Raw genomic sequence first — 67,633 nt, forward strand, 5'->3', positions numbered from 1 at the left:
TGCCCGAGGGGAACATTTCTTCTGTTTGAAGAGGCGATTTTTCAAGGACCTAAAATTAGGGAACCAGGAAGGGGAGAGCCCAAACATATCCGATGGAAGCGACGGTGCCCGTATTATACCAGGACAACACTTTCCCAGCAAAATTCCCCAAACTACAAAGGTGCCGAGTGTGGACCAAAAGGGGGATAAGAAATGACACCATTTATCAGTGCGACACCGGCCGGTGCGGAAAGGATTGCTTCACAGCGTAACAAACATCTATGGATTATTTTATTGTTTTTTTTTACCCCGTTATTATACCACCTGACTATGCCCCTTATATACTCCGCCCGGCTTACATATGCCCTACATTATAAACGGAAACACCAGTAAGACTCCAAACAAAACTACTACCAAGCAAAATCCACGCTCCAAAAGCCAAATGCCATTTCCTCCCATCTGAACCCTACAGCGTGCCCAAACAGCAGTTTCCTTCAACATATATGGCACCGTCATACCCGGGAGAACCCTTTTAGCAATTTTTGGGGTGTGTGTCTCCAGTGGCATAAGCTGGGCACGACATATTTGCCACTGAATGGCATATCTAGGGAAAAATATAAATTTTTAATTTGCACCATCCACAGCGCATTCATTTATGGAAAAGATCTGTGGGGTGAAAATGCTCACTACACCCCTTAATAAATGCCTTGAGGGGTGCAGTTTCCATAATGGGGTCACTTCCCAGGGGTTTATTTTTATTATTTCACATCTGAGCCTCTGCAGTTGTGAACCAATACTTTGTAAATCGCCAAATTAGGCCTCAATTTTACATGGTACCCTTTCACTCCTGAGCCTGGTCGACTGTCCAGGCAAGAGATTAGGGCCACATGTAGGGTGTTTCTAAAACCAGGAAACCCAGCATAATAATTAGAGAGCTGTCTCGTTATGGTGGCACAAGCTGGGCACCACATATTGTCCACATATCTGTGGAAAAAATCCCATTTTCACTCTGCAACATCGAGTTCACACTAATTTCTACAAAACACCTGCAGGGTTAACATGCTCACTACACCCGTAGGTAAATGCATTGAGGGGTGTAGTTTCCAAAATGGGGTCACTTCTGGGGAGTTTCCACTGTTTTGGGCCCACAGGCGCCCAGAAACCAATCCAGAAACATCTGCACTCTAAATGGCGGTCCTTCCCTTCTGAGCCCTGCCGTGTGCCCAAACAGCAGTTTATGACCACATATGGGGTATTGCCGTACTCGGTAGAAATTGCTTTACAAATGTTGGGTTCTTTTTTTCCTTTATTTTTGCGAAAATGAAAAAATTTGCGCTAAAGCTACGTCTTATTGAAGAAAAAGGATTGTTTTTATTTTCACTGCCCAATTCTAATAAAATCTATGAAACATCTGTGGGGTCAAAGAGCTCACTATACCCCTAGATAATTTCCTCAATGGGTGTAGTCTCCAAAATGGGGTCACTTGTTGGGGGTTTCCACTGTTTTGTCTCCTCAGGGACTTTGTAAATATGACATGGCCTCCGCAAACCATTCCTGCTAAACTTGAGCTCCAAAAGCCAAATAGCGCTCTTTCCCTTCTCAGCCCTGCCGTGTCTCCAAACAACCGTTTATTACCACATGTGGGGCATTGTTTTACTCGGGAGAGATTGGTTTACAAATTTTACGGTGCTTTTTCTCCTTCAGTCCTTGTGGAAATGAGAAAAAATTAGCTAAACCTACATTTTTCTTTGAAAAAATTTAGATTGTCATTTTCAGGGCCTATTTCCAATAATTTATGCAAAAAACCTGTTGGGTCAAAACGCTCACTATACCCCTAGATAATTTCCTCAATGGGCGTAGTTTCCGAAATGGGGTCACTTGTGGGGGGTTTCCACTGTTTTGTCCCCTCAGGGGCTTTGTAAATGTGACATGGCCTCCACAAACCATTCCTGCTAAACTTGAGCTCCAAAAGCCAAATAGCGCTCTTTCCCTTCTCAGCCTCGCCGTGTCTCCAAACAACCGGTTATTACCACATGTGGGGTATTGTTTTACTCGGGAGAAATTGCTTTACAAATTTTACGGTGCTTTTTCTCCTTTAGTCTTTGTGAAAATGAGAAAAAAAATCGCTAAACCTACATTTTCTTTGAAGAAATGTTGATTTTAATTTTCACGGCCTACTTCTAATAATTTCTGTAAAAAAGCTGTGCGGTCAAAATGCTCACTGTACCCCTAGATAATTTCCTTGAGGTGTGTAGTTTCCCAGATGGGGTCACTTTTGGGGGATTTTGACTGTTTTGGCACCGCAAGAGCCCTTCAAACCTGACATGGTGCCTAAAATTTATTCTAACAAAAATAAGGCCCCAAAATCCACCAGGTGCTCCTTTGCTTCTGAGGCCGGTGCTTCAGTCCAGTAGCACGCTACGGCCACATGTGGGATATTTCCTAAAACTGCAGAAACTGGGCAACAAATATTGAGTTGCATTTCTCTGGTAAAACCTTCTGTGTTATAAAAAAAATTGTACTAAAAATTTATTTCTGCAAAAAAATATGAAATTTGTAAAATTCACCTCTACATTGCTTTAATTCCTGTGATATGTGTAAAGGGTTAAGACATTTTCTAAATGCTGTTTTGAATACTTTGAGGGGTGAAGTTTTTAAAATGGGGTGACTTTTTTGGGGTTTCTAATATATAAGGCCCTCAAAGCCGCTTCACAACTGAACTGGCCCCTGTAAAAATGGCCTTTTGAAATTTTCTTGAAAATGTGAGAAATTGCTGCTAAAGTTCTAAGCCTTGTAACGTCATAGAAAAATAAAAGGATGTTCAAAAAACAATGCCAATCTAAAGTAGACATATGGGGGATGTTAATTAGCAACAATTTTGTGTGGTATAACTGCCTGTCTTACAAGCAGATACATTTAAATTGAGAAAAATGCTAATTTTTGCAATTTTTCGCTACATTTTGGTGTTTTTCACAATTAAATACTGAACATATCGAGCAAATTTTGCCAGTAACATAAAGTCCAATGTGTCACGAGAAAACAATCTCAGAATCGCTTGGATAGGTGAAAGCATTCCGGAGTTATTACCACATAAAGTGACACATGTCAGATTTGAAAAATGAGGCTCTGTCAGGAAGGTCAAAAGTGGCTAAAGAGGGAAGGGGTTAATACAAGTAATGTTGATTTCGTATGTTTTATCTTTGACCTTGGTTCCCATGCGAAGCTTGCAAAGAAGGAACAGTGAGTGAGATGGGAGGGTAGCAAGTATGCATGTGGAAAGGTCTCCCCCATCTCCACGGGAACATTCTGCCAAAGAGAGATAAGGCCACCTGCAAACTAATGTGTGAAGAATTATAATGATGTATCTGGGATGTATCTTATTGTATGCTTTTTACTGAATAACAAATATTGTCACATTGTCTCTGATTGGTTAACCTCAAGCCTACACCCCTTCTCAATTTCAGTATTACAGTTTGAGCTTGGAAATAAACCTTTCAGAGGAGTATTTTGAGCATATCAGCAGCGTCTGTGTGTTTTCTTCTCCTCTCTCGATATATATCGGTGAAATATCCTAATTGGGATACTGAATAATGGGGCCTGGCCTGAGAGTCTGTTTGGACTCGTATAAATTTCAGTCTAATATATTTTGAGCCATTGATTAACACGACAAGGTATAATGAGGAAGGTTTCTGCCAGACAAATTAATAGGATTAGGAGAGCTAAAATTCCATTGCAAAGCAGCAAACAGGTATTTGAAGCCACTGGTGTCTCTGGAGTCCCACGAACCTCAAGTTGTAGGATCCTCCAGAGGTTTGCAAGTGTGCATAAACCTATTATTCGGCCACCCCTAAACAATGCTCACAAGCAGAAACGGTTGCAATGGGCTCAGAAATACATGAAGACTAATATTCAAACCGTGTTGTTTACTGATGAATGCCGTGCAACCCTGGATGGCTCAGATGGATGGAGTAGTGGATGGTTGGTGAATGGCCACCATGTCCCAACAAGGCTGCGACGTCAGCAAGGAGGTGGCGGAGTCATGTTTTGGGCTGGAATCATAGGGAGAGAGCTGGTAGGTCCCTTTAGGGTCCCTGACGGTGTGAAAATGACCTCTGCAGAGTACGTAGAGTTGACTGACCACTTTCTTCTGTGGTACAAAAAAAAACTGTGGCTTCCGTAGCAAAATTATCTTCATGCATGACAATGCACCATCTCATGCTGCAAAGAATACCTGTGTCATTGGCTGCTATGGGCATAAAAGGAGAGAAACTCATGGTGTGGCCCCCATGTTCCCCTGACCTCAACCCTATTGAGAACCTTTGGCGCATCCTCAAGCAAAATATCTATGAGGGTGGGAGGCAGTTCACATCAAAACAGAAGCTCTGGGAGGCCATTCTGACATCCTGCAAAGATATTCAAGCAGAAACTGTCCAGATACTCACAAATTCAATAGATGCAAGAATTGTGAAGGTGATATCAAAGAAGGGGTCCTATGTTAACATGTAACTTGGCCTGTTAAGTTTTTTTTGATTGAAAGAGCTTTTGATTTCTGTAAATATGACCTCCTGATGCTGTAAATTCAACAAATTACCATTTTAGTTCTCTTTACAACCTTTAACATGTTTTGATCTCTGTTGTGCATAATAATTTGAAACCGTGCATTTTGAGTTTTTTACTTCTAAAAAAAAATCTGTTATCATTAGATTTGTTCAATAAAATTTGCATTATACTCCAACGGTTGATGGCTTGAAGATTATACTGACTGTCATTTGCATCCACTATTTAGGAAAATCAGCGAAAAATAACATTTGCATAATAATTTGGAACGCGGTGTATATGTCTGTTTTTTGGATTTTTCCTCTGCTCATATCTGGATTGATGGAGTCCTATATAATGTAACATCCTGTAGCGCAATATTTCGTAGCCAGATTTTGCGGATACATTAGACTCTTTGCTCTGTATGAGAAATTTGGAGTTGGGCCAAAGTATTCCTATTAATAGCTAGGCTTAGACATACCTTTGTTTCTTCGGTTTTTATGTATCCCTTGCGATGCTTCTGTGCGCACGCGCTGTCCGTTGTGACCATGGTTACCAGCTGTCTTGTTAGACGCTGAGACTCATGGACTTGAAAGTCGATCATGTGATATGTATGTCACGTGATTTCTTTTGTGCATGCGCTGTTGTACTCCATGGATGCTGGAAGTAGAACACTGTGAAGCACTGCACCTACCTGCGTTGTATCCCGGTGCTTTTGGGTGAGTGACAGTGATTAACCATATGTATGTACTGTTTTCTATGTACCTGCGAACCTACAGCTGTTCCACATAAGTTTGTAATTATGTTTTGGAGGATAGTGATGGTATTCTTATGGATGTTTCATTGTTCCACTTATATTTTTAGATATTTTTTTATATGCACATGTTGCTACACTTTCTTGACACGATGCACCAGTATGATCAGTCGATTATGATTTTATTAAATTTGAATCTTTTTACTATATGCTAATTTGTGATGTTGACTCCTCCCAATGTGGGTTGTATAAATGCACTGAAGGGTTAGTTGTATTATTGCTTGACAAAGGCTGCATGGAACAGCTGAAACGTTGCTATCTTTTTGCACTGATGGGTGAATAAATACCTTTTCCATTTTGATACGAACTTTGTAATGCTGCCTCTTCTTTCTATTTCGTGTGTGTATATATATATATATATATATATATATACACACACACACACACACACACACACACACACACACACACACACACTTATAAGTGAGTATTTTGACCATATCATCATTTTTATGCATATTTTCCAACTCCAAGCTGTATAAACTTGACTGCTTATTGGATGAAGCAGATCAGGTGATGTGTATTTGGGTAAAGAGGGAGGGTGTGACATAAGGAGATCAAGACCCTATATCAAGGTGGGCAGAATTATTAGGAAGCTTGTTTTCCTCTGGCAAAATGAGGCAAAAAATATCTAACTGACTGAGAAGACAAAAATTGTTAAGTCTTTCAGTAGGATGCAGCACTCTTGAAAATGCTAAGATATTGGGGCGTGATCACAGAACCATCAAATGTTTTGTTGCAAATAGTCAACAGGGTCGCAAGAAACGTGTTCAGAAAAAAAACCCACAAATTAAGGTCTCATGCACACGAACTATAACCTATATATATATATTTGCTTAGCCAAAATATCATGTTAAAGAAATCACATATCCATATTCACTAAACCAAAGAAGAAATCTTGATATAATAATATTTAATCAAAATAATTTTATTTAATCAAAACAAATAATTTATTACACATAAATACAAAAATAATTAAATAAAGATACAAAAATTAAACCCCCCTCCCAAGTATATACTATAGACAATTAAAATAACATAAAATATATGCCAGGTTTATGATGAATAAAGATGGTAAGTATGGTGAGTATAATGGTATCAAGTCCTCATGCAGAAAAGCATGTACCCTTAAAGAAGGATATAAGAGCACTTATATGCATATCTATATGTATATCTATATGCAAGTACTTATATGCATATCTATATGTATATCTATATGCAAGACCAGCATCAGAGCACCAGGGAACTGATATGGATAGTGCTGCAATAACAAGTCGCTCCAGTGCCAATGATGCAATGATGTAAGTAAAGCAAAAAGCACTGTGTCAAAAAAGGGAAGGAATATCAACTACAATGAGTAGACTATACCTGCAGAGGACATGATGGAAGAAAATGATACACATGGACACCAAATTATTTGTTTTGATTAAATAAAATTATTTTGATTAAATAAGCTCATGCACACGAACGTAAAAACGCCCGTAATTTCGGGCACATAGACTTCTATTGGCCACGGGTACCTTCACGTTTGCTTACGGGAAGGTGCCTGTGCCGTTGAAAAATATGGAACATGCCGTAATTACGGCACGGGCAGGCTCATAGAAGTCTATGGGGCTCCTGTAATTACAGGTGACCGTGTGTGCACCCGTAATTACGGGAGCGTTGCTAGGCGACGTCAGGGGATAGTCACTGTCCAGGGTGCTGAAAGAGTTAACTGATCGGCAGTAACTCTTTCAGCACCCGGGACAGTGACTACCGCTGGAGTTAATAGTATTAAAAGTTAACTTACCTGCTTCTTCCTCCAGTCCGGCCTCCCGGGATGACGTTTCATCCCATGTGACCGCTGCAGCCAATCACAGGCCAAAGCGGTCACATGGACTGCCGCGTCATCCAGGGAGGTCGGACTGGATGTTCAAAAGAGGCACGCGTCACCAAGACAACGGCCGGGGTACGCATGAACTTCTTTTACTTACAATCGCTGCATTCCGCTGCGGAAACTGCCCCTTCTCTCTCTCCACCACTGACAGAGAGAAGGGGCTGCCGATTAGTGCATTGCAATTTTGCAGCGAAAACGGGTCCGTAAATACAGGTGCAATACTGGTCACAACGGGCCCGTAAATAATGGTGGAATATGGGTCGAATACGTGTGACAAAGGCCCCGTATTTACGCCAGTAATTACGGGAGGAAAAAAATAAGTTTGTGTGCATGGGACCTAACTGCCAAAGATTTGAGAAGAATCAAAAGTGAATCGACCAGGAACCCATTATCCTCCAGTGCTGTCATGTTCCAGAAGTGCAACCTCCCTGAAGTGCCCAGAAGTACAAGGTGCTCAGAGACAAGGCCAAGGTCAGGAAGCCTGAAACCCGACCACCACTGAACAGGACGTCAAGACTGGGCCAAGAAATATCTGAAGACAGGTTTTTCAAAGGTTCTATGGACAGATGAGATGAGAGCGAGTCTTGACGGACCAGATGGATGGGCCCGAGGCTGGATCAGTAACGGGCACAGAGCTCCACTTTGACTCAGACGCCAGCATGGTGAAGGTGGGGTACTGCTATGGGCTGGTATTATTAAAGATGAGCTAGTTGGACCTTTTCGTGTTGAAGATGGACTAAAAATCAACTCCCAAACCTACTGCCAGTTTTTAGAAGCAGTGGTACAGGAAAGAGTCTGCATCTTTCAAGAAAAGCATGATTTTTATGCAGGACAATGCTCCATCGCATGCATCGAACTACTCCACTGCGTGGCTAGCCAGTAAAGACCTTAAAGATAAAAGAATAATGACATGGCCCCCTTCCTCACCTGACCTAAACCCTATCGAGTTTTCACCAAAATGGCGCCGACTTTCCCCCTATAAACAAGCTTCTATGCTGGGTCGCCCTGAACTGCGCATGCCACATAGCATGCACAGTGCAGAGCTAGACGGCAGAAGCACAGGATATACGAACGGGAGCCATTCGTATGTCCCATGGCCTGTAACTGCCATATTTCATCTGTGTATGTGTTGTGAAGACACATACACAGATGAAGTAAAACATGGCAGCCCTCAGTACTGTAAAAAAGTGTTAATAAAAAAACAAAAACAGTAAATATAATATTTTATTAAATAAAAAAACTAAAATTAATAAAAAAATTAAAAAAAAATCATGACACCTTTCCTTTAATAAGGTTAATAAATAAAAATCCCTTGCAAAAAAAATGCTTTATTAAAGTTACACATATTTGATATAGCTGCGTCCGTAACGACCCCAACTATAGAACCATTACGTTACTTAACCTGAACGGTGAACCCTGTAAAAGAAAAAAAAAAAGAAAAGAAAAAATAATAATTGAGAATTGCTGTTTTATGTTCATCCTGCCTTCAAAAAAATGTGATAAAAAGTGATCAAAAAGTCGCATGTACTCCGAAATGTACCAATAAAAACGAAAAAAAAAAGTCATCACGCAAAAAAAAAACCTCATACAATTATGCCGGTAGAAAAATAGAAAGGTTATGGCGTCACAAAAACAAATAATTAAAAAAAAAAAGTGTTTTATACTATATAAATTTGGTATTGCCGCAATCCTAAGGGTATGTGCAAACGATATCGACAATTACGGCTGAACTTACGGAGCTGTTTTCAGGAGAAAACAGATCCTGCATTTCAGACGTAATTGCGAGGCGTCAATTAAGGGCGTAATTTGGAGCTGTTCTTCATTGAAGTCAATGAAAAACGCCTCAAATTACGTCCCAAGAAGTGTCCAGCACTTCTTTGACAACGCTGTTATTTTACACGCCGTCTTTTGACAGCGACACGTAAAATTACAAGTTGTCGGCACAGTACGTCGGCAAACCCATTGAAATGAATGGGCAGATGTTTGCCGACGTATTTGAGCCGTGTTTTCAGCCTCGTTTACGCCTGAAAATAGGTCGTGTGAACCCAGCCTAACAGTTATTATATTATTTATACCACACAGCAAATTACGTAAATTTAAGACATAAAAAAGAATGGTGAAATTTCTGGATTTTTTTCCATTATCCTCCCAAAAAAAAGTCAATAAAAAGTTAAACAATAAATAATATGTACCACAATATGGTGCTATTAAAAAAATACAACTTGTCCCGCAAAAATCAAGCCCTTATACAGCTACGTCGGCACAAAAATAAAAGTTTATAGCTCTTTGAATGCGACAATGGAAAAACGTAAAAAATTGCTTGCTCATTAAGGTTTAAAATACGTTCGGTACTAAGGTGTTAACAGTAAGGGTATGTTCACACGCAGTGTTTTTAGACGTAATTCGGGCGTTTTGCGCCTTCAATTACGCTTGATAAAACGGCTCCATTACGCCTACAAACATCTGCCCATTGCTTTCAATGGGTTTTACGATGTTCTGTTCCCACGAGGTGTAATATTACGCGTCGCTATCAAAAGACGGCGCGTAAAAAGACGCCCGCGTCAAAGAAGTGCATGTCACTTCTTGGGACGTTTTTCATTGACTCCATTGAAAAAACGCTCCAATAACGTCCGTAAAATACGCCGCGAAAAACGCGAGTTGTTACAAAAATGTCGAAATAAGGAGCTGTTTTCAGGCGAAAACAGCTCCGTAATTTCAGACGGATTTTGCTGCTGCGTGTGAACATACCCTAAGAAGCAAGATAATCAATAATATCAACCAGCAATATAGTAAGCATCAATGCACAAACGATCTCTATCCACCCTCATCTCCCCTTCAAGGGAGTTTCCTTTCTCTGTCAAAGTTTCTAAGAAACATGCACCTGTAGTCCTCCACCAGTAGCGGGCGCTGTGACCAATGACGCTTCTGATTCCACAAGTTACCAACAGCTACCATATCGGTTGCGGTTTTAGTAAGAATAAACGCCTCCTATGAACTGCAGTGTGTTACAGCATATATCAATAGAAGAGAATCAGAAGAACGACATAAGTGCACTCCCTGGTGGTGTGAACATACAACGTCCTCCCCTCTCGGAGCTGTGCCCATCCATGTGACTTCTGAGGAAGCAAAACTGCTAGCACTTCCGGGTTATTGGAAATGAAAGCTCGCTGCTATTGGTCAGGCTGTCAAAATTGTGCTCTTTGATTGGAGGTGGAGTCGCAGGACTGGTACCTGATTGGCGACGTTACCGGGTTGTACTTTGGGATTGGCTCGCTAGTCGGTGCAGCGTGTGATTTCGCAGCGTCACTGCTGTGCGGGGCCCTGTTTGAATGAGACTAGGCGAAAGCGGCTGCCAGGCAAGCTGATTGTGTGCCCCGAAAACCCACCATGCCCATTTATGCAGGTACTGGGGAACTATACTTGTAGTGTGTAAAGAGTTAATTAGCGTGGAGCATTGTGGTCTGTAGTGTATAATAATCGGGTTCACATAATAACAAGTAGTGATCGTTAGGTCGGTGGGTCATAAGATTGTGATGATCGTGAGCTCGCTGGGATTGCTTTCTTTGGGACAGTCTGTATACATTGTCTATGAGGGCGTCATGCGAAATGCTGGGGATACATTGCTGCATCTTCACATGTGTATTTCCTGGCAGCCGTCTGAATCCTGGAGGTAGTAGTAGGATCAATACTGGAGGTAGTAGTAGGATCAATACTGGAGGTAGTGGTAGGATCAATACTGGAGGTAGTAGTAGGATCAATACTGGAGGTAGTAGTAGGATCAATCCTGGAGGTAGTAGTAGGTTCAATCCTGGAGGTAGTAGTAGGATCAATACTGGAAGTAGTAGTAGGATCAATACTGGAGGTAGTAGTAGGATCAATACTGGAGGTAGTAGTAGGATCAATACTGGAGGTAGTAGTAGTAGGATCAATACTGGAGGTAGTAGTAGGATCAATACTGGAGGTAGTAGTAGTATCAATACTGCAGGTAGTAGTAGTAGGATCAATACTGCAGGTAGTAGTAGTAGGTTCAATCCTGGAGGTAGTAGTAGGATCAATCCAGGAGGTAGTAGTAGGATCGATACTGGAGGTAGTAGTAGGATCGATACTGGAGGTGGTAGTAGTAGGATCGATACTGGAGGTGGTAGTAGTAGGATCGATCCTGGAGGTAGTAGTAGGATCGATACTGGAGGTAGTAGTAGGATCGATACTGGAGGTGGTAGTAGTAGGATCGATACTGGAGGTGGTAGTAGTAGGATCGATACTGGAGGAGGTAGTAGTAGGATCGATACTGGAGGAGGTAGTAGTAGGATCGATCCTGGAGGTGGTAGTAGTAGGATCGATCCTGGAGGTGGTAGTAGTAGGATCGATCCTGGAGGTGGTAGTAGTAGGATCGATCCTGGAGGTGGTAGTAGTAGGATCGATCCTGGAGGTGGTAGTAGTAGGATCGATCCTGGAGGTAGTAGTAGTAGGATCAATACTGGAGGTGGTAGTAGTAGGATCGATCCTGGAGGTAGTAGTAGGATCGATCCTGGAGGTAGTAGTAGGATCGATCCTGGAGGTAGTAGTAGGATCGATCCTGGAGGTAGTAGTAGGATCGATACTGGAGGTAGTAGTAGGATCAATCCAGGAGGTAGTAGTAGGTTCAATACTGGAGGTGGTAGTAGTAGGATCAATACTGGAGGTGGTAGTAGTAGGATCAATACTGGAGGTGGTCGTAGTAGGATCAATCTGTCAGTAAATCACGCTTGAGAATAAATATACACAAGGATTTTTAAAGATTCCCTCACCTCTAAATATTGGCCGCATGTTGGACTGTCATTTCTACTTTCACACAGCTGCATTGTGTTCTAGTGTATCAGTGAGGGCAGTCCCCTGTGAACCAAACACACCGTCAGTACTTGCTGGTGGCTTTTGCCAGAGATTATTATTATTAATAATCTAAAGATCAGATGTAAACCGTTCAAACATAATCCATGAATTTTGGTTCTTTTACCCAATTTTATTCTAAAGAAAAGCGAATAGTGGGCTACGCCATTCACTAAGTAAACAAAATGTGTTAAAACGGAAGTTTGTTAGAAACCTATGGATATCTTCGTGTATGGCTCTCCACATCTGCGCTAGCTTTTCAGTTTTTACGTTTAGTCAAAGCGATGGAAAGACGGAAGCGCCGGATCCGTCGTATGATGGAAATCAATGGCGCATGAGTAAAACTTTTTTTACTTTAATGGGTTCCGCTGGGTTTCTGTCATAGTTTCTGCATGTTGCGCTTTTCTGTCCGGCAAGCATGCCAGAATCTGCGAACGAGGCCTCTAATGGAGATGTGAACAGAGCCTACGTTTGTATACTTTGTTTTTGTTTTGCTATATAGACATATGGCCCAAATGAGGTGTACAAAACCCCATACGCTCGCCATGTTACTATGGTCATGATCCAAGTACTTGGGTACCACTCAGTATGGATGTCTATATGTTTGTTTACATCCGCACAGCCATGTAGTGAGTCTGAGTAAGTAAAGGGAGACCTATTAAAACTCGTGTGAAGGAAAAGTAGAGTACCGTAGTTGCCCGTGGCACCCAATCAGGTCGCGGCTTTCGTTTTCCAAAGGGCCTCTGAAACATCAGAGGTGGAATCTGATTGGTTGCCAACTACTCCACTTGTACTTTTTACCAGTTTTGAGATATCTCCCGCCGACTTTACTTACGTACCAGCACATACGTGTATAAATTGTGTTCCGTACTTGAAGTTGACGTGTTGGAAGCAGGAAAAAATGGGCAAGTGTAAGGAACTGAGTGACTTTGACAGGGGCCGAATTGTGATGGCTAGATGACGCGTCAGAGCGTCTCCAAAACGGCAGGACTTGTGGGGGTGTTCCCAGTATTCAGTGGTTAGTACCTACAAAAAGTAATCCAAGGACAACTAAAGAGCCGGGGACAGGGTCAAGGGCGTTCAAGGCTCATTGGTTCTCGTAGGAACTGGATAGAAAGGTGACAGAACTATCACCGCTTGCTGCGTAGCTGCAGACCAGTCCGAGTACCCATTCTGGCCATTGTCCACCATAGAAAGCTACAATGGGCACGTCGGCATCCGCACTAGACCATGGATCAATGTAAGAAGTTGGCCTGGTCTGATGATTCATGTTTTCTATTGCATCATGTGGACGGCCGTGTACTTTTCTGAGAAATGGCTGTTACCAGGATGCTCTATGGGAAGAAGGCGATGTTCTGTTGGGAAACCTTGGGTCCTGGCATTTATATTGATGTTACTTTGACATGTACCACCTACCTAAACATTGTTGCTGGCCAAGTACTCCCCTTCATGGCAGCGGTATACCCTAATGGCAGTGCCCTCTTTTCAGCAGGATAATACCCCCTGCCACACTGCAAAAATTGTTCAGAAATGGTTTGTGGAACATGATAAAGAGTTCAAGGTGTTGACTTGGCCTCCAAATTCCTCAGATCTCAATCTGATCGAGAGTCAATGCCATCTGCTGGAAAAAAAAGTTCCATCCATGGAGGCCCCTCCGTGCACCTTAGGCCTTTTTCACACTGCGCGTTTGACATACATGTTGGGAAAGCTCCCGGTGCATATGTCAAAGGTGCCTATAGGCTCCAATCATACTGACTAAGGCCAAGAGTGTCGGGCAGGAAACATCAGGGATACCATTTTTTTCTGAATAGGATAGCGTAGTCATGGTATATGTTTTTTTTAACATGGGAGCCTTTAAGTGACAGATTCCTGTGACGGATGCCATAGTTGCACCTGTTTAATGTATACATCATGAGCTTTTCAATAGCTTTTCATGACATATACGTGAAACACATAACATAATAGCCTATGGGTGACTGATATCTAACTGTGGCGTCCGTCACCCATAGACTATTATGGTACCCGCTACGTCATAAGGCCATGAGGGTTCATGACATCTGTTTAACGGCTCCCATAATAGTCTATGGGTAAAGGATGCTATTGTTAGGCATCCGCCACATCCTCTGTTTAATGTATGTGTCTGGAGCTTTTTGCTTGGGCCGTTACTATAGAAACCCTTGATGCTACGATCCTGTCAGTCTTCTAACTGTGACATGGAGCAGAGGAGCATGCTGGGAGGACATGATCTATGTCTTCCCAGCATTCCTCTGTGTGCAGATCACTGCTAACCGTGATCTAATGACCAGTAGCCATTAGATCACTGTTGGGGTATGTTCACACAGAATGTTTTCAGCTGTTTTTCGGGCCGTAAACGGCCAGAAAAACGGCCGAAAAAAGAAAGTGTTCTGTTCCGACCCAGGGTTTTTCAAAACGGCAGCGTAAAAAAACGGTTGCAAAAAAGAAGTGCATGTCACTTCAGCCATTTTTGGAGACGTTTTTCATAGACGCTATAGAAAAACCGCTCCAAAAATGGCTGTGAAAAATGCGACTGATTAAAAAACGTCTGAAAATCAGGAGCTGTTTTCCCTTGAAAACAGCTCCGTATTTTCAGAAGTTTTTGAGTTTGTGTGTGCTCATACACTTATATGTGATCTGCAGACAGAGCAATGCTGGGAGAATAGAGGTCATTTCATCCCAGCATCCTCCAGCCCCAGGGCAATAAGTGCGTAAATGGGTTAAATAAATAAATCAGTTTAACCCCTTAACGCCGAAGGACGGATATATCCGTCCTCAGCAGCTGCTAGTTCGCGCAGGAGGACGGATATATCCGTCCTGTGATCGCGCGGGTACTGACAGCGTACCCATGCGATCAGCAGCAGGAGCACGGCTGTTCTACACAGCCTGGCTCCTGCTGCAACTGCCGGAATCGAAGCGCGCGCCGATTCCGGCAGTTTAACCCATTAAATGCCGCTGTCAATAGTGACAGCGGCATTTAATGTGTTTGACAGAAGGGGGAGCTCCCTCTGTCACCCGATCGGCGCCCCCGCAAACAAATCGCGGGTCGCCGTCGGGTTTCCATGACAGCCGGGGGTCTAACAAAGACCCCCAGGTCTGTCTTCAGCATCTGCCTGTTAGGCGATGCCAGAGGCATGACCTAACAGGTTGCCTGTCAGTTTTACACTGACAGGCAATAATGCTTTGGTATACGAAGTATACCGAAGCATTATGTATGCAATCAGCAGATCGCATAGTGAAGTCCCCTGGTGGGACTAAAAAAAAAAAAGTAAAACAGTTAAATAAAGTTTGTGAAAAAAAAACTAAAAAAAATTACAGTCAAAGTCAAATAAAACTACTTTTTTGCCCCAAAAAGTGGTTTTATTTAATAAAACGGTCAAAACAAAATCACACATACACATATATGGTATCCCCGCGATCGTAACAACTTGACCAATAAAATGAACACATTAATTAAACCGCCGGATGAACGGCGTCCAAAGAAAACGCAAAAAACAACGGCAAAATTCTCTCTTTTCTCCCATTCCCCCCATAAAAAATAAAATAAAAGTTAATCTATAAGTTCTATGTACCCCAAAATAGTACTAATGAAAACTACACATTGTCCCGCAAAAATCAAGCCCACGTACGGCCACATCGACTGAAAAATAAAAAAATGACGGCTCTTGGAACGCGGCGATGCAAAAACAAGTAATTTTTTTCTAAAAGGGTTTTTATTGTGCAAACGTAGGAAAAACATATAAAACCTTTACATATTTGGTATCCCCGTAATCGTGCCGACCCATAGAATAAAGTTAACATGTTATTTACGCTGCATAGTAAACGGCGTAAATTTATAACGTGAAAATTAATGCTGGAATAGCTGCTTATTTTCAATTCTCTCCTAAAATAAAGTTAATAAAAGTTAATCAATATGTTATAAGCATCTAAAAATGGTACAATTACAAAATACAACTCGTCCCGGAAAAAACAAGCCCTTACTCGGCTATATAGACGGAATAAAAAAACAGTTACGACTCTTGGAATGCGACCGTGGAAAAACAAAAAATAATCCTTGGTCATTAACGTGCAAAATGGCCCGGTCATTAAGGGGTTAAAGAGGCTCTGTCACCACATTATAAGTGGCCTACATTGTACATGATGTGATCGGCGCTGTAATGTAGATCACAGCAGTGGTTTTTATTTAGAAAAACGATCATTTTTGACGGAGTTATGACCTATTTTAGCTTTATGCTAATTAGTTTCTCAATGGACAACTGGGCGTGTTTTACTATATCAGTGACCAATCAGCGTCATACACTTCTCTCCATTTACACTACAGATAGCGATATAGCTATATCGCTATCTGCAGCCTCATACACACACACTAACGTTACTGCAGTGTCCTGATAATGAATATACATTACCTCCAGCCAGGACGTGATGTCTAGTCAGAATCCTGACCACTTCTGTAGCGTCTCTGTGATTTACAGCATAGCAGGCGTAGTCTCGCAAGATTACGCTGTAAACTGTTATTCACAGCGAGATCTCGCTGTGCTTTGCTGTAAATCGCAGAGAAGTGGTTAGGATTCTGAATAGACATCACGTCCTGGCTGGAGGTAATGTATATTCATTGTCAGGACACTGCAGTAACGTTATAGTGTGTGTATGTGCTGTGTAAATGAATGGGGAGAAGTGTATGACGCTGATTGGTCACTGATTGGTGAGCGTCATACACTCCTCTGTACAACGCCCACTTGGTCAAAAAGTAAAACACGCCCAGTTGTCCATTAAGAAAGTCATTAGCATAAAGCTAAAATAGGTCATAACTGATCGTTTTTCTAAATAAAAAAACACTGCTGTAATCTACATTACAGCGCCGATCACATTATGTACAAGATATGCCCCTTATAATGTGGTGACAGAGCCGCTTTAAATAAATAATATATAATCTATATATATTGCAAAGAATCAGGCAGCACTCCAAGGTGTATGCAAAAAAGTGGTGGTGTTTTATTGGTCCGTACACAAGAGCCTTTCTCAAGGCTTGAGAAAGGCTCTTGTGTTAAGCTGAAACGTTGCACTTATGGACCAATAAAACACCACCACTTTTTTGAATACACCTTGGAGTGCTGCCTGATTCTTTGGATCTACTGGTTTTTGGGTCTTATATTTGTGACCCAGGCGGGCTTGCACCCACATTCTATTGGGGCTGTGCGTATATCTGTATATTTCGGGCTATAAGACGAAGTTTTTAGCAAGAATAAATCTTGCTAAAAAGTCCCTGCGTCTTATGGTCCGCAGTCAAGGTACCCAGCCCCCCTGACCGCTTCATTACTTAGCCTCTTCCCGACCTATGACGTGCCGGCACATCATGGAGTGGGCTCACGTGCTGAGCCCGCTCCATACACTGCAGGTGTCAGCTGTGTTTTACAGCGGAACACGCTTCTTTAATGGCCAGGAACAGCAATTTCACTGTTCCTGGCAGTTTAAAGGGCTTGTGCCATAAAACACATGTATCCCCTATCCACAGGATAGGGGATACATGTGTAATCGATTATTAGAACGGGGACCGAAAATCACCAGGAGCGCTGCATGAGAAGCTGTGACTTCCGCGTTCTGTGTCCGGCAGCTTCATAGAGATCAATGGGATTCTTCTGCGCATCCGTGAGCGGCTCTCCATTGATCTCTATGGAGCTGCGGAACAGATAAGCCGGACACAGAGTCCGGAAGTCCAGGCTTCTCATGTAATGCTTTGGGTGACTTTCGGTCCCCTGTTCTCCTTATCGCTGGGGGTCACAGCAGGCGGACCCCCAGCGATCTCGCATGTAGCCCCGCTCGTCCCTATGCATTACCATCATGTCGGCGGTATGTCTCCCTGTTTTATACAGGGAGATGTGCTACTGACAACGATCATATTTTCTGCTGCATAAATGATACAATCAGCTGATGGACGAGTGTTGGGTCGTTCATCGGCTGATCGTTGCCCTGTTTACAGGGCAATGATAAGGAAATCAACTTGAGCGCTCGTTTTCCCCATAATTGGCCCATGTAAAAGGGCCTTTAACCTTTGAATCTGTCACCGTGACAGAATTGCCAGGATTGTGTAATCTGTTACATTGTACAGTAGTAGGAGTTATGTTTATGTATGTACTCGTGAGGCAATGTTCTTGGGGGAGGGGGAATTAATAATCCTAACAATAGCTCCTTATTTCCTTCTGCGTGTACGTTGTATATCGTGTAACCTCATCTACGTTTGTATTCCCGACCAGACAAAGCAAGTAGTATTGTTGTGTTCTCTGCCATATATCTTTCCGCCCACTGAGTATGAAGTATAAACTTTGATCAACGCATTGGGGGAGATGTGTCAAAACCAGTACAAGGGAAAATGGGACAGCTTCCCTTCGCAGCCAATCAGAATCCAGCTCTTAAATTTCAATGGTGCTATGAAAAATGAAAGCCGCAACTTTGTAGGTCACTATGGGGTAAATGGGAGCAGCAACCTGATAAGTTTACTATGGGGCAACTGCTCTCCCCGTTTCTTTGTCGCACACTTACGCTCTTTGTTACCCTGATATTTTCACCCCATATTGCTTGTGTTATTTTGTGCCACCAGTAAATGTGAAGTGGGGGAAAGAGAAGTTTGACAATGTGGAGCTGAACACCGATGAGCCTCCGATGGTTTTCAAGGCCCAGCTGTTTGCCCTGTCTGGAGTGCAGCCAGACAGACAGAAGGTCATGGTTAAAGGAGGAACATTAAAGGTATGATCTAATACAAGATACAAGGGCTACAGAGCGCTTATCTTACAGGGGGATTCACTTTTTTCGAGGGGTTTAACAGGAATTGACATTGTTTGCCTATTTTTAGAATATTCCTTGCTCAGCGGCATTCACGTGAATCGAGGTGAGCTGCTGTATTGTGCACAGCCACAAGTACAGAAATGCTACAGATAGAAACTGGGGAGGGAACCTCCAGCTCACCTTAACACTCCAGTGTGATGTGGATTTGTAGGTAGCGCTCGGATCCTCGTGTCGGCACAACGGTAGTTTGACAAGCAGGGAAGAAGGTAGGATCCAGCGCTGGGTGCAATTAAAATGGATTTTTCTTTTCCAAGTTTATTGGAACGAAGTTAAAAGGAAGAAGTCCAGTTGCATTTTAGTCCTGGGTGTGTGGAAATGTGGAGGTGCGTGTCCTCGGGGGCCTACGCGTTTCGGACGGCTATCCGCGTCCTTAAACTTGGCTTTGATCACAGCCAAGTTTAAGGACGCGGATAGCCGTCCGAAACGCGTAGGCCCCCGAGGACACGCACCTCCACATTTCCACACACCCAGGACTAAAATGCAACTGGACTTCTTCCTTTTAACTTCGTTCCAATAAACTTGGAAAAGAAAAATCCATTTTAATTGCACCCAGCGCTGGATCCTACCTTCTTCCCTGCTTTACAGAAATGCTACAGTATTGCTTGCTGGAGCGCAGTATCCCTGTTTCGTTCGGCTGATCAGTGGGATTTACAGGATTCGGGCATTCGGCTGATGGCCTTTCTTGGAATACCCCTTTTAATGAAATAAGTTTTCATTTTATTGTATATCAATTTCTCACAAGATTGCTGTCAGTGAATTAAGGCATTCTTGTTTACATTTAGACAGTCCTGCTCACTCAGGTGGCTTATCATCAGAAAGAGCTCAGAAATACTTAACAAACCAGGTGTCTGTGTGAGCAGGACATGAACACAATAGATATTCAGCCAATATCTGAATTTAAAGGGAAGATGTCATGATTTTTATTTATTTTTTATTATATTGCTTTTAATAAAATATAAGCAAAAATTTAATTTATTAGTGTTGTGACTTTAAACTTTTTACTGTGTTCTTATTTATACTTCTCTATGGGGGCTGCCATTTTTTTTTTTCATCTCTGTATGTGTCGATTAATGACACATACAGAGATGGAATACGGCACATACAACCCCGTAGAGAAGGCGAACGGGAGCCGTTCAATTCTCAGAAGGGTACGCCGTCTGTGTGGGAACGGCGCATGTGCTGCTCCCACACAGACCAAAATGAAGCTCGTTCGTAGACCGAAATCCGGCGCCATTTTCATGTGGACCAGAAGCCGCTGCAGGGCAGTAAGATGACGACTTCCGGCCATATGTTCAGCCGTTAGGACATGTATCTAATCCTCCTACACCGTGCAGTCGCTCAGAAAATGGCGGCACACAGTGTATGAGGTTTGAAGACTTTCAAACCCTGCCTTCTCCTGGCACTAGCCAGAAGAAGGGAGGGGGGATTGTGTGAGGACACTAGAGAGAGTGTGTCCACCCTAAATTTGCAGCATACATCAATGAAGTTACTTTACCACAGTGACCATGCTGCAATTGGGAACTGCTCCCTCTAGTGACCAGCACATGGAAATGTTATAAATTAGAATCGAATTTATAATATTTCCTGACTTGTGAAAAAAATTAAAACAATGTGTAATCACTCAAATACTAATTGTTTAACTGAAAGAAAAAAAAAATTCTAGCGACACATTCCCTTTAAACTAGAATGTTTCCATTCACCAACAAGCAAAGATATTAACCCCTTAATGATCAAGCTTGTTTGGACCTTAATGACCAAGCCAGATTTGTCAAATCTGGTATGTCTGACTTTATCAAAGAATAACTCTGCGAAAGTTTTGAATATCCAAGTAATTCTGACTTTGTTTTTTCGTCACATGTTGTACTTTATTTTAGTGGTAAAAGTAGACTGATAAAATTTGCTTCAATTAATTTAAAAATAGAAACATTTAAGAAATTTTGTAAAAATTAACATTTTTCCCTATTTTTAACTGCAATATGTGACATATGTACATACATACTGTACAATTTTTTAATTAAATATATATTTCCATCTCTTTACTCTATTTTGGCAGCACTTTAAAAGAAAAAAAATAATTGTGCAATTTAGAAGACTTACAAATGTAATAATAATTTTATAAATTTTGAAGTACATTTTGTTTTCCTGCACCAAGCCAGGTTTTCAGAGGCTCATAGGTGTCAGAATGATGGAAACCCCCACAAATTACCATATTTAGAAAACTACACCCCTTAAGGTATTAAGGGGTGTTGTAAGTATTTTGATCCCCACAGTTTTTTTTGTAAGAATTCATGCAAAGCAGGCCTAAAAAAATATAATTAACATTTTTTAACAAATGTGTCATATTAAAGACTGATTTCCTAATAAAGCGAACATGAGAATGAAGAAACACACCCCAAAATTTATCACCCTGTCTCTCCTGTTTTCAAAAATATCCCCATTGTGGCCCTAATGCGTTGCCTGGACAAACGGCAGGGCCCAAAAGGAAGGGAGCACCCGGAGGCTTTCAGGACTCCTATTTTTCTTGAAAATGTTTTAGGCCCCACTGTACATTTGGAGAAGCTTTGAGCTACTAGAACGATAGAAACTCCCCATAAACGACCCTATTTAGAAAACTAGACCCCTTAAGGTATTTATCTAGGGGTGTAGTGAGTATTTTGACCCCACAGTTTTTTGCTAAATTGAATGCATAGCAGGTGAAAAAAAATAATATTTCACTTTTTTCATAAAAGCATCAGTTTGAAGACCGATTTCTTTGTAAATCGAACATGAGAATGAAGAAACACACCCCAAAAATCTATCACCCTGTTTTCAAAAATGCCCCCATTGTGGCCCTAATGCGTTGCCTGGACAAATGGCAGGGCCCAAATGGAAGGGAGCACCCGGAGGCTTTCAGGACTCCTATTTTGCTTGAAAATGTTTTAGGCCCCACTGTACATTTGGAGAGGCTTTGAGCTGCCAGAATGGTAGTAATCCCCCATATTTGACCACATTTGGAACACTAGACCCCTTAAGGTATTTATCTAGGGGTGTAGTGAGTATTTTGACCCCACATTTTATTAGTACATTTAATGCAAAGAGAGTAAAAAATAAAAATAAAATATTTCATTTTTTTGACAAATGTGTCATCTTAAAGACAGGATCTTTTGTAAATCGAACATGAAAATGAAGAAATGCACCCCACAATGTATTCATCTAGAGGTATAGTGAGAATTTTTAGTTTAGTTTGAGGGTTTTTACAGATAATCCACTTTTGTGTGACCAATTGTAAAGGTGTTCATCATAGTGACAATTTTGTCAGCAGAAGCATTTTCCAGCAATTTATGCAGTGGGATGGCACAGAAAAAAATGTATACTTTATTTTTACAAAGGTGTCACTTTGTAGCACCTTTAAAAGTATTCATCTAGGGGTATAATGATTTTTTTTTTGTTGTGTGTGTGTTCCAATTTGTAATGGGGCAGTAAAGTAATTGGCAAAAGGGTAAATTACATATCAAACTAAAAAGGGCAAACGTGATAGAGCCAATAAAGTAATTGTAAAATTAATATTCTAAAGTGGAATGATAGATTTTGAAACAATCTTGGGTACAAAGCCCAGGCTTGGAGGGGCACTTGTCACACTGATGAATTGTGTCTTTGCGAATTCCTCTTTTATAACAGATACGGCATCTTTTCTGGGGCAGTCTTTTTTTTTTTTTTTTTCTGTGGGAGGCACCTCAGAAGGGAAATGTTGCCCTCCTAACAATTCTGGAGGCAGCACTTCCGGAGGCTGAATTTTCTCCCCCCTCTTCGGTGTCTGCAAAAATTTATTTTTTTATTATTCTTTCCTGGTATTCCAGGTACTTTTTCTGATGGCCAGCATATATGTACAGCACATGAGAATTGTACAACGCCATTTGAATCAGGTGTACAACTAGTTTTTTGTACCACGTACGGGACTTTCTCATCGCATCATATGGCTTTATCATCTGATCCGATAAATCGGCTCCCCCCATATGTTTATTGTATGCCTGGATACTTACGGGCTTTGGTGTTTCTTCTGCTCTGCCACAAATGGGTACAAGAGTGCTCTTTTCATTGTGGATAGTTGTAAGCATAAGGACATCATTTTTGTCCTTATACTTTAGGACCAACCCTCCCGTAATTACACATCGCCCTGCTCTCGCTTCAATTTCTGGGCCATGAGGGTCTTTGGAAGGCCTCTCTGGTTACAGACCGTTCCACTGGCCACTGTTGGCTTCAGGGCAAGACTTTTAAAAAGCGGGGCACTTGTGTAAAAGTTATCTAGGTACAAGTGGTAGCCCTTTTCAAGGAAGGGGTGCATGAGGTCCCACACAATTTTCCCACTTGTACCTAGATAGGGGGGGCAGTCTAGGGGATTTATTTTTGTGTCCTTCCCCCTCATATATTCTGAAGGTATGTGTGTGTCCGGATTCTGATTCACACAGCTTATACATTTTAATGCCATATCTGGCCCTTTTATTTGGAAGGTACTGCCTAAATATTAATCTTCCCTTAAAGTGAACAAGGGACTCATTGATTGAGATGTGCTTCTGAGGGGTGTATAATTCTTTCAATTTTTTTGTAAAATGGGCAATGACTGGTCGAATTTTAAAGGGGCGATCAGAGTTTTGGTCATCTCTGAGTGGGCACTGGGTATTGTCATTGTAGTGTAAAAATTTAAGAATGGCCTCAAACCTTCCTCTGGGCATTGCATCACGATACATTGGTGTATGATGTAACACATGTTTTCCGTTCCGTTTTCCGTTCGTCACCATTCCGGCAGATTTCCGTTTTTCCGATGGAATTAATTTCGCAGTCGACTCCGCTATTGATTCCGTTGTTAAACCGGAAACCTGCCGGAATGGTGACGAACAGAAACCATTAGCGATGTTTCCGTCACCATTGATATCAATGGTGACTGAAACGGAAGCTGTGGTTTCACTTTCCGTTGCGGGGTCCACCCGATGGAAACCTTCGACGGAACCCCAGAACGGAAAGCGAACGGTGATGTGAACAGGCCCTGAACTGTTCTGAAATAGTGATCTAGGTGAACGTACCTATAATATGTAATCTCTACTGTAACAGTTATATAATTTAACAGTTTTTCTTTTTATATTCTATTATTATTATTATTATTATTTTTTTTAAATAAAACGTTCCTCACAAACGTACAACTATCCCTAATGGACAATAGCAGGTGATGGCGATTCACAGTACAGGGCACGTCACTCTGGGATCTGTACTGGGTAGAGCAAGGAAGGGGCACTGGACAATGGCAGGTGATGGCGATTCACAGTACAGGGCACGTCACTCTGGGTTCCTCACTGGGTAGAGCAGGGAAGGGGCGCTAGACAGTGGCAGGTGATGGCGATTCACAGTACAGGGCATGTCACTCTGGGATCTGTACTGGGTAGAGCAGGGAAGGGGCACTGGACAATGGCAGGTGATGGCGATTCACAGTACAGGGCACTTCACTCTCTGGGTACTTTACTGGGTAGATCAGGTAAGGGGCACTTGTCAGTGACACTGGCAGGGAATTGATATAATTCTTTGTTTTCTGTCTTCTCTCACGGTCTCTCACTAACACACGTCTGATCTCCTCACTCTCTCACAAAAGGAGATCAGACACTGTGAGCAAAAGTTGATGCCCAGAAACTGGCATCCATAAGCTGTGATTGGTCAGTCACTACAGACTGCCCAATTTACAGTGATCAACAACGTGGGACTGCTGTGATTGCCCCCCCACAACATAAAAGTGACAATCTGCTGTCTTTGACAGCAGGTGTCACATTGTGAACTCCTCCCCTGGCTCTTTCTACCAGGTAACTCTTAGACTGCTGTGATTGGTCAGTCAGTAGTGAATGACCAATCACAGCGATCGCAAATGGGGGACCGCTGTGACTGGTCCCCCACATCTTGTCAGTGACGATCTGCTGTCTTTGCAGTCGTCACGTTAAATTCCCTAACCCGGCTCTTTCTGCCGGGTTACTATACTAAAATGCTGAGATTGGTCAGTCAGTAGTGACAGACCAATTACAGCGATCGTGGGAGGCGCCGCACTGTAATTGGTCCCTCGCCGTAGCAGAGTGACTATCAGCTGTCTGTGTCAGCCGATACCATTCTTCTGTCACCATGTCTTTTGACATGGTGACCGTTTTTAGCCATGACGTAACTACCTCATGGTGCCTTAATGCAGGGCAAACAATGACGTACAGTTGCGTCATGGTGCATTAAGGGGTTAATAGCAGTGGAAGTGAAGTTTATTAGGACATAATAATTGTATTTATATAAAACCTGCAAACTCCTTTAATGTAAGTGTTTTTATTACCTACCTGGATCTGTTCTTCCTTTGGAGCACCTCTAATATGTCATGTCCTGGTGGTGTACCGTAATGAGATGTTATGTGGCCTTTATAAGTTTAATCCCTCTGGTTTTCTCTATCATAGGATGATGACTGGGGTAACCTCAAGATAAAAAATGTAAGTAATTTATTTTCCACGTTCAGAACGTATATTTAAATTCTCTCCTTGCCGTTTTAGTCCTTTTTGGGCAATATTTTCCATGATATCGTGTCTGGCAGGTAGGATCTACCGAAAATACAGTATAATTGTAAGAACCAGCAGCAGAGCTCCGAATTACTTTTAAAATAACGTGCTTTGCTGGTTCTTACAATTCTACTGTTGATCAGGCTTTGTGTCCTGCAGCCGCTGGCCATCTTTAGTACCCTGTACCGCGTACTATATAGGCAATGTCCGGCGGTACTAATCCTCCAGCAGCATGCAGGTTTCATTTTTAAACATACATATGGTTCATTTGTTTGCTTCAATAGCACAATAAAGTTGATATTAATTATTTAGGGATAGTTGGGAAATAGGGCTCTGGTTGGCAAGTTTGTATATATGATCTAGTGCCCGCCAACTGCCAGGGTCTTTTTCAGTTTTTGTGTAACGTGACTGTTAGACCAAACTTTTTAATTCTAAAGCTGGTCATACACAATAGATGTATGTTGGCCGAACCTGCCGATTTTGTTGGGACTGTCCGATCATCTTATGTGTATGGCGGCATCTTGACTCTCCCCCGAGGGCAGATGTCCGGGGAGAGATGGGTAAGGTATGTCGAATTTCAACATGCCCAATCCTTTTGTTCATTTGGAGATAAGCAGCCACCAGAAAAGTCTAACCGTGGCTTTCTCCCTTCTCCATTTTTAAAACACATGCACGCTCGGCCAAGCGTGCATGTGTATGAGGGAGGCGTTAGGAATAGCTGTACGATAAATCCGCCGACTTCTATCTCAAGCGTATGCCCAGCAAGAGGTAAGATGAGTTCTCTAAAGGTAGAGACGTTTTTTTGTGTCCCACTTGAGCACACGTATGATTAAGTCACTTAATATAACTTTATTATGTTTTCATTTTCTTCCTTCACTTCTAGGGGATGAGCTTATTAATGATGGGTTCTGCTGAAGCTCTTCCTGAGGAACCGGCAGTGAGACCCGTATTTGTAGAAGACATGACCGAGGAGCAGCTGGCCTCTGCGGTAAGTGGGTTCATTTACGATCTTCGTTTTTATGGCATTTTGGATTTTTATTTTAAAAACATGAGGTTGGAGAGTATCATCAAGTTACTTTAATGCACAAGATGATTAACTGTACCGTAATGGCAGTTTTCAGTTTTTTTTTTTGTTTTTTTTCCGTTGCAGTTAGCTGAATGAAAGCCACAAAAATGAAGTCAATAGGGGGACAACTACAAATGACATGATTATCTAAACTGTTCACACACTGCATTAGTGACATCTAGATTTGAAAGGGGGGGGGGGGGTTAGAGTATTTTCGGGGACGCGACAAGGCAGGGGTATGGTCCCTGAAGTAAAGCATCATAGCTGTCTGTGCTCATCAGATGCTTGACTCCTTTTACCCCTCCTCATGTGCGTTGGCACACTGCAGTTTGATATTTAACAATTCTGGTAGATATTTCCTTAGAGCTCGGCATTGTGCCGTTCCTCTGTTATTCCTCCTAGAGAATTATGAATAATTTGACAACTGGACGTTACCATTCCCATTAAAAAGGCGTGTCTGAAACTGCGCACTAATTGGACTGTGTAGGGACACACCCCTAACGGGTAACGCCAAGTTGTCTATTTATAATTTTCTGGGAGGAATAACATTAATTGCACCACGTAGAGTTCTAAGAAAATCTGCTCCATCATTTTTTTTTCTTAGGAGAATACAAGTGTTTGCTAAATGGAAATGTCTAGAGCGCTGAGAGGTCCTCTTTAAATTGTCTATACAAATGAAATGGCGGTTTGTCCATTGACCGCTATCTCCCCTATAGGGAGTGGGGATAAGCGTCTGTTGGCTACCTCTGACAGGGGCTTACTTCCCAGAAAAAAAAAGAATGGGGCATGTTGAAATTCTAGACTGTCAGCCAAACCTTCAAATATAGCAGAGGACAAACAAAATAAACATTTGGGCGACTTTTTGGCCCTTGTTTTTTTTTTTTTTTTGAAAAGCCTTAGGATAAGCTTTTCCAGTGAAGACTTCGTGCATGTGTCAGGGTGCCACTGTGAGGAAAAGTACTACTTTATGTAGTGGCCCCCAGGTATATAGACCATGACAGAAAACAATGGCCAAATGCGTCAGTTTAAAATAAAGATGCATTTCTACATGTTTAGCACTCCACGTTATTTTTTTTTATTGCATCCTCCATTTGTACATTGGGGTTTCAGTGGGGTGCTGTGTGCAGAAATACTTACCGATTTCCCCCCCCCCCCCCACTTTATTGTTTTTCAGGTCCAGCGCCGCTCACGTGATCTTCATTCTGACCTGGTCTGGAATCGCTGCTTTTCAGAAAACCGGAGGTCAGGCTCTCAATGCATTCCCATGGAGCCTCGTTCTGCTGCCACAGGAACGCATTGAGAGCCTGAGTTCCGATTTATTCAAAAGCACAGCGACTCAAGACAAGTCAGAGCGAAGATCACGTGAGAAGCGCTGGACCTGAAAGACTAGATGCGGGGATCGGTAAGTATTTTTGCACACAGCACCCCACTGAAACAACAATGTACAAATGGAGGGGGAAATAAAAAAATAAAGTGGCGTGCTTAAGATATATTTAAAATACTGCTTCCATATCCTACATTCAAAACACTTCAATTATCAAGGATTTCTTTAAAAACGCAGGTTTATTTTTTTAGGTCCATTATGAATTTTTCATTTATCTCATTACACATCTTGTGTCTTGCAGATGGAATTGCCTTGTGGGTTAACAAACCTCGGAAACACTTGTTACATGAATGCCACAGTTCAGTGTATTCGCTCGGTGCCCGAGCTAAAAGAGGCTCTTAAGCGGTATGATTGTGGTTCCTGAAGAATCAATGAGGTTTTCTCTCTGCTGACCTACGTGCCTTTGACTATAAACAGTAATGTGTTTTGTTAAATGAATCACTATCCCTATTTGCGACTTCAATGGCGATTAGATAGTACCATTTGGGCGTCAGATTGAAGATGTGCCATGCTGTCGAGTTTGTGAAGTAAAAATTTCTTAAAAGGAATTAAAGGGGTTTTCCCATAATCTTTATTTGTCACTTATCCACATCCCTATAGGAATGGAGCAGTAGTGCGCACGCTCGACTACCGCTCCACTCATTTCTACGGGGCTGGCGAAGATGGCGCTCGGCAGCCCCATAGAAACAAATGGAGATGTGGCCGAACATGTGCACTACCACTCCATTCCTGTGTGGCTCCCAGGGACGGCACGGTAAGCCCGTTCTTGTGATCGGTGGGGGGTCCCTGCGGCTGGACAGATATTTATCACCTATCCTATGGCTTGGTGATTTAAAGGGGTTTTCCCATAATCCATATTCATGTGAGAAATTATCATCTACTTGTATCCTTTAAGATGTTTCTGATGGCAAGTGCTTAGAAATCTATAGTTTACTAAGATGATTCTCCACTAATCTCCCAGGTAACTAGCAAACAAAGCTGGGGAGAATACTAGGATTTCTAGAAGGGAGAGTATAGGGACTGTTGGCCAATATGGTAGGTCTCTTTTAAACTGTATGGAGAGGACGGTGTTAAATTTCTAGGTGCAGTGATTCAAATTTGTTTCATGTAAAACAAAGTTGGCGAATCAAAGAAATGTTAATTGTGTCATTATAACATGGCTTGTATGACGGACTAGTACCCCACACAGTTTTTTTTCTTTAAAGGGGTTTTCCAGCCATTAAAAATTGATGGCCTATCCTCAGGGTCGGGTTCCAACTTTTGGGACCTCCGCCAATCCGCTACTTTGAAGGGGTCACAGTGCTCGTACGAGCGCTGCGTCCCCTTTATTTCTACTTGCTCATTGTGAGTAGTCTAAATGGATTTAGCGGCGATTCACAGGTATTGAAGCCTTTTCTCCCATTTGAAACGGCCCCTTCAAAACAGCTGATCGGCAGGGGTGCCGAAAGTCAGACACCGACCTATCCGCTATTGATGCCCTATCCTGAGGATAGGCCATCAATTTTTAGTGGCTTGAAAAGCCCTTTAATATCTTCTGTTTTTGTATATAATTTTTTTTATTTATCTCTTTAGCTATACAGGTGCCCTGAGAGCTTCTGGTGAGATGGCCTCTGCTCAGTATATTACTGCAGGTTTGTCTTCTTTTCCTATGACTTAAACTATACATATTATCAGGAGATTTTGCACTTTGATTTTGCTCTAAATTTATATTTTGGCATTGCACAAGACTTTGGGATAGATGTGACTTGAAACAACTTTAAATCCCAATTCTCAATGTATTCCTGTAGGTGTTGCTGTGTAGCCCTCTTTACTATCTAGAATTACATGTGATCTACTGAGTCATTATAGTATAATATATACATCTATCCAATTTAGCCCTTCGTGATCTCTATGAGTCAATGGATAAGACCTCCTCCAGTATCCCACCAATCATCCTTCTCCAGTTCTTGCACATGGCATTCCCACAGTTTGCTGAGAAAGGTGAACAAGGACAGTATATGCAACAGGTAATTTTAACAAGCCATTTGTAATACTGAATGTAGATTTCTGGTCTCACAGAAATGTGGCTTTTTAAGGGAACACTTTTTCTATTTGATGAATTACTTCTCCGTTTAGAATTCGCTCCTCAAAAATAATTGCATGCAAATACTGCACTATTATTGCTCTATTTGAACAAGACCTAAAGATCGTTCCAACACTTACCCAATTCTTACAATTTTCACCCTATGATTTGATAACAATTATTTTTAGAGATGCCAGAAATGGTTCTTTAAAGAATCAAATACCTTCAAAATATCTTTTTGTCAACTAGGTTTTTGTGCCATGTGTAATAAAGCGAAAAATAAAATGCAAATTATAGTTGCAGAATTTAAAAGAAAAAGTAGAAAACAGACTAAAACTACAGTAATGGACAGCCCTGCTGAGCTTGGACGAACGTGTCTGCCATTTATTGATGAACTACGGAAAGGTCTTAAAGGGTCTTTGTTACCACATTATAAGTGCCCCCTCTCCTACATAATGAGATTGGTGCTGAATTGTAGGTGACAGCAGTGTTTTTTATTTAGAAAAACGATAAATTTTCACGAAGTTGCGAGCGATTTTAGCTTTATGCTAATGACTTTCTTACTGCCCAACTGGGTGTGTTTTTACTTGACCAAGTGGGCGTTGTGGAGAGAATTGTATGACGCTGACCAATCGGTGACCAATCCACGTTATATACTTCTCCCCATTCATGTATTCAGCACATAGTGATCCTGAGTTGTTCACTATGTGCTGTCACATACACCCACATTAACGTTACTGAAGTGTCTTGACAGTGAATAGACATTGCCTCCAGCCAGGACGGGATGTCTATTCACAATCCCGACACTTGGGTATCGTTTGTGTGAGATGCACAGCACAGCGAGATCACGCTGTAACTTGTCATTTACAGCGTGGTATCGCGAGATTACGCTTGCTGTGCTGTAAGTCACACAATCGTTACCGAAGTGTTGGGATTGTGAATAGACATCCCGTTCTGGCTGGAGGTGATGTCTATTCACTGTCAAGACACTTCAGTAACGTTAGTGTGTGTGTGTGTGTGTGTGTGTGTGTGTATGTGACAGCACATCGTGAACAACTCAGGATCACTACTGAATACATGAATGGAGAGAAGTACATGACACTGATTGGCCAGCGTCATACAATTCTCTCCACAATGCCCACTTGGTCAAAAGTAAAAACACGCCCAGTTGGGCATTAAGAAAGTCATTAGCATAAATCTAAAATCCCTCATAACTTGGTGAAAATAGATCGTTTTTCTAAATAAAAAACACTGCTGTCATCTACATTACTGTGCCGATCTCATTATGTAAGAGGGCACTTATAATGTTGTGACAGAGCCTCTTTAAGGGATATCCCAGGGACAAAAAGTAAAAGGTACGAAGCATTAGCCAAAATGTTTTGGTTTTTTTTCAATTCTTTTCCAATCAGTTTTATTGATTTTACAGGAAAAAGAGCAAAAAAAAAAACAAAGCCAGCATTATTATAAACACAAATAAGTAAGACAATATAGAGTAGCAGCATCGGTTTAGGCGAATGTCATATAAGCAGGCTTAGCGAAATAGGTGTACATAAAGAAACTAATATTTACAAGAGCCTCTACTCGAGACCCACAGTTGGACATAAGTATAGCATAAATTGGAAAGTCCAAGTTTGAAAGTTCGGAACCTAGTTAGGTTATGTCAGAAAGACACAGGGGTAAGAAGAAAAACGTCTTGCATAAGATGTGAGAAAGGAAGGGAGAAAAGGGAAGAAGAATGGGGGTATATCTCATCCCGGAGGGCCAATCTTTAGGGGTGGGTTAGAGAAGGTAAGGCCATTGAAGGGTGGGCATATGAGATTCAAGGATGCCAGATTTTTTTAAAACGAGCAGTCGTGTCGTTCAGGATGCTGGATAGACGTTCATTATCTATCTAATCTTAATTTAACAGAAGAAAATGGTAAGATGGGGGATTTCCATGCTTGTGCTATACTCTACTTCGCTGATAGGAGGATGTAGGTGAAGAGCTTAAATTGTAAGTTCGTAAGGTGAGGGGGTCGAAAATGTTACGGAGCTATCCAGGAGTCCCGAGTGACTGGAATATGAAATAGAGGGCGTATGAGGCTGAATAGTCTGGCCCAAAAGCAAACAACTTTGGGACAGGTCAACCAAGAATGAAGCATATCGCCTCTATTGGGGCAACCCCAAAAGCAAGAGGCAGGGTACCCCGGGACAGCATGTGCAATTCGACTAGGGACACGGTACCATAGAGCGAGGACTTTATGAGCCGATTCCATGGTTGTGATATTAATGGAGCGGATCAGGGGAGAGGTGGCACAGATGTGCTCAAATTGTGTGAACGTTGTAAATATGGAGTCTCGTTGGGTAAAATTGGTATTTCTATACTTTACATTCTCAATATAAGATATTATGTAATCACATACATCTCATTTACAATGGCCTCCTATATGCTTAAAGAGGTTGCTTCATGAAGACCACCGCTGTCCCATGTTACAGCAGATGGACTTCATAGAGGGGGTAACCCTTGCTGGATCCTCTCTATGTGCCAGCTTGCCTGTAAGAGCAGCTCTGGCAGACTTTAGAACAGCCATCTATTGCATGGAGGCCACTTATCCAGGGATGCATCCAACCATGCAGTGGCCACTGTAGGGGAAATGTCTGGCTGGCCGCTGTCTCCACCAGCAAAGACAGCTTATTTCTATGGGTATGTTCACACGACAGTGTCCGTAACGGCTGAAATTACGGGGATCTTTCCGCCTGAAAACATCCCCGTAATTTCAGCCGTAACGGCATGTGCAGGCGTTTGAACGCCGCGTCCATTACGGACGTAATTGGCGCTGCTATTCATTGGAGTCAATGAATAACAGCTCCAATTACGGCCAAAGAAGTGACAGGTCACTTCTTTGACGCGGGCGTCCATTTACGCGCCGTCATTTGACAGCGGCGCGTAAATATACGCCTTGCGTGAACAGACAAACGTCTGCCCATTGCTTTCAATGGGCAGATGTTTGTCAACGCTATTGAGCCGCTATTTTCGGATGTAATTCGGGGCAAAAACGCCCGAATTACGTCCGTAATTAGTGCGTGTGAACATACCCTAAGGGTGCCGAAAGCTGGACCACAGCTGATCGACTCGGTGGTTCTAATATTAAAGGGGTTGTCGCTCAGAGAACTACTACGCCATTTAAGGTGTTTTTTTTTTTTTCTTCCCTCTTTCTTCCCTCTTTCTTCCCTCTTTCTTCCCTCTTTCTTCCCTCTTTCTTCCCTCTTTCTTCCCTCTTTCTTCCCTCTTTCTTCCCTCTTTCTTCCCTCTTTCTTCCCTCTTTCTTCCCTCCTTTCTTCCCTCTTTCTTCCCTCTTTCTTCCCTCTTTCTTCCCTCTTTCTTCCCTCTTTCTTCCCTCTTTCTTCCCTCTTTCTTCCCTCTTTCTTCCCTCTTTCTTCCCTCTTTCTTCCCTCTTTCTTCCCTCTTTCTTCCCTCTTTCTTCCCTCTTTCTTCCCTCTTTCTTCCCTCTTTCTTCCCTCTTTCTTCCCTCTTTCTTCCCTCTTTCTTCCCTCTTTCTTCCCTCTTTCTTCCCTCTTTCTTCCCTCTTTCTTCCCTCTTTCTTCCCTCTTTCTTCCCTCTTTCTTCCCTCTTTCTTCCCTCTTTCTTCCCTCTTTCTTCCCTCTTTCTTCCCTCTTTCTTCCCTCTTTCTTCCCTCTTTCTTCCCTCTTTCTTCCCTCTTTCTTCCCTCTTTCTTCCCTCTTTCTTCCCTCTTTCTTCCCTCTGTAACAATGCAGAATATGTTGGTACCGTAGGAAATGCTGCATCTGTCTTGTTATACTGCTCTGGTACATTGAAGACTTGGGACACTTTTTCTATTGCCTTTCTGGTCTCTCTCGTGACTGGCCATAAAACTGTTATGTTGTGTTTTTTTTAATACAGGATGCTAATGAATGCTGGGGAGAAGTTATTAAGGTTCTGCAGCAGAAATTGGAAGCGATAGAAGGAGACACGGAAATGGAGGTAACGGCTCAGAGCCTCAGTCCGTGTAAAGTATCAGTCCGTACTCTGGTCCTTCTAATTTATTAGCCTTGTATCTCTGCCAGAATATGTATATATTGGCAGTGTGTTCCAAAGCGACATCTAGTAAGTACCGGTCTGCTGGTATCTATATGCACTAGCACGTTGCTATATGGTACGAATGTGTCTTTGTCTAGGTTCTACGGGAAATGACGCTGACATTCGCTATGATACTATTTATGAGCCCATGTCTGCTCTAAAAGAGAAAACGCACAATCTTTATCCTTCAGTTCCGGAGGACACCGATTGTTTCGGTTGCTTACCACATAGGCAGGGATAAAGTAATGTTAACCCCTTAAGGACACAGCCTAGTTTTGGCCTTAAGGCTCAGAGCCCATTTTTCAAATCGGACATTTTTCACCTTATGTGGTAATAACTTCGGAATGCTTCTACCTATCCAAGCGATTCTGAGGTGACTAAAAAACAGCAATTCTGCTATTGTTTTTTTTATAAAAAAATGTTTTACAGCGTTCACCGTGCGCTATAAATAACCTATTCACTTCATTCTGCGGGGCGATACGATTACGATGATACCATATGTTTTGAGGTTTTTTATGTCTTATGGCGTTTGAACAATAAAATACTTTTTATAAAAAAATAATTTACTTTTTGTGTTGCCTCTAAGAGCCATAACTTTTTTTAATTTTTCCATCAAGAAAGCTGCATGAGGACTTGTTTTTTCGTAACGAACTGTAGTTTCGATCAGTACCATTGTTAGGAACATGCGACTTTTTGATCCTTTTTTTTTTTGTTTTTTTGTTTTTTTTCCATTTTTTTGGGAGGTTAAGTGACCAAAAAATTGTGATTCTGGTATGTTTTATTTTTTTTTTTATGGCGTTCACCGCGCAGGATAAATATCGAAATACTTTTGTAGTTCAGGCCGTTATGAACGCGGCGATACCAATTCTGCATAGTTTATATTTATTTTTTTAATAATAGGACTGATAAGGGACAAAGGGGGATTTTTACATTTTATTACTTTTAAACTTTTATTTTTTTATTTTGACACAACTTTTTAATTTTGTCCCACTAAGGGACTTGAAGGCAAGGAGGCCCTGATCGCAATTCTAATACACTGCACTACGTTCGTAGTGCAGTGTATTAGAGCTGACCGCAAGCATAGTGGGTCCTGACTTTGTCAGGACCCACTGGGCTTCCGTAGATGGCATAGCCGGAGGCAATTGTTAGGCCTCCGGTTGCCATAGCAACAATCACCACCCGCTATCATGTAGCGGGCCATAGATGGTGTTTTAACCCTTAAGAAGCCGCGATCGCTATTGAACGCGGCTTCTAAGGGGTTAATCAGCGGGGCCACCTTGGTCGGTCCCTGCTGAAGGAGCTGTGGCAACTGCTGTACGAGACAGCAGTTGTCACAGCTCCTGTATGTGTCGGGAGGATGGCCGATCCTCCCGTGACGTACTATTAGGTCATAGAGCGCGAACGATGCACTTACCGTGACCTAATAGTACGTCAAGGAGAAGAAAGGGGTTTGTACAGGATTAGCCAAACGTTACTGCTTTCTTCCAAAAACAGCACCACACCTGTCCATGAGTTGTATCTGGTATATTGATGATAAAATTCACTAAAGTGAATGAAGCTGAGCTGCAATACCACACAACCCATGAACAGGTGTGGCGCTGTTTTTGGAAGACGGCAGCCATGTTTTTCTTCTCCTTTCCCCAACTGAAACATTTATTGCTCACTCTCTGGATATGCCATAAGTGTCTGATAGATGCGGGTCCTAACTCCTGGGACCTGCACGTATCTCCAGAACTGTAGTCGCCTAACCCTGTCCCACCTGTTGGGGACATGCAGTTGTCTAAGATTATGAAAAATACAGAAAAGAACCAGAGGAAAATAACAATGCTAACAGGTGCATAAATAATAGTGTGGAAATGTGTGTTTTCTGGAGCAAACAAAATCTTGCATCTGGTGGTCAATGCCAGGAGAGCATGTTCCAGGTGTAGTGTCTGCTTAAAGTCGTATAACAGTCTGGGACTTTTATGGCTTTGGGTTTGTCCTTTTTGTTTCAGTGAAAATAAATTCTACAGCAGACTATTTTCTAGAAAATGTAATGTTTCTAACTTTGTGGCAACCGTTTTAGGGAGGGCCCTTTCCTGGTTTAGCATGGCAATGGCCTTGTGCACAAGTGGGCTCTGTAAAGTTAGTTTGCGGAGTTTGGTTTGGAAGAACATGACTGTCTTGCACAGAACTGTAGCCTCAAAGCAGCCAGGGGGGTATCACTTCATATCCGTGCCAACCTCACTAAAGTTCTTGTGGCTAAATGGACATGAATCGCTTCTCCCCATCTTGTTACTAATTCACAGAAGAGTTGTTTTTTTTAGCAGTATGCGTAGGATTCGGTCCATGGTTTTGGAATGCTAGGAAGGAAAATATGGACGCGATATTCGAGCCTCTACAATTCTTTTGGGCCTGTTTAGGCATCTTTATACTAAACTGTGACGTCTGCACAGGGGTGAAACGTTCTGCAGGGTAGTGCATATCGCGATAGCTAAATTCTTTCAAGTCTTGGGATATAATTGGATAAATAACTCTTTATCTTGTCTTTTCAGACTGATTCAGCAGCTGCTCCGGCACCAAAGAAGAAGAGTTTTATTGACCAATTTTTTGGCATTGAGTTTGAGTCAACGTATCCTTTTATGACAAAAATACCATTAAAAGATCTAAAATACATACTGTCGGAAACATAGGGTCTTACATTGGGGCCATAGGAACCATTTTAATAAAGTTCACGGCACATCTTCACAAGTTCTTTTATTAGGAGTCTGTACCCTGTAGTAAATCGACTTTTTTTGTTTTTTTTCCCCTGTGGTGCATTAAATTTCATTACGTAGCTCGTAATGCTGCACTATCTGGGACAAGCTGGATTCATACACACATTGTCTACTTTTTGGGTCAAATACAAAAAAAGCCTACACCACACAGCGTTTTGGTTTTGTATTATTTTTTTTTTTTTTTTTTAAAACGGAGCATGCTCTACTTTATGATGGTTTGTCTGGTTTTTCCCATATGCTTTGCTATAGGACTTAAAAAAAGCCATTGACACACATGGTGTTTTTTATGCAGTTTGAAGCAATGAAAAATAGTATGTGTGAGGCCCCATGCACACGACAGCAAAAAACCTCAGTTTTTGCGGACCGCAATTGCGGTCCGCAGAAACGGAGCCATTCACTTTCATTGAACACTGACACCTTTCCGTAGCACTACGGAAGGGTGTCAGTGCCGTGGAAATGTTCCGGGAATTATGGAACATGTCCGTTCTTTCGCATTTTGCGGGCCGTGCTCCCATGCTTTGTATGGGAGCACGGCCCGAAAATGCGGCTGTCAGTCAGCGGCCAACCGTGCCCGCAATTGCGGGCCGTGATTGCGGGCACGGTCGTGTGCATGGGGCCTGAAGGAGTCATTCTACAAGTTGTAGTTGTCGTGCCTGCTTGCTCTGTGTTTTTCTTAATGGTACACAAAGCATGAAATGTACTGAATCTGAAGAGGAAGATGTAACCAAAAGTAAAGATAATCAATTCCAGCTCAGCTGCTTCATAAACCAAGAAGTGAAATATCTCTTCACAGGCCTCAAACTGGTGAGCGCTGCTCCTGGTGTTCTAGATCAGTGACCATGTGAATTATACCCTGTCCCCATGCGCACAATAGTCATATATTTATTATCACTTCTAGATTAGGGGATTGCATCTAAGGCCTAATTAACACAAACATATTCCTCGTCCGTGTGCCGTCTGAATTAACAACGGACAGCACACTGACCCAGACAAGTCAATGGGGGTTATTCACACATCCGTTTGGGGGGGGGGGGGGGGTTTCGGAGCGTGTGTCCGTTGTGAGAAACTTGCAATATGTCCTATTCTGGTCTGTTTTTGCAGAATAGACTCGTCCATTAAAGTCTAAGGGTTAGGGCTGGGCGATTATAAACAAAATCACGATTAATTGAACATGTAACCTCGATAACTATTATTTAGGCCACACTCCTTTTGCATGCCACGCCCCCTATTTGCATGCCACACCTTTGAATTAATCTATATCCCTTGAGCCTGCTGTATACTTCTGTATATAATATACCCCCTGACACTGCCCCCATAGTGCTCCCCACACCGTATAATGCTCCATAGTGCTCCCCACACTGTATAAATGCCGCTATGTGGGCACTACAATGTTTCATGTCCCAGCTGCAATTATACAGTATAACGCCCCCAGCCGTCTCCACGCCGGGAATTATGGAGCAGGCCCTATTTTTCGTATTTTACGGGCCGTGCCCCTATACTTTGTATGGGAGCATGGCCCGAAAATGTGGGTGGCAATCATGGGCTGTGATTACGGGCACGGTCGTGCATGGGGCTTTAATCCTGGCTTCCCATGCCAAGTCTACCAAATAACTGCATGTCTAAGCTTCCTGTACCAGTCCGTGTGACGTCCGTGGAGAAGTACTGAGGATTACTCCAGTCACAGCTGAAGTTTCTGCTTTCACCGCATTATTCTGTAAATGCTATTGCGGTTTATGTGCTGGGTGAGGTTCTATTATGGTGGTTCAGGAAGTCTGTTTGGTTAATATTTTTCAGCGCCTTCAAGACGAAATCACCAAACATTCACCGTCATTACAAAGGGATGCTTTATATAACAAAACTGTAAGTATCCTTGCCTTTTTGTCCCTACATAAAAACAATTTGTGAAGGAAGATGAGATACGTGTGGCAGTTGTATTTCCTATTGTTTTACTATACTGATTCATTCTCTGTATAATGTTTTTTTTATGCTGTAGGATTGAATATAGGCTGCATGTAAAACTTTTGTCATCCCTGTGACCATTTTTTTTTTTTTTTTACTTTTTAGCACATTTTGTTTACATGCATATATCAAGGTTTGAGCCTTCCGTTTTCTATGAAGAGAGAGAATGGGGTGGCTCAGCCCTCCAGACTTGCAGTACTAGGGTGCAAACAATGAGGGAAATAGATCAATGCTGTTCTTTCTCCGTGATTTTTTTTTTTTTTTCCCCCCTCTCTCTTCTTTCTGGGTTCACTGGTGTATTTCAACACACCAAAAACTGACTTCCTATGAAATGAACCCTATGAGTTTGTGATTGAGATGGGGAATTTAGATTATTAGCACCTAGGGGACAGGGACTGATATAAGTGAATTCTCTAAAGCACTGCTGACCAGAATGGTATCCGTTTACGTCTTGAAAAGGGTCATGCGAGTGTTTAACATATACCATTATAGTCTCCGGGTGACATATACCACTGTTACAAACATGAAGGTAAGAGCAGCACAGCAGAGCTAGACCTCACAAGGGTCAATTGGTTGCCAACTTCCAGGGATCTGACTTATCAATCCCTCAAGCATAGACAAAACAAGGAAAAGAGGCCGCCTCTTTTTCTTGATATACCACTGTTAGGCATCTGTCACAGCCAACATTTAATGTATACGAGTTTTGGCTTTCTGGTTAAAATAAGGCCAAAAACGTGATAAGTGGGGCCTTACGCCTAATGCACACGACAGTGTGTGCCGCTCGAGTCCCATCCATGATCCGTGGAAAGATAAGACATGTCCTATCTTTCCGCGGATCGGAGAGTTAGGTCTGTTTTCACAGACCCGATTCACCCGCTAAAGTGAGTGGGTCCGTGAAAGCTATCGGATTTCCTGAAAAATGGCCCGATTGCCACTTTGTCGCAACTGGCGCTAGATCTAAAATCCTGGTTACGACAAAGATCAATGATCAACTGTAAATTCATCACGGACGGTCCTGTTTATTTAGGTACATCTAATAGTTCTTGGTCTTGGATTTGTAACCCTTTCTCAATTTATATATCTAAATGTAATGTTCACCTTTTTGTGCCTTTTTTTTTTCCCCACCCCAGACCAGGATAAGCCGTTTACCTGCCTACCTGACCATACAGATGTTGCGATTCTTTTATAAAGAAAAGGAGTCTGTAAATGCCAAAGTTCTTAAGGTAAGGTGTTTGTGTTTGTGTGTGTGTGTGTGTGTTTTTGTGTTTGTTTTTGTGTTTGTTTTTGTGCCCCCACCCCCTTCCCCCACAGACTTTTTTTTTTTTTTCTTTTTTTTAACCCACCTTCAAATAGCCATACATTTTTTACTTTTCTGTCAACCGTAGCCCTATGAGGGCTCTTTTTTATTTTTATGTTTTGCGGGACGAGCTATAGTTTTTAAACCCTTGCCGTAACTGGGCGTAACTGCACATCCAGGTGAGCGGTGACTTTGCGCAACTGGGCGTGCAGTTACGTCCGCACTTTAAAAGTTAACCGCCGTGCAGCGCTACACCGCAGCTGCGGTTAACTGTACAGGGTGTCTGCCCTGGTCTCCCTGTTGCCGATCAGTGGCCCATGGCCATTGATTTTGTCAACTAACCCCTTAGATGCGGCGATCTATTGTAATCGCAGCATTTAGGGGGTTTGTAGCACATCAGCAGCCCCCACAATGTGATTTTGGGGGCTGGCGATGGTTCGCATCGCTAAGAACTCCCTGCGTCTTATAGTCAGCAGTCAAGGGACCCTGACCGCTTCCTTATTTCACCCCTTCCCACCTATGACATGCCGGCACGTCATGAAACAGGGAGGAGGGGTGATGTTTGGAGCGGGTTCACGCGCAGGTGTCAGCTGTGTTTTTACAGCTGACACGCTGCTCTAATGGGCAGGAACAGCGATCGCGCTGTTCCTGGCCGTTTAGCTAGTTAAATACCGCGGTCAATGGCTCTTGGAATGCGGGGAGTGATAAACGAAAATCAAAAATTAAAAAATGGCTTTGTCCCAAAGGGGTTCAAGTCCAAAAAAAACACTTTACCCATTTGTCCTCTAAAGCAATGTAAAAAAACGTCTGTAAACGTCCGAACTATTGCAATATACCATTATTGAACTCGCACGATGAACGGTGTAAAAACTAAAAATAAAGAATTTAAAATGCCAAAATCGTTTTGTGTTTTTTTGGGTCACCTTCACTCTTAAAAAGTGATCAAGAGGTTTGTATGTACCAAAAAATGGTAGCAATAAAAACTACAGCCCGTCCTGCAAAAAATAAGCCCTCACGCCTCTCAGTTGACCAAAAAATAAAAAAAAGCTTATGGGCCTCGGAATGTGGTGAAACAAATCTATTTTTTCTATTTAACAAATAATTTTACTTTTGTAAAAGTACAAAAAATAAATATATACACTTACTACTGCTTGTTATATTCCAGTCTTTTGGCACCACAAGACCTCTTCAAACCTGACATGGTGCCTAAAATATATTCTAAAAAAAAAAGGGGCCCCCAAAATCCACTAGGTGCTCCTTTTGCTTCGGAGGCCGTTGCTTCAGTCCATTACCGCACTAGGGCCACATGTGGGGTATTTCTAAAAACTGCAGAATCTGGGCAATAAATATTGAGTTGTGTTTCTCTGGTAAAACCTTCTGTGAAGATTTATTCTACAAATTTATTTCGGCAAAAAAAAATTAAATTTGTAAATTTCACCTCTACTTTGCTTTAATTCCTGTGAAACGCCTAAAGGGTTAAGAAACTTTCTGAATGCTTTGAGGGGTGCAGTTTTAAAAATTATGATTTATGGGGTCTATCTAATATATAAGGCCTTCAAAAACCACTTCAGAACTGTGAACTGGTCCCTAAAAAATAGCCTTTTGAAATTTTCTTGAAAATGTGAGAAATTGCTGCTAAAGTTGTAAGCCTTTTAACGTCCTAGAAAAATAGAAAGAATGTTCAAAAAACGATGTAGACATATAGGAAATGTTAGCTATTAACTGTTTTGTGTGGTATTACGATCTGTTTTACAAGCAGATGCATTTAAATTTTTTTAAAAGATGCACATTTTTGCAAATTTTGGTGTTTTTCACAAATAAATACTAAACTTATCAACCAAATTTTTCCACTAACATAAAGTACAATATGTCACGAGAAAACCTTCTCAGAATCATTTGGAATGCTTTTACCTAGCCAAAGTTATTACCACATAAAGTGACAAGTCAGATTTGAAAAAAATCTGTTTCGTCCTCAAGGCCAAAACAGGCTCAGTCCTGAAGGGGTTAAAGGCACCATTTAATGTACCGTAGTATGTACTGGGAAACTCGACCATTAGATTGGGTGAAAAAAAAAAAACCAGCAATTCCTCTATTGTTTTTTGGGTTTAGTCTGTACGGCGTTCACAGAGCGGTAAATTGACATTTTTACTTACTCTGCAGGTCAATACGATTCCAGCTAAATGGGGTGACTAGAGATCAATCACTGCGGCTAAGAGTCTCTCCCTCTAGTGATTTTAAACCTAAAACACAGTGAGAAAATACGAGGGGTTGAAACGGATCATTTTTGTCTTTTTATAGCCTACAAAGCACTGATCTAAACCTCTTTTCTACACAGGATGTCAAATTTCCTCTCATGTTGGATATATTTGACTTATGCACATCAGAGCTGCAGGAAAAGATGGTCCCCTACCGATCAAAGTTTAAGGATCTGGACGATAAGAAAGCTTCAGGGCAGCCACCTAAAGTAAGTGGGACATTCCTAGGGGGGCTGGAGATACTCTTTCATAAATGAATGGCCAGATGTTTCGACAAGGAGAAGAATAGCTTACATTGACTGACCGGAACGCCGCCATATAGACTTAGGCCATGTGCCCACGCAATGGATTAGTTTTGCGGATTTTCATTGCACTGGAAACTCTAATATGTTAATGGGGTTTGTCATAACTCCTTGGGACATACATGCAGATAGGAGGGCTGTGAATTTTCTAATCTGCAGCATGCCCGATCCGTTGCAGGTTTTTTTTCCAGATTTTTAGTGGATTTCACCTATTGCTATGGAATGGATGAAATCTGCTGCAAAATCCCCATGTAACACATACTCATTTTACATCAGATTTCAGGCCAATCTGCTGCATGTACACATGGCCTTATTGCTGATTCTAGATCATCGGCCAGTTTGTTTGTTTTTTATGAGAGAAGTGTACGTTTGGCGTAGGAGTTTGATGCGTCTGGTCAGCACCTTCGTACAGGTAAAATGCCTACGCAGATTAGCCACGGACAATCGTATGTCTGTATATTGCTGGCCATGACAAATCCCAGGAGCCAGGCAGCTAATGTGCCTGAAAACGTGCTATTGGGGCCTTACATTTTGGGTAATTTTCTGTTGATGTCGGTTATTCCCTGGCCACTTAAAAATGTCCTGCTGGCCCCTAAGGCCTTATTCAGATGAACGTAATTTACGTCCGTGTGCTGTCTGTTGAAATAACTGACCGCACACGGACCCATGGGGCTATTCACGTATGCGTGATTTTTTTTACGCAGCGTGTATTCGTTGCGTGAAACTCACTGCGTGTCCTACTTTGGTCCGTTTTCGCGGAACACGTCGCCTATTGAAATTAATGGGTACGTGAAGAACGCGGACAGCACACAGACAACATCTGTGTGCTGTCCATGTTTTTCACGCACCAGTTGCTAAAGAAATGATGAGGAAAAAAAAAAGCCAGGAACACTGATGCCACGAGGAAAGAACACGGATACCACACAGAACTGAAATACGCTCCGTTTTTTGAGGACGAAAAACGGACACGTTCGTCTGAATCGGGCCGAAGACCCACCGTATTCAGACCATTCCTTGTAGTTTAGTGTATTGTGTGTACACATTTTAGTATGTAACGCTAATGCTGTTTATTTCCTTTGTTTTAATGTTAGGTAAGCCAGGTTGCACAAAAAGAAATTAAGTATGAACCTTTTGCCTTTCCGGATGGTAAGTCCATAATACTATATATTCTGTTTTCTATGATCAAAGCACAAAGTTCACTAGTTAAATGTGGCCTAGACAGACGGGGGCATTGCCAAGTGGAAAAAATGCCCCAACTATGCAATTAAAAGGGCGCCAGTCTTATGTAAATACAGTTTCACCATTGTATGATGAATGTAATGTACAGTGCTACAACTTTGTAATAGACTGCAAGTTTGAATACCTTGCTATCCTCAAGAGCTCTGCTTGTTGTCAGTGAATTTACATTCAGAGGCTCTGCCCTAGTCCTGCTCACACCACTAATGGTTTTCTGTGATGGATCAGTAGATCAATGTATCTGTGGGATTTATGTATCAACAATATCTCTGTCTGTCCTGATAGTAGGTTAAATTTTATCTGCACTGATACATTGTATTAGTCTGGAGTTCAATCACAGAGGATTGTTTAGACTGGATACAATTGTAACAAACCCCTATGGAGGACCATGTGGCGGCCCTGCAGATCGGAGTCCGTGCCGCCTTGGATGTTGATTGTGCACGTGTTGAGTGAGTCCCAATTGGTAAAGGTGGTTCTTGGCCGTCCAGCAGGTAGCAATCCTGAATGAGATCTTTGATCCACCTTGCCAAGGCAGATTTACGGGCCTTTTTGCTGGCCTTTGTTGCCTTGTTTGGAACTTTAAACTAGAGAAATCGATTTTCTGATTTCCTAAATGACCGTTTTTCTGTATATACCGCAGAACCATTCTTCTAACATGCAGAAGATGATACTTTTCTTGTTCTTGGCAATGAAATCTCTTTGATTTTATATTGGCAGCTGAATTAAATTTAGGGAGAAATTCTGGCATGAGACTTGGAACTATGTGTTTTGAGGTATCACTCCAATTTTTGGTTCTTTAGAAGGTGAGATTTGTAGTTAACCCACGCGTTTACCTGAGGTGATGGCCACCAAGAAGAGTGTCTTCAACGCGAGGTGCTTAATGGGAGCCTTATCTGCTGGTTGAAACGTTGAACAGAGAAGATGTTTATTTTCAAGACCATCGAGAGGTCCCAAGATGAAATGGGAACATGAAAAGAAGCCCTTACATTTTGTACTGCTCTTAAAAAGTAGAAAAAAACCCCCCAAAAAAAAACAAAAACCTTGGCACAGTTGTGTCTGGAGAAAGTTCCATTGAGATGCACGTTGATGGCAGTGAACTGCTTTTTTTTAAGCGTTTTCAATTTAAGCCCCTTATCAAGAACCGAGACTATGGAGTAGGGAGATGTAATTTGCTCCCTACACCAGGAGTTCGTTTTTCTAAACCCTAGAATTATATATTTTGATAGTAGAAGGCCTTCTAGACGCATTAGGTGTAAAAACTAGAACTTCTGACGGCCTTGACCCCTTAGATATTCCAGGCCATCAAATATGGTGAAGGTCTGGACAATTGATGTCCCCTTGAGAGAGGCGAGTGGGTTGAAGAGGAATTGCCAAAATCTGCATAAGATATAAAACCAAGCCCTACCGAGCCAAAAAGGGAATTATTTCGAAGCAATAGAGAAAAACCTAAAGCCGCATCTGTTTCGATGATCTGGACAGGCAGTCTATCGCCCAGGGATGGTCCGCTCTCTGAAGGGAACAGAATTTGGCTATCTTCGTGTGTGTTAGGGGGTCAAACAAGTTAACCCTTTGTGTGCTGTCGTAGGGCTACTCGGAAAAGACTCCTTTCTAATTCGTATGAGACCCCAGATTGCAGATTATGTTCACAAAGTTTATGAAATATGCATTTTAACAAACTGATGTGGATGCTGCTTCAGTGATGGATAACATCGGAATGTGCTTGTTTCCAGTGCCAGTCTTTGCTTGTGCGTTTTCTGATATTGCTTCATACTAGCGCATGTGGGAATCCTTCTCTGTACAGTGGTAGCCCCACATGTGCTAATATAAAGCAATATATTCATTACAGTAAGATGAGAAGGCGCACAAGCTGCGAGGGACTGCTCATAATGTAATAGACTTTTACATGTTACTGACCTATGCCACACACAACTGTCCCCTGCACACAGCGGACCCTTGTCTGCCCTGGCACAATGACTGCTACCGCTCCCATATCATCATGGCTACTCTTCCTATGTCCCTACCACTCTTGTCACAGACTTCTACTAATTCTAGTACAATGACTGCGAAAAGAGTGGTAGATATTATGACAAGAGCTTAGATAGACAATCAGTCTGACAACTGGGCATTCTCTGCCTACACGGTCTTGGTTACTAATCAGATGTTTCTAAAATTCAGTGTTAGAATTTTTAAGCGTTTTAATGTGAAGTCGCCTGAAATGTAAATTGTGGTCTGTATGTGTAAGTTTACGAATTAATGTTTGTCTGTTTTTTAGTTCTGTTATCCACACACTCTCTTTTTATTTTTTCATTTTTTGACTGTTTTTCTAGATGTTGGTTCCAGCAATTGTGGTTACTATGAGCTGCAGGCAGTTCTTACTCATCAGGGAAGGTCAAGTTCTTCAGGACACTACGTTTCATGGGTCAGGAGGAAACATGGTAAATCATGGTGCTTCATATGGCAACATTTAATAGAAATGTGTCTATTTTGTTTTTAAATCAAATTTGTTTGATTAATTTCTTAATATTGTTGGAGCTCCATTTACCTTCTACAGAGCTCCCTTGCTTCTCCTTGATACAACCTGCATCCACCACTAGGTGGAGCTTACAGAAGACAGATGTATTATTGAGTTTAATTGGAGCTGTATAAATCAAAATTCTATCATGTTTACGTTTCCATGTGGCTTTTGTTGCAGATTTGGCCAAGGACTTCACCTTTTGCATTGAAATTTGTGAAATCTCCAGCCAAATCCACAGCAAAATTCTGCAATATGCCTACAGTGTGCTGTGGACTGCTGCCGCAATGTGTCAATACACTGAAAATCCCCAGGAAATATGCAATGTACCCCTCCATAGTCATTTGCAGCATGGCTGTGCCCTGAAGCCACTGTTGTGCAAGTTGTGTGGTTCATTGCTTCCCATTTACAATCTGTTACACGGGGTTGCAGTGGCCAATAAAATGGTAGCTACAGTTTAAAGAGGCTCTGTCACCAGATTCTCAAATCCCTATCTCCTATTGCATGTGATCGGCGCTGTGGACAGTTGAGTTATCACTAAAGCTCAAAGATCTGCTGACACAAGAGCCTACATGGGGGGATGGCTATTCTATTTCAAGTCGTTTAGTTTATGGCTTTGCATTTCAGCTGTTACAAAGGCAACGTGGGAAAACGTGATGACGTATTTCTTATGGCTAAAGATGTATGTGGAGTTTTGGGACATTACCATATTTAGAATGCTCATGCTTTGCAAGTATGAGGTTGCCACCTACTCTCATTTTCCTATAAATAAAGATGGATCGCCCCCTGTGGGCAGAGACTGTTTGAACACTGAAGCTGCATGTCATGGTCTCTCCGGCCGGCCTCTCTCAGATCCACCATTGAGAGAGCATTCATTAATTTGGAACTCATAGACAAATGCAGATCATGTCCAACGTTAATGGACGATGTAAATTCTGCAGCGACAGCTGCAATGTAGATAACAGTAACGTTTTTGTTTTTTTTTTAAAACGTTCATTTTTGGCCAAGTTATGAGCTATTTTATATATATATATACACAAATTAGGTTTTAAATGGACAACTGGGCGTGTTTTTTTTCGTATGTCCAACTGGGCGTGTATTGTTTTTTTAACTGGGCGTGTTTACTTGTTTTACTAACTGGGCGTTGTGAATAGAAGTGTATGATGCTGACCAATCAGTGACCAATCAGCATCATGCACTCCTCTCCATTCATTTACACAGCAGCATCACGTTCTTATTAGAACGATGTGCAGCCACATACACAAGTGTCCTGATAATGAATACACATGACCTCCAGCCTGGACGTCATGTGTACTCAGAATCCTGACACTTCTGTATCTTTTCTGTGAGATTTCCAGCAAGCCACGCGTAATCTCGCGAGATTACGCGGTAAACGAGATTTCGTTTCCCTTGATGGAAATCTCACAGAAAAGATTCAGAAGTGTCAGGATTCTGAATACACGACGTCCAGGCTGGAGGTCACGTGTATGCATTATCAGGACACTTGTGTATGTGGCTGCACATCGTTCTAATAAGAACGTGATGCTGCTGTGTAAATGAATGGAGAGGAGTGCATGATGCTGACTGGTCACTGATTGGTCAGCATCATACACTTCTATTCACAACGCCCAGTTAGTAAAACATGTAAACACGCCCAGTTAAAAACACAATACACGCCCAGTTGGACATACAAAAAAAAACACCCCCAGTTGTCCATTTCAAAGCTCATTTGCATATATATACATATATATATATATATATATATATATATATATATATATATATATATATATATATATATATATATATATGCTCATAACTTGGCCAAAAATGACCGTTTAAAAAAAAAAAAAAGTTACTGTTATCTACATTGCAGCGCTGATCACATGCAATAGGAGATAGGGATTTGAGATTCTGGTGACAGAGCCTCTTTAAAGAGGCTCTGTCACCAGATTTTGCAACCCCTATCTGCTATTGCAGCAGATCGGCGCTGCAATGTAGATTACAGTAACGTTTTTATTTTTCAAAAACGAGCATTTTTGGCCAAGTTATGACCATTTTTGCATTTATGCAAATGAGGCTTGCAAAAGTCCAAGTGGGCGTGTATTATGTGCGTACATCGGGGCGTGTTTACTACTTTTACTAGCTGGGCGTTCTGACGAGAAGTATCATCCACTTCTCTTCAGAACGCCCAGCTTCTGGCAGTGCAGACACAGCCGTGTTCTCGAGAGATCACGCTGTGTCGTCACTCACAGGTCCTGCATCGTGTCGGACGAGCGAGGACACATCGGCACCAGAGGCTACATTTGATTCTGCAGCAGCATCGGCGTTTGCAGGTAAGTCGATGTAGCTACTTACCTGCAAACGCTGATGCTGCTGCAGAATCAACTGTAGCCTCTGGTGCCGATGTGTCCTCGCTCGTCCGACACGATGCAGGACCTGTGAGTGACGACACAGCGTGATCTCTCGAGAACACGCTGTGTCTGCACTGCCAGAAGCTGGGCGTTCTGAAGAGAAGTGGATGATACTTCTCGTCAGAACGCCCAGCTAGTAAAAGAAGTAAACACGCCCCGATGTACGCACATAATACACGCCCAGTTGTACTTTTACTTTTCAACACGCCCAGTTGTACTTTTGCAAGCCTCATTTGCATAAATAAAAAAATGGTCATAACTTGGCCAAAAATGCTCGTTTTTTAAAAATAAAAACGTTACTGTAATCTACATTGCAGCGCCTATCTGCTGCAATAGCAGATAGGGGTTGCAAAATCTGGTGACAGAGCCTCTTTAAGTTTAAAGTCCACGCTTGGCTTTATTGCAGTCCAAAAATAAACAAGTGCCTATACAGCATACAAAACTTGCAGCATATAAACAAAACAAACACCTTGCAGCAGGTTTCCTCATCTGTTATAAACCTTGAGTGCAGTGTTGCTTGGATCAGGCTTTCCTCACTATCCTTGTGTGGATTCCCAGGCTGTGACTCCCTCTGCACTGACGATCCCAGTAGCTTCACCTGAGCTAACTAGGCTAGGAGTAAAGCCTGTTCTAGAGCGGGAATGGGAATGACTACCAATCCTACCTGCTATTTCATAGGAATCCAGTCCCAGAACACACATTTAAAGAGGATCTGTCACTAGTTTATTAATTCCCTATCTCCTAACTAATCTAATAGGCGCTTTGCTGTTGATAACTACAGTGTGATTTGTTTTAAAAAAACTTGTATTGTTTGCAAAGTTATGGGTGTTTTTTAAATCTGCTAATGTGGCTCTAATACCCAAATAGGAGGTGACTTTCTTTTCGCTCTGGGCGGTGTAATGTTTTCTGTATGACGCTGTCCAATCAGCATACAGCTTCTCTCCCTTCCCTGCCCAGCCACACAGCCTCTCCCCCTTCCCTGCCCAGCCACACAGCCTGATCTTATAGTAAACAGCTTCCATTCCCGACTGTGTTTTCAACTGGCGATATCTATGGTTGTGTCACAGCTAAAACTGCGATCCTTGCGTCATATGAAGGATTAGAATCTCCTCTTTCATATGCCACCAGAACTGAGATATGGCTGTTTGAAGTGATCCCCCTTCCCTCGAGAATGTGTCTCATACTGTGTGAAGCAGCTTCATGCTGATAGGACAGCGTCAGAGGCTGTGAGGTAGCGCCACCTCAGGAGAATTGCTGGTGTTACCTCCCACTTGTCTAATAAAAGCTAATTTACATTTTTTTTTTTTTAATAAAATTTTTTAAAAGCTCAGTGTGACAGTGCCTATTCGATTATCTAGGAGATGGGGCATACTAAACTATCAACAGATCCTCTTTAGCAAAAGTCTCAGCAAACTAGGTTTATCTCCCCAAACTGAGTTATACACCCCTTCCAGTAGTTTTTCAGGATTTGGGCTAAGCCCCTTATTCCCAGTAAGAAAAACAGCCCCAGACCACTACCACTCCTCCACCAGATTTTACAGTAGGCACTATACATCCCGGTAGGTAGCGTTCAACTGGCATCCGCTAAACCCACATTTGTCCATCGGACTTCCATATAATAGAGCGTGATTCATCACTCCAGAGAACACATTTCCACTGCTCCAGAGTCCAGTGGCCAAGTGGTTTATACCACTCCAGTCGACACTTGGCATTGCGCATGATGATATTGGACTTGTGTGCAACTGTTAACTCACGAAAACCCTTTTCATGAAGCACAGTTCTTGTGCTCATGTCCCTTTCAGGGGCAGTTTGGAACTCTGTAGTGAGTGTTACTCAGTGTCCTCATAGGCTTGCTGTCAGTGAACAACTGACAGCGCTAATACACTGCACTACGTATGTAGTGCAGTGTATTAGAGTAGCGATCAGGGAATCAAGCCCTCAAGTGCCCTAGTGGGACAAGTCAAAAAAGTTAATAAAAATGTCATCAAACAATAAAAACACACAAGTTTCAAGTAAAAAAAAACAAAAACTGCCTTTTTTCCCATAGTAAGTCTTTTATTATGGGAAAAACCGTACTACCCAAACTATAAAACTATTATGTAATTTATTCTGCACGGTGAACGCCGTAAAAAAACATGAAAACCGCCAGAAGCTTTGTTTTTAGGTCACATCTCCTCCAAAAAATGCTAAAAAAAAGTGATCAAAAAGTCACATTTACTCCAAAATAGTACCAATAAAAACGACAATCCGTCCCACAAAAAATAATCCCTGACACCGCTTTGTCTACACAAAAATAAAAAAGTTATGGGTCTTAGAATATGTCGACACAGAAAACAATGATTTTATCAAAAAAGTGATTTTATTGTGCAAAAGCTGCAATACATAAAAAAACCTATATATATTTGGTATCGCCGTAATCGACCCGCAGAATAAAGTTAACATGTAATTTAGGGCGCACTGTGGATGCCGAAAAAAACAAACCAATAAAAAACTATTCCAGAATTGCTTGTTTTCGGTAATTTCCTTTACCAAAAAAAGAAATAAAAAGTGATGAAAGTCGTATGTGTTCCAAAATGATACCAATAAAATCTACAGCCTGTCTCGCAAAAAAACAAGTCTGCAAACAGCTCTATCTACCAAAAAATAAAAAAGTTATGGCACTAGTAATGCGGTGATGAAAAAACATCTCAATGCGCAAGTCGGAGGGGAGCATTCCTTCAGTTTCAGGGCCCTAGTATTTAGGAACTAGGAAAGGGAAGGGACATATAACATGGGTGCCCTCCCTTCCAGCAGATGTGCTACCAGTGCAACACTTTCCCAGCAAAATTTCCCAAACTACAAAGGAGAAAATGTCCACAAAAGGTGCAGAGTGTTACAAAAGGGGGATAAGAAAACCGTTTATCAGTGTGACACTGGCCTGTGCATAATGGATCGCTTCACAGCGTAACACACATCTATGGATAATTGTATTATTTACCCCATTATTATACCCTCTTATTATGCCCTGATGTACTCCGCACAGATTACATATACTCTGATGTTCTCCGCACAGATTACATATGCCACCACATTATAAACTGAAATACCAGTAAAACTCAAACAAAACTACCAAGCTAAATCCATGCTCAAAATGGTGGTCTTTCCCTTCTTAGACCTACAGTGTGCCCAAACAGCAATTTATGTCCACAAGTAAGGCATTACCATACCCAGGAGAACCCGCTTAACAATTTATGGGGTAAGATTCTCTAGGGGCACAACATATTATGCGGTGAATAGGGATATCAGTGGAAAAATTGCAATTTTCACTTTGCACCATCCACTGCGTATTCATTTCTGAAAAACACCTGTGGAGTCTAAATTCTCACTACACCCCTTGATAAATGCCTTTAGGGGTGTAGTTTCTAAAACGGGGTCACTTTTGTTTGGTACATCGGGGGTTTTGCAAATGCAACATGGCATCCGCAAACCATTCCAGCAAAATCTACGCTCCAAAAGATAAATACCGCTCCTTTTCTTCTGAATGCTCCCATATACGTAAACAGCTGATTATAACCACATATGGGGTGTTACTGTACTCGGGAGAAATTGCTTTACAAATGTTGGGGTGCTGTTACTTCTTTATTCCTTGTAAAAATAAAAACTGTTTATGTAAAACTACATCTTATGGGGGGGGGGGGAGAAAAATGTTTAATTTTCATGGCTTAATTCTAATTAATTTTGAGCCCAAAAGGTTTTTTGCTGAATTATCACTATACCCCTAGATGATTCGTAAGGGGGTGCAGTTTCCCAAATGGAGTCACTTTTGGGGTGTTTCCACTGTACTAGTACTACAGGGGCTCGGCAAATGTGACCTGGTGCCCAGAAACAATTCCAAAATGCAAATGGTGCTCCTTCCATTCTGAGCCCTACTGTGTGTCCAAATAGCAGTTCATGACCACATATCGGGTATTGTTTTACTCTGGAGAAATTGCTTTACAAATTTTGCAGTGCTTTTTCTCCTTCAGTCCTTGTGGAAATTAAAAAAAAATGAGCTAAACCTACATTTTCTTTGAAAAAATTTAGATTTTAATTTTTACGGCCTACTTCCAATAATTTCTGCAATAATCCTGTGGGGTCAAAATGCTCACTATACCCCTAATTTCCTCAAGGGGTATAGTTGCCAAAATGGGGTCACTTGTTGGGGGTTTCCACTCTTTTTTTTGTCCCCTCAGGGGCTTTGCAAATGTGACATGGCCTCCGCAAACTATTCCTGCTAAATTTAAGTCCCAAAAGCCAAATGGTGCTCCATCCCTCCTGAGCCCTGCCGTGTGTCCAAACAGCCGTTAATACCCCACATGTTGTCATAGTTTTACTCGGGAGAAATTGCTCTACAAATGTTGTGGTGATTTTTCTCCTTTAGTCCTTTTGGAAATGAAAAAAAATGAGCTAAACCTACATTTTATTTGAAAAAATGTAGATTTTCATGGCCTAGTTCCAAAAATTTCTGCAAAAAAACTGTCTGGTCAAAATGCTTACTATACCCCTAAATAAATTCCTCGATGGGTGCAGTTTCCCAAATGGGGTCACTTTTGGGGGGTTTCCACTGTTTTGGTACCACAAGACCTCTTCAAACCCGACATGGTGCCTGAAATATATTCTAAGAAAAAGGAGGCCCCAAAATCCTCTAGGTGCTCCTTGGCTTCTGAGGTAGGTGCTACAGTCCAGTAGCGCTCTAGAGCCACATGTGGAATATTTCCTAAAACTGCAGAACCTGGGCAATAAATATTGAGTTGCGTTTCTCTGGTAAAACCTTCTGTGGTACAAAAAAAATTGATTCAAAATGAATTTCTGGGAAAAAAAATGAACTTTGTAAATTTCACCCCTACTTTGCTTTAATTCCTGCAGAATGTCTAAAGGGTTAAGAAATGTTCTAAATGCTGTTTTGAATACTTTGAGGGGTGCAGTTTTTAAAATGGGCTGACTTATTGGGGGTTTCTGATATATAAGGTCCTAAAAGCCACTTCACAACTGAACTGGCCCCTGTAAAATTGCCTTTTGAAATTTTCTTAAATACTGCTGAAGTTCTAAGCCTTGTAACGTCCTAGAAAAAGAAAAATGTTCAAAAAAACGATGCAAACATAAAGTAGACATATGGGATATGTGAAATAGTAACTATTTTGTGTGGTATAACTATCTGTCTTACAAGCAGATACATTTAAATTTAAAAAAAATGCTAATTTGTGAAATTTTTCACAATTAAATACTGAATGTATCGACCAAATTTTACCACCAACTTAAAGTCCAACTTGTCACGAGAAAACAATCTCAGAATGGCTTGGATAGGTGAAAGCATTCCGATGTTATTACCACATAGAGCCTAATTTTTCAAATCTGACATGTTTCACTTTGTCAGGAAGGTCAAAAGTGGCCAAAGCGGGAAGGGGTTAGGAGTAGGATTAGGAGGGTGTCAAGATAGTTTTGGCCATATAGTGTAGATGACCACTATAATGCCATTGTGTTTTGTGTGCCATCCACACTCTCTCATGCTTTTCTCCCTTTTTAGATGAATGGATTAAATTTGATGACGACAAAGTGAGCATTGTGTCTCCTGAAGATATACTGAGGTTGTCAGGAGGAGGAGATTGGCATATAGCATACGTTCTTCTATATGGACCTAGGAGAGTGGAAGTTACTGAAGAAGAAGCCGATCAATAATGACATATTTGTAATTTTATTTGTATTTTTTTTCTTTCTTTTTAGGTGTGAAATAAATGTTATGTGATTAGATTCACCTGGTGCACAAACTGTGATAATCCTCGTCATTTCTTTACAGAGCTGTAAAAAGTTAAATCTGCCTTCCTATTGACTTAACAAAATTTTAGAATTGGAATGATAAAACAACTAAATATCCAGCCACTTTCCCGGTGGTGCTAAAACTATTTTTTTTACGTTTTAATGCTCGGAAATGACCATATTTATTGCACACCTACATCATTCATTGTTACTATTGCATGGTTTCTACCACAGTACCTGCTGTCGCCTTATCTGACAGTTCTGCCAGGAAGGAGGAAGAATACGTGTTGCCTCATTGTAACAGTGCTGCTTCCCATTACTTAGGAGATGACCACACTCATGTGTCCATCTTCATTTGACTATCTGGTCCAGGCCAATGTTGGCATCTTGGTGACTTCAAAATAAAATTGTGATCAATTTCTGTCTCTTGATTTTTATTTCCCTCTATTCACAGAAAGTTGGTATTAAGCTGTGTTGAACAATCAAACTCACCACAAAGGGATCATTAGAAATGAATAGGGCATAGGGCAATTACGATCCTGGGACACGTAGGGCATAAATAAAGTATTTTTAAATGTTTCTATAGTACATCATATGATACAAACAGCAATGTGAACCAATGTGGTAATTTTTACACTTCTATATAGTTGATAAAGGGGATTTGTTGTGTTCTGCAGTCTCACCATCTAGTGGTTTACAACATTGAGGAAGATTTACTTAGCAAAATGCGGCAGAATTCTGATAGAAATTGCGCCAAAGAGGTGGCATAAAATGGCTTGCACCAAATTTGTTTTTAGATGCCTTTTGGACCTTTTGTCAATCGGTGTAAAATGTGAAAAAAATAAATAAATGTAATGTACGCCAGCCAAGAGGTGGCGTAAGTAAAGGTCAAGCGAGTAACACCACATATATTATACATTATTGTACGTATTTTTCGGACTATAAAGCGCACCTGACCATAAGACGCACCCAGGTTTTAGACTACAGAAAATAGGGAAAAAAATTATTTGTTAAAAAGTAATTTATTCTGTTTCAAGACATTCTGAGAGCCAAAACTTTTTTTATATTTTTATTTTTTATCGATTTGAGCGGTGTGAGGGCTTATTTTGTTGCGGGACGAAAGGATTTTATTTTTTACATTGTGCTTTGGGAAAAAACGGGAAAAGGTTGTTGTTTTTTTACACTCCTAAAAATTAATCTAACTTTTTTTTTTGTTACACTTTTTATTAGTTCCCCTAGGGGACTTGAACCAGCAGCCACTTGGTTACATGTGGAGTTACTGAAACAGCGTAACTATGCTGTTGCCCTAACTCCCATTGTAGTCCATGGCAGTTATGGAAGCAGCGTAGCATGCGAGCTACGCTGTTTCCGTAACTACTGTTTAGTTCTATGGATGCTACGGAAGCAGCGTAGCTCAGCGAGTTACGCTGTTTCAGTAACTCCACATGTAATCAAGTGGCCAGGAGAGCACAGAAAGCTAGAACGGGGTTTAGGGGGCCCCGTTCTAGAGATGTGGGTCCTGCATAAATTCATACAAAAACCCCTATAAATGCCATGGTCACTATTGACCATGGGATTTAACTAGTTAATGGGGTTTGCCATAAAACACAGTTATCCCCTATCCACAGTATAGGGGCTACATGTGAGATCGCTGGGGGTCCCACTGCTGGGATCCCCAGCGATAAGGAGAACAGGGGACCGAAAGTCACCCAGAGCGCTACATGAGAAGCCTGGACTTCCGGGTTCTGTGTCCGGCTTATCTGTTCCGCAGCTCCATAGAGATCAATGGAGAGCCGCTCGCGCATGCGCAGAAGAATCCCATTCATCTCTATGAAGCTGCCGGACGCAGAACGTGGAAGTCACAGCTTCCCATGCAGCGGTCTTGGTAACGTTCGGTCCCCGTTCTCATCGATCACACATGTATCCCCTATGCCTAGACGGTTTCTCACTCTAGACATCTGAATGTTATCTGCCCTTTTCAAGAGGAGAATTATTCCAAATGGGTTAGGTCACTGGTGGTGTAACCTCCTGTTTTTCCTTTGGTTAGGGCAGACTGCACTTCCTTTAAAAATCCTCTCAATTGCCATGTGGACTCCTTTGCTAAAACCATTTTTGAGGCCTTTGCCCAATTTTTGCTTGTCTGGGTTAGTAGAGCGATCACTGAATGGGCACAAACTCTGTCATGGCCTTCTCTCAGTTCTGGAGGAACTGGTGGATCAATCTCTCTCTCACCTTATCTCCAAGCTGCGCAAGCATCTGTGTGATGCTGCCCATCTGGTAGCCTGGGCCTCAACCTCTTACATTGCTATCCACAGGACTACCTGGCTTAAAGCTTGGGCTGCTGCCACAGCTTCCAAACGGTACCTGACTGTGCCTCCTTTTGCAAGTACCTATTTGAGATAATTTCTTCCAATCTATGTCCAGAGTCTTTAGGTGGCAAGAGCACCCATCTTCCTCAAAACAAGGTCAAACAAACTACTCCGGTCAAAAGGGCGGATCCTTGTTTTCGGTCCTTTTTGTGGGCTCTCCAACACCACGTCTTCCAGACCAGTCTCACCAGGATCAGAAGGCCAAACCTTTCTTTAAGGCTTACCCCCTCCTGGCAAACCCAGCCTCCACTGGCTGAAGCCCATAAGGCGACTTCTGCCTGAAGATGCGTCCCCACTTGATTCATCTCAAGTGCACTTCAAGGACGTCTGGTTCTCTGTTCTGGAGTGTAGTTGGGATCAGGGTTTGGCACTCCGCTCCCTGAAGGGGCAAGTAGCTTCACTACTTTTTTTATTTTTTTTATTTTGTTCGGTTGCTTGTTGGCATCGAAGGCTGATGTCAGGACTTATTTTTAGGGGGTGGTTCATGCAATCTCCCCTTATCGTCACCTGAACCCCTTTTGGGAACTCAATTTAGTTTTGGATGACTTGCAGTTGGCTCCCTTTGTACCCTTGCAAGACACATTTTTCTGTTCTGTCCCGGAAAGTGTTTTTTCTAGCCACGGTGAACACCAATCTAGAGGGTCACTGATTTGCAGCTCTCTTGCCGCTCTCCATTTCTGACTCTTGATCAAGACAAGGCCGTGCTCCACACAATCCCTTCTTTTTTTTGCCTAAAGTTGCTTTTCACATGAATGAAGACATTATTTTTGCCATCTTTTAGTTCATCTCCCAGTCATAGCATTGCCTCCACAACGTGGATGTCATTACCTTTCTATCACTGCTTCCTTCCTACCTTCTCAAAGTCAGATTCCCTGTTCGTCCTCCCCAAGAGTCCCAGGAAGGGTTTGCTCGCTGGATTCGAATGATTGACTACGATATAAGCCTCGCAAACAGGGTAAGGTTTCCCATTTTTGGGTCACAGTCCACTCTACCAAAGTGGTTGGAGCTTCCTGGGCTGTGCTCCATCAGGCCTCTGCACTTCAGTTGTGCAAGACAGCCACATAATCTTCTTTGCACACTTTTGTCAAGTTCTACCAGGTGTACACCTTTGCTTCTGCAGACACTTCCTTAGTTCACATGGTCTTGCAGGTATCTGTTCCTGTTGCCACCCCTAAGATGTCCCACGGAAGTGTTTCCCAATTAACCCCTTAGTGACCACTAATACGCCTTTTTACGTCGGTCACTAATGGGCTTTAGGCTAGGCTGACGCCTTTTCACGTCAGCCTAGTCTAAGTCCTGCACGGGTCTCCCGTGCAGGCAGGAGCCGGGGCTCTGCTGTCTGATGACAGCTGAGCTCCTGCTCCAACGCCCGCGATCGAAGTTTACTTCGATCGCGGCCGTTTAACCCGTTAAATGCCGCCGTCAATAGCGACCGCGGCATTTAACTTTGTTTACAGAGGGAGTGCGCTCCCTCTGTCACCCATCGGTGTCCCGCGAATGAAATCGCGGGTCTCCGATGGGGTGTCATGGCAGCCGGGGGCTTGATAAAAGCCCCCAGGTCTGCCCTGGACATATTCCTGTTAGGACGCGCCGGAGGCACGTCCTAACAGATTGCCTGTCAGATTTACACTGACAGGCAATAATGCTCTGGTATACGAAGTATACCAGAGCATTATAGCAGCGATCGGAACATCGCACAGTAAAGTCCCCTAGTGGGACTAATAAAATCAGTTATCAAAGTGAAATAAATATTAATAAAAAGTACAGTAAAAAAATAAAACCATTTTTTCCATAAAAAGTGGTTTTATTTAGTAAGTGTAAAAAAATAAAAAAAGTACACATATGTGGTATCGCCGCGACCGTAATGACTCCATTAATAAAGTTAATATGTAATATAAACCGCAAAGTGAACACCGTAAAAAAAAAAAACGCAAAAAACCATGGCGAAATTGCAATTTTTTTCCATTGCCCCCCAAAAAAGTCATAATAAAAATGAATCAATAAGTCCCATGCACCCCAAAACAGTACCATTCAAAACTACATCTTGTCCCGCAGAAAACAAGCCCAAAAAATCACTACATTGATGGAAAAATAAAAAAATTACGGCTCTTGGAAAGCGACGATGCAAAAGCAAATAATTTTAGTTCAAGTATTTTTATTGTGCAAAAGTCGTAAAACATAAAAAAACCTCTACATATGTGGTATCGCCGTAATCGTACCGACCCATAGAATAAAGGTAACATGTTATTTACGTCGCATAGTGAACGGCGTCAATTTAAAAACGCATAGAACAATGGCGGAATTTCAGGTTTTTTTTATAATCCCCCCCCAAAAAGGTTAATAAAAGTTAATATAAAAATTATATGTACCCAAAAATGGTGCTATTAGAAAGTACAACTAATCCCGCAAAAAACAAGTCCTCATACAGCTATGTAGTCGAAAAAATAAAAACGTTATAGCTCTTTGAATGCGACTATAGAAAAACGAATAAAATAGCTTGGTCATTAAGGCCTAAAATGGGCTGGTCACTAAGGGGTTGAATAGATGCGAAAAGGATTTTATGGTGAGTACTCCAAAAACCTTGTTTATTTTAACAATCATTTCTTTCCTTGTAAAAGTAGCATAACATTTAAAACAAATATATAAATTTAGTATTGCCGTAATCGTATTGACCGGCAGAATAAAAATAACATGTCGTTTTTACCGTACGGTTTACGCTGTAAAAAACTAAACCCCCAAAAAATGGAGACACACGCCTCTAACACATTGTTGTGGAAGTTATCTACTGCATCTGGAACTGGCTTAAAGAGGCTCTGTCACCAGATTTTGCAGCCCCTATCTGCTATTGCAGCAGATAGGCGCTGCAATGTAGATTACAGTAACGATTTTATTTTTAAAAAACGAGCATTTTTGGCCAAGTTATGACCATTTTCGTATTTATGCAAATGAGGCTTGCAAAAGTACAACTGGGCGTGTTGAAAAGTAAAAGTACGGGGGGGGCGCTCGCGAGCTGCTAACCAAGATGGCCGCATGCTGAGGTAGCTCCGCGACTCCTGGGCACAACAGCTATCAGACGCTAACATTTGAGGTGAACTATCTCGCTATCACACCCCACTTTCTCCCCCAGTCGACCCCCAGCTCAGTTTGTTCATGGTCCGGAAGAATTTAGTGGGGCGAAAGGACTTAAAACCGCCGGAGTCCTCCGTCCCTGCCCCCACGCCTGAGAGCGCAACTTCTCCCGCCATGTCGGCAGGCTCAGAGGACGACATACAGGCCTCACCCGAGCTCGTAGCAGACTCGCAGGAGGACGGGTCCCAGCAACCCGATCCACAATTTACTACTAGAGATGCCTCCCTGCTTCAAAAATTTAAGCAGCTTCTACAGCAGGAACTACAACTTACAGCTTCTAAGCTGTCCAGGGATCTTACTCGGGAGATACGGGAGCTGGGAGCCCGGACAAATGTCCTGGAGACTAAAATGGATGACACCATAGAAGTCTTAAATGCGCACGATGCTGAATTCGATTCCCTGAGGGCAGATTTGGATTCCACTATGCTCCGACTAGAGGATTTTGAAAACCGTGCGCGGCGGGGAAACCTTCGAATTAGAGGTTTACCTGAAACCTACGAAGATCTTAATTCCTCGGTTACTGCCCTGTTCCAGGAATTGGCGCCAGGCCTCCCTATAGACAGATTGGAGATGGATCGGGTCCACAGATCGCTCGGTCCCAAACGTCAAGATGGTAGGCCACGGGATATAGTGGTGAAACTTACCTATTATGCTACTAAAGAAACCCTGTCTCAAAAAGCCAGAGCTGCTTCATCCCTGCTGTTCCAGGGTCACGAATATCAAATCTTCGCCGATCTTTCCCCGATCACCATCCAAAAGCGGCGGAATATGAAACCCCTGCTGTCCGTCTTACAACATCGTCAGATTAGATACCGCTGGGGATACCCTTTCAAACTCCAATTTTCTGTGGATAATAAGTTCTACTCTGCCAGCTCAGCCGACGACCTCAAGCAACTTTTGGTCACCCTGCAACTCTTACCTGTGGAGGCTGACAGACCGAGTCAAACGTCTCAGGCGCGCCGCGACAGACCTCCTCTTCGCCCCATCTGGGAGAAAGTTCCCCCACGCAGACCACCTGGGAGATTTGGTGCCATACCCAATGTTCGTGACGACCCAGCCTGATGGATGAGTGCTTTTTGCTTGTGGTCTGACTGTCCACCTTTTTGTTTCCAATAACCTTGGATTGTTACTCTGCCTCACTTGCGGTGGTCTGTCTACGATGGGGACTGATTTCTGCAACGGGCAGTTTAACTCATTTGACGTTTTGTCTTGTTGATTTCTAAGATGTTCACTACATACAAAGTACTTCTGGCATTACCCGCACTCATTTTCCACTTACACATTTATGGATTTTTGGTCTGGCCTGCTATGCATGTTTTGCCTCACCACATGGCGGCACTGCATGCATGGCCTGCTGGACATACATTTCAACTGCCTCTTATTCTGTATTGCAGCCGGGAGTTGCGGCCTACTTCTCTCGGGCCGTGGATCGGCCTGCCGGGTGCCCCCTGCCTCCCATTGGGGGCGGCGGGTGTCGGGCATGCTGTTTCCCGGCTCGAGATGTTGTTTCATACACTGTACTTTAATATGCCGCTCCACAACACTGTCTCTGTTTCTGTATACAAGTAGTGGAGCACACCAAGCCTGCCGCAGTTCCATTTTGTGTGGGTTCGGTTAACTTTGCTTTACATTGGCTGTCAATATAATTAAGTTTTATTCCCCTTACTTTACCTCTGCTACATTTTTGAGTTCACCCCAACAAAATGTTGTTACCACACCTTTGTGCCCAGGTGCCGGTGACCCCCTGGTTCTACAAGTAGTATTACCCGTACTGCTATCCACTTCTCTATGCCGTGTTTTGGGCATTTTCCATTTCTCGATGTCTATGTGCATAGTTTTTTTTATATTACTTTTTATTTAGTCTATCTCTCCCTCCCCTTTCTTACCTTCCCCTCTTTCCTTCTCCCCCTGTCGGTCAGAGGTCTTCGTCGGATCATTAAACCATTCTCATGGCCCCTCCTGCTTTGAAAATAATCTCCCACAATGTCCAGGGTTTCAACTCCCCACATAAACGCTCGAAGGCTTTTCATTTCTACAAAGCTAGCCATGCCGATATAGTTTGCCTCCAGGAAACTAGATTTTCTGCCACGTCTAAACCACAATATCTAAGTGCGCACTTCCCCGTTTTTTATGGCGCATACGCTCACGAAAAACGGCGAGGAGTAGTTATTGCCTTTAGAAAGAATCTCCCTTTTATTTGCAACACAGAAATTATTGATCCCACTGGACGCTATGTGATTTTAGTCGGCACACTATTTGATGTAGAAGTGACCCTAGTAGGTTATTATGGTCCTAATGACTTTCAAACAGGGTTTTTTTCCCACCTATTTAAGCTGGTTGACGCTAACCGTCGGGGTCTTCTGGTGGTTATGGGTGACTCGAATCTGGTAATCAATCCCTCAGTGGATAAATCCCCGACCCCCAATCCATCCACATCCCACACACCTTCCATTGAGTTCAGGGATATGTTGCAACTACATGACCTTCAAGATCTCTGGCGTGAACTCCACCCCACCACAAAAGACTTTACTTTCTATTCCTGCCCTCATTCCTCGTTTAGCCGTATTGACCACATATTTACATCTCAAAGATCTCTACCACTATGCTCCTCAGCTAAGATATTGAGCACACCTTGGTCTGATCACAACCCAGTGGAAGTTTCTTTTTCTTCCCTGGTCCCACGGGGGCTCTCCTTTAACTGGCGTCTGAATGACTCCCTTTTGTCCTCTAAAGATACTTTCGCGCAAGTGGAAGCGGCGGTAAAGGACTATTTTGACCTGAATGTGGGTTCCACGTCCTCCCCGATTATATTATGGGAGGCGCATAAAGCCACATTGCGGGGAGCTCTCATTCGACTAGGCTCATTTAAAAAGAAAAATAGAGAACGAAAAATCGCAGAGTTATACCGCTTGTTAGAACAAAAGGAACATACTTGGAAACAGAACCCCTCGACCGCTAATAAAACCTCGGTAGATGCTACTAGGCTGGAACTAGACCTTCTATTGACGGAGCAGGTAGAACGCAAACTTAGATGGTCCAAACAGCGATATTACTCGCAAAGTAATAAACCGGGTAAACTCCTGGCTCGTCAATTGAGGGTCCCTGTGTCGACAAGGGAACCTGTTAGGTTACGAACTTCCACAGGTAATGTTACAGCGGACCCCAATAAAATCACTTCCCTATTTCAAAATTTTCTCTCCAACTTATATTCCTCCCCCCCATTATTTGACTCCTTGAGGGCTGAAGGCTTATTTGCAGACCTGACTTTTCCGGATATCACTCCTTCCAACCTTGTGGCCTTGGAGGCTGAGATATCCGAAGCAGAGGTTCAGGCAGCCATCAAGGAGTTGAAACCCTCCAAATCACCTGGTCCTGACGGTTTTTCCCCTTTATATTATAAAAAACTCTCCCCACTACTGGTCCCGTATTTAACTCAACTCTTTAATGCCCTCAGAGCTGGTACAACCCCTCTCCCATCAACCCTTCATGCTCATATCGCTATGATCCCCAAACCACAAAAAGACTCTCTCCAAATTACCAACTACAGACCAATATCACTCTTGAACACAGATATTAAAATCCTGGCCAAGATTATGGCGACTAGGATAAACTGCTTCCTTGACGTTATTATCCATGGGGACCAGGCTGGCTTTGTCCCAGGCAGACAGACAAGTGATTGCACCAAGAGAGTTATATCTCTGATTCATGTAGCTCGTAGGAGAAATGTGGCCTCAATGCTTCTCTCGCTCGATATTCAAAAAGCCTTCGACACGATATCCTGGTCATACATGGATTTTGCCTTGGGGAAGTGGGGCTTCCAGCGTCACTTTATGTCCTGGGTGCATGCCCTCTATTCCAACCCTACAGCCAAAGTTTGCTATGCTGGCTATCAGTCTGCTCCCTTTCCTATTGAACGGGGCACTAGACAAGGATGTCCGCTATCTCCCATTCTATTTATTTTGGCTCTTGAGCCCTTGGCTATGATGATACGCCAAAATCAGAACATCAAAGGGTTGGAAGTGGCGGGCATGCAACATAAAATGTCCCTTTTTGCTGACGACATGCTACTAATGCTCTCCCAACCTACTGTTTCCCTTCCCAACCTAATGAAAACTTTATCCGACTTTGCCTCAATTTCTGGGCTAACAATTAACCCTACAAAATCAATCGCCTTAAATATTAATCTCTCCCAACAAGTCCTACACTCCATACGTAACCATTTTCCTTTTCAGTGGGCCAGACACTCATTAAATTATCTGGGTATTCACCTGACTCCCTCATATGCTCAGCTATATTCTGCCAATTATCCCTCCCTGATCCGCTCCCTCACCTCTTCTATGACATCATGGCAACACACTTACCTCTCTTGGGTTGGACGGATTTCTGCGGTTAAAATGACCATCCTCCCCAAGCTTCTTTACCTATTTCAAACCCTGCCGATAAAAGTCCCACCACACATGTTACGTCTCCTTCAGAACCGTATATCCTCGTTTATCTGGCGTGGCACACGTCCTAGAATATCCAGGTCCACTCTCTGCTCGCTGAAGACAGACGGGGGATTGGGTGTTCCTAATATCTCTAAATATTATCAAGCAGCCATGATAGCATCCTTGCCTAAATTACACGTTTCGGTAAATATGCCTCTATGGGTGTACCTGGATATTCCGGAGGTGTCGCCCACCCCGATACAATCTCTGCCCTGGATGCCACCATCCTTACGTCCTACACATCTCTCCCCTTCTCTTACACACATTTTAACGGTCTGGGACTCTATCAAATATTCCAGTAGATTGATTTCTCCACATCTTCCCCTTATTTCTATATGGCACAACCCTTTGTTCTCTCCTGGCGCAGACAACTATTATGCCTTTAAATGGTGGTGGTCGAATGACATACTTAGAGTTCACCAACTCCTCACGCCCACTCACTCTCGGATTCTCTCGTTCTGTGAACTCCAGACCTCTAAGCAGATCCCCAGTGGCGAGATATTCAGATATCTACAACTTAAAAACTGGATTACTTCTCTTCTTAACAACAGGGAAACATCTGACTCTTGCTCACAGTTCGAGAGAATCTGTAGTATCTGCCCAACCTCGAGAGGGATGATATCCCTCTTATACAAATGGCTCCTCAACAATCCATCCCCTACCCCTCATACATATGTGGACCGATGGCACCGGGACTTGGGGATGACGCTGGAACTGGCTGAGTGGCGTAGTATCTGGAGCACAGTTTCACATTGCTCTATCAATACGAATATCTTAGAATCCGCATATAAAGTTATGATGCGGTGGTACCTGGTCCCCAGCCGAATTGCGCATGCATTTCCCTCTTACCCTGCTTCCTGCTTTAGGGGATGCCCCGCGCCTGGTGACATGTTCCACATATGGTGGTCCTGCCCTAAACTCGTTAGATTCTGGAGCAGAGTCTTTGGTCTCGCTCAGAGTCTGTTTGGTATAATTTTGCATAAAGATCCTAAGTTAGCTCTCCTCCACCTTAAACCCTCTGATCTAACGCATGCACAATTTCAATTGTTTTCTTACATCCTATTGGCTGCCAAAATGACTATTGCCCACTCCTGGAAAAAGCAGTCAGTAATTTTTGCAGGTGTCAAAACCAGAATGGACCAAATATTTATAAACGAAAAACTCACAAGTATTTTATTGGATAGGATTGCCAGATTCGAGTTGCTTTGGCTGCCCTGGATCAATTACGCCTACTCTCACCTACCTGGTGCCATGATCACCGCCTTTTGACAATTTGCTAATGATTTTTCTCTAGATCTCTGGCCGACCACACCTTTACCTTTCCCTGTCTTTTTGTTCCCCTCTTTCCATTCCCTCTTTCCACTTCTCAATTTTGTTTCCTCTTTTTACATGCTCTTATCAACACCGTCCTGACTGTTTGACATACTGCCTAGTACATTTCTGTATCAGTTGCGATATATTATATATTGTGTATCTCCCCCCTTTTTTTTTTTGTGTATGTTTATGCAATATATTTCCTTACCTTGTTGAAAAAACTCAATAAAACTTGTTGAAAAGAAAAGTAAAAGTACAACTGGGCGTGTATTATGTGCGTACATCGGGGCGTGTTTACTACTTTTACTAGCTGGGCGTTGTGTATAGAAGTATCATCCACTTCTCTTCAGAACGCCCAGCTTCTGGCAGTGCAGATCTGTGACGTCACTCACAGGTCCTGCATCGTGTCGGCACCAGAGGCTACACTTGATTCTGCAGCAGCATCAGCATTTGCAGGTAAGTAGCTACATCGACTTACCTGCAAACGCCGATGCTGCTGCAGAATCATCTGTAGCCTCTGGTGCCGATGTGTCCTCGCTCGTCTGACACGATGCAGGACCTGTGAGTGACGACAGCGTGATCTCTGGAGAACACGGCTGTGTCTGCACTGCCAGAAGCTGGGCGTTCTGAAGAGAAGTGGATGATACTTCTCATCAGAAAGCCCAGCTAGTAAAAGTAGTAAACACGCCCCGATGTACGCACATAATACACGCCCAGTTGTACTTTTACTTTTCAACACGCCCAGTTGTACTTTTGCAAGCCTCATTTGCATAAATACGAAAATGGTCATAACTTGGCCAAAAAAGCTAGTTTTTTAAAAATAAAAACGTTACTGTAATCTACATTGCAGCGCCTATCTGCTGCAATAGCAGATAGGGGTTGCAAAATCTGGTGACAGAGCCTCTTTAAGCGTTTCCTTTAGGCGGCCTTCCTTTTGTCAAAACCACAAAAAAGGCCAAACTTACTAGGTAGGTGGGTGGGTGAAAACCCGTTCCCATCAGGACGCAGACGGGTCAAAGAATGCTGCAGAAGGAGTGTGCATTAAATAGTGATAGCCCCTCCCACTAGTCTTGAGGGGAGTGGCGAACTAAGTGCTCAAAGGTGTGCGATAAAGAGTGTCAGTGTAGTGCTAGGGTGTGAATGGATGGTAAAAAATAAATATGTATGTATGAAAGTATCAGAACTGTGTAATAATGTAATAAGAATAAATAAATAAATGTGATGAATAGGGGTCAGTGCTGTGAATAGTACATGGGGTGTCAGTACTATGTGTAATACGTGGAGGGATAATGTGCTGGTCGTCAGGCATGGCGTATCTTGCCGAATAACAGCCTATTTGTAACGCCGCTAGTGTTAGCTAAAGCGGGCTGCTCTGCATTCCAAACCAAACGCCAGCACATCATGCCCTCCCAGCATATAAGACCCGGCTGCGTCCTGAAAAAAAGTGTAGTATACGTAGTAAGAAATATCCATGAAACATGGGGTATTAGTTGTTATTTTGGCCAAAATACGCAAAGCTCGCAACCCAACGTCAAGGGTCCCCAGTGCCTTGCGAGTCCTTCCTTTTGTGCAGTTTTAAAACTCCATGTAAAATATATATATTTTTTGTAAACCATTTTTATATTGTTTAGTTATATTAAAGAACCTACGGAGAAAAACCGCCATAGATAGGATGGTGACGGAGACTTGCAAATAGAGACAGACACTTAAACCCCATTGATCTATTTGAACAGGATGCCTGTAATGCTAAAGGGCCCTTAAGAATTTGGC

General features: G+C 42.3%; 1 protein-coding gene across 1 annotated transcript; it reads left to right on the forward strand.

Moving 5' to 3' along the window:
• Positions 1-10,186: 10,186 nt before the first annotated feature.
• USP14 (ubiquitin specific peptidase 14) lies at positions 10,187-54,985 on the forward strand. The gene is made up of 16 exons (XM_075826367.1): positions 10,187-10,608; positions 18,682-18,827; positions 25,373-25,405; positions 26,355-26,459; positions 28,163-28,266; positions 29,494-29,552; positions 29,797-29,927; positions 33,885-33,965; positions 36,596-36,672; positions 37,507-37,621; positions 38,612-38,677; positions 39,907-39,999; positions 42,409-42,537; positions 43,722-43,776; positions 46,194-46,301; positions 54,335-54,985. Exons 1-16 carry the CDS (start codon positions 10,593-10,595, stop codon positions 54,484-54,486), a joined length of 1,470 nt encoding a protein of 489 aa, XP_075682482.1. The 5' UTR covers positions 10,187-10,592; the 3' UTR covers positions 54,487-54,985.
• Positions 54,986-67,633: the final 12,648 nt, after the last annotated feature.

Source organism: Rhinoderma darwinii, chromosome 5 (genome assembly GCF_050947455.1).
Source record: "Rhinoderma darwinii isolate aRhiDar2 chromosome 5, aRhiDar2.hap1, whole genome shotgun sequence".
Classification (NCBI taxonomy): Eukaryota; Metazoa; Chordata; class Amphibia; order Anura; family Rhinodermatidae; genus Rhinoderma; species Rhinoderma darwinii.

Coding starts and splice junctions, on each gene's coding strand:
- USP14 (XM_075826367.1), top strand. Junction 40,000..42,408: donor TAAATGCCAAAGTTCTTAAG/GTAAGGTGTTTG, acceptor TTTTCTACACAG/GATGTCAAATTTCCTCTCAT. Junction 42,538..43,721: donor CTTCAGGGCAGCCACCTAAA/GTAAGTGGGACA, acceptor TTTTAATGTTAG/GTAAGCCAGGTTGCACAAAA.